Source organism: Ammospiza nelsoni, chromosome 4 (genome assembly GCF_027579445.1).
Source record: "Ammospiza nelsoni isolate bAmmNel1 chromosome 4, bAmmNel1.pri, whole genome shotgun sequence".
In the NCBI taxonomy this organism is placed as follows: Eukaryota; Metazoa; Chordata; class Aves; order Passeriformes; family Passerellidae; genus Ammospiza; species Ammospiza nelsoni.
In genome coordinates, this window is record NC_080636.1 from 43,145,323 (window position 1) to 43,217,411 (window position 72,089).

Sequence of the window (72,089 nt, forward strand, 5' to 3'; positions counted from 1 at the left end):
GGACATTACAGCACACCACAACAGTGCAGAGTTCAAAAAGTCATCTGAGATGCGCACAACGGGGTTTGCATGGCAAGGTAAAAGGAGAGTGAAATATTTGGAGAGATCAAGTCCAAGACTGCCAGACTGAGGCGCAGGAACAACTGAAGTGATGGAAAAACAAATAATCCACTTGCATCAGTGAACTCGTGGCGGAACTGACCATGATGATCAAAAGTAGTGCAGACAGACACAGCTATTGAGAAGAAAGAGCTAGGGCAGTGAAATGGGGAGCCAGGTGTCTGAAAGGTCTGAAAAGGAAGGCGTCAATATTAATGGAGAGGCCTGGTTTGCAGTCCTTCTCCCAGAACCTTCCCCATATTTTTCTGCAGTTGATTTTTTCTACGTTTGTGCTTTACTTATCCAATTCTGGTTTTTTCCCCACTTGTCTCTCAGGAGCTCCAAAATCACTTGTTGGTGATTTTCTCTTGCACTTCACTGTGGAACAGCTTTTGAAAGCAGGAATTAACTTCTTTCAGGTGTGTTTAAACAGCCTTAGAATTCTGCATATGAAAACAGCAAAACCATATATAGTTACTTATGTAATTTTCTTTTCCTTCATCTCTCAGTGATGACATTTAGATGAACAGAGCTGACAGAGATGAGCATATTAAAATTCTTGCTCTGACCAGGATTCTTATGTGACATTTGACTGTTTTAGTGCCTCATTTCTCTTTTGTTCTTGCAGTGGTGAGGTCTGTGATTTGCAATTTTTTATTGTTGTTTTATTAGGGATTTCATGGACTGCAGTTTCCTCTGATTGCGTTTTATAGCACCACATATCACTTTAAAATGTAAACCATTATGAGAGTCCAAACTAAATGCTCATTTAATTTCCCAGGGTAAAATGAAGCAATATAAGACTAAGAACCATCTATTAAAGAACACATTTTCAGTGTAAAGTGTAAACATCACAATGCATTTTCACGTCCTGAAGTGCTACAGGTAAAATTTAATGGAGAAATTAAGTTGTACTTAAATCATTAAGCACATTTATGAAGACATTATCTTTTATCTACAGTGGATGCAAGTAGCTCAAACCAGATTTTTAAAAGTCTAAATAATTCCATAGGTAGGAATAGAAAGTTTCAGGCATACCTGTTCCCTTTTCCTTTCTGCCTTTTAGGAGTTTGTGCCTTTGGATGTTCAGAAACTGTTTAAAATTCTGATACTGCTGTATCAAGATTAGGTGATACATTTCATTGTTGTGTACTTGCTCCAGGTCAACTTCTGAGAGCAGCAGTAAATTAAAATACTCCAGTCAAGTTATTCTGTTCCTTTAATGATGTAAAAATTAAGTTTATTTGATTTCCACAGAATTACTACAAAAATCAATTGCTTTTCTGTGTTATATTTTACATATATTTATGTAAAATTTTTTATATATTTCACTCATAAAGTAGATAAGGCTTAGAAAAGTGTTCTTAGAAAAGTTTTTTGGAATCAAAAATGCAATTTCTTTTGTCCTAATCAGTTTTCTGTTTAACCAAGCATATGTAGAAATTACAGATTTATTTCAGCCTAGTGAAACACTTTAATTAGGCAAATGATATCTTTGTGTATGGTTATCAATTGATATTTTTAACTATTATTTTTTCCAAGTGGTTCGTATATAATCTTCTGGGATGCTGTGTGATGAAGCTTTGTAATTTTTGGAGACAATGGTGCTATACTAAGTTACTGCTCAAGAGGTATGAAGATGCATGGTTTTTAAATCTAGCCTTTTTTTTAGCCTCCTGTGTCAAAGGTGCAGTGAAAGAACATAAACCTCATGCGATGATGATGATGAAAGCAAGACATAAAAAATAATAAAATGCCACAAATTGCATTCCTAAATCTCTCCTACTGTCAAAGTCCAAGAGATTAGGTAGAAAAATACTGTTATTTACTCAATTTCCTTCTCAGGAAAAAGATCTATATCATATGTTTTGAGTTTGTTTTACACTGTTTTGAATCTTCCTTCATGCCCATTTTATCAAAGGTTATGATGAAAATGAAATGTTTGTGTTTTGTTTTTATTTCCCCTGGGATAGAAAAATACATCTTTGTGTGTCTTGTGCATTTCCACAGTAACATTAAATTATTTTCAGCAAACCTTCTCTGTCAAGCATAGAAAGGAACAGATGACTGAACACAACAAAAACCTTTCAGTAAGGGAATCCATTTGGAATTTTGAGGACCCAAAGTGTTTCTTGCCCAATGGACTTAGCTTTTATTGAGGACAGTCATAAATAACTTTAAAATATTCCAGTGTGATAGGATGGAGCTGCAGATTAGGTCATGGCGGAATTACAGTTCCCTTGCTTAATGATTTTACAAAATTGCCTGGCAATCCAACAAAGAGAAGGAGCGCAACGTGGTGAATGCAGGCTAATTAAACCCATAATTGCTTCTTCTTGCGCTCCCAGATAATTTGCCCCTGATAATTTTAAATGGAGTTCTGAAGCTGACTTCCTGCATGAAACGCTGTGCTGGTTAAAGCTCCGCGTTAACAGAAATCGCCCTGCTTCTCAAGGTCCCAGGCAAGGATTGCCACAGCAAACAGGGAGCACAGGAACAGCTGTCCTGCATGCCTGCTAACACAGGGCCCTGAGTCCCTGTGTTTTCCCTCTTTGCGCTATTGTGACTAGATCGTCTGATTTCCCTGAGCAATTCCGAAATTAGAGGCTGCAAATTGAGCCTTTGATGTTTTCTAAGACTTAGGAAAAGATGCAAACTTCTGTGTATCTCAGGAATGGTGGTGTAAATCTAGAGTAACCCCGGTGAGACTTGGGAGGACTTTTTTTAGTTATATCTGTGTCAAATGCAAGTATGTGACTGTTGACTGGCAGCTATGTTTAGAACTTGGGAAATAGTTCACAAAGTCCCCAAGAATTTCAAGGTGATCTTCAAAGAGTTATAAGGAATAATTTAATAATTTTGAAAGTTTTAGTGTTAAACTTAGAGGAAGATTCTTTATCAGCTAATCAGTAAAAGGACTTCTGCAGATGAATTGTAAGTAGGAGCTCTGCTATGATATGTATGCTATCTCACATCCATGTTGTTAAGCAATATGTATTTTAGGCCACTTACAGTCTTACAGAATACCCTTTCTAACATGAGTTACAATTTTACAGAACCATAGAATTGAAGGATCTATTTCTTTATTCAAAATTATTTGATGCTGAACAATCTTGGGTAAATATGTTTCTTTTCTCCATTCGTGTTTAAGGATTTTTGCTAAAAAATGGAACTAATGTTTTTTTTTTTGGTTTTTTTTTTTTTTTTTTTTTTTTTTTTTTTTTTTTAATTATCCTTTCATTATCTGTGTGGAAAGACATAAAAAGCCAAACAGCTTTTTAAAACAGTTGGTCAACTATTATCATCTGGACCGTCAAAGTTAGACAAAGTATCTTACTGTGAATTGATTATGTTTCAGTGTAAGAGGATTGGGTGATGTATTAGATTAAGCCGAGAAGTGCAATGCATGTTTTTTGGGTGTATGATTACATTTTAAGCATCACCCAAAACTACTTCTTCAGGGAACTAAACCAACAAAATAAAAATGCATTCGTAATTATTTTCTAGCCCTGAGAACCTATTTAAAACCATGGCTTCTGCAATTATGAGTAGAGAGAGAATTATCCATCATTACTGGCATCTACCATATCACAGAATGCCCATATGATGTGTGCTCTGAAATCTGCTGTAATAGCCTAAAAAAAAGTCAGGGTCTGTTATATCTCATGAGCTGAAATTTCCATTGGTATTCACAAAACAGCAGAAGTCAAATCTGGCAGCAGATCATGCCCATAGCAACTTTTCCATTAATTCTAATACTAAATGTTCATGCCTGAAATCTATACCTACACAGTTCACAAGCTCACTCCCAGAATTTTTTGTCTTGTAAATTGATGAGTATACACTCAAGAATTGTGAAACAGCCTCTTTTTGTTGGCTTTTTGGATAGAAATAGATTCAATATATCTTAGTTGGCAGCAACTGGGCAATGAAAAGCAATATTGGTAGTGAGGGTTTTATTTTTGTTTGCTCTGTGTCTTGTTAAGCTTTACTGATATAAAACCATCTGTTTAAAAAGCTGTAAAAACCAGACTGCCAACACATAAAAGCTAAACACAACAAAATAGTCTTAATATGCACTGGCTGATAACTCAGTGCAATGTTAGCATTGCTGAGGATGGAGGCATGGATGGAGGGGAAGACAATTAGTTTTATGTAGAGATAAATCTTGGTTTCCAAATAAAGGACTTCACTGTGTTTGATGGTGATTTTTTTTTTTTTAGTGAATATTTATTTGCACTCTGTATAATTGTTTTAAATGAAATTTTCTGGAAATAGTTTAAATGTTACATACAGATATGTTGGACTGTCCAGCTTTGTTGGACTGTACAGGATGCAAGCAAGAAACAAACTAATAAAAGCATTATAAGGAGGTACAAATAAGAGCAATAATATAAACCATACCAGGACAATGAAAATCTCAAGATTTTATGGGGTGAATCACCATTTGACTGACTAACACTAACTCAGAAACAAGCTGAAAAAATTTTTGTCATCAATTTCTCATTAAAAATATTTTTCAATGTCTTTATGCCCAATAAATTTTGAAGTAATACTGGCAAAATGAATGAGGTACTCTGAAGTTATAGGCATGACTTTCTGTAAGCACTTTATTTAAATCTCATTGCAAATTGAAAAATTATTGGTACTGGCTGTTAAATTTTTTCACATGACATGGTTCTGTTTCAAAAAACCATAAATACACAAGAAAGTGTTGTATAATTATTGTAATATCTTAATGCAAATGCCTTTCAGTAATGCAACAATTACATAAACCTAATATACAAAAATGAAAATTTCTCCTATGAAACCACTGTAGTAAAGAAACTCATTCTACATGAGAAGATTATTTACTACTCTACTGAATTGGTCACAGTGATCAATAAGTCACAAAATATTCCATAGACAATGAAGTTTCAAAAAACTAGCGAAATACAAATTTAGATTCATCTCTATTCACTTGGATTTCACCAACATGTAATAAATAACTTTTTTGAGACTAGGGTAAAATATACTTTTGGATTTTTCCTAAAGTGATATCTTAATATTAAATGATATTTATTTTAAGTTTTTATATTATAAACTTAATATTTATATAATCTTAATGATATATAATATGATATGATATAATATATTTATGGTAGTATAAGATGTCAATGATATTATATATTATTTATATAATTTCACTTATATGATATTTATATCATTTATATTAAGCAATATAAATGATATATTATTTTGCATAAGGTATTATTTGTTAGGAAATATGATGTCTAGAATTAAAACACCAAGAATACTTGTGCACATAGCTGTGTGAGAAAATATAGACACCCTTTATTAATAAAACCAATAACTGGTCAATAATGATAGACTGTTAAACAGGGCTTTATATGATCTCCCCAAACAGTTCCACTGCTATTATTTAAAAGAGGAGAACATATTAACTAAGAGAAGAAACAAGAAAAACAGTAAAATAAAAGAAGGGAAATCATGGTACAACTAATTGTCAGAAATATAATTTTCAAAATAGAGCTTATGAGGTGGGAAATTTCAGTTTTGATAGATGCTCGTGTTTAAAAGATTACAAAATTAAGCAAAGATACCCAATAAAGGGCACATTTTCGATGCAGGAAGAATTTAACAGCAAAAATAATGTATAAGTGGTGGTAGGAAAAAAAAATATACCTGAGCACAACTTTGAGATATAATTATTAGAGTATTGTAACTACTGGTGGCAATACATCATGAACAACAGAGATTTTCAGATAAAAAGAGCTACATGAATGATTCAGTCTGTAAAATATGTTTTGTACTAAAAAGATCAATCTATTTCATTTTTTTTCTGAGAGAAAATGAAGTGACTTGACAGCCTATAACTAGCCTTTCTCAGACTTCTGAGAGTAGCTTTCCTATAATTCAAACAGAAAAGACAGAATGAGACCTGGAGTCTGACTAAAATAATGTGACAAACATTGAGGTAATTAAGCATTAAGCATTTGGATGTTTATTTACAGGTAACAGGATTTACAGATTTGCGTGATTCTTTATGGGCACAGACCTTAATCTTGTTTTTAATTTTAACTTGAAACTGTATTGATTTTAATTACACTTGTTTAAAATATTTCTCATGAGGTTTAATACCAATAAAATAAGGCTGGGTAAAATTTTATTCATTCCTTTTCCTTATTATATCTTCTTTAAAAAATACACACTTAAAATCAGTGAATATACACACACTTACTTTCCAGCCAGGCTTTAATATTTACTTGTATTCATTTTTAATGGCTAAGCAGCAGATGGTAAAACTTAAAGCACCAATCCCCTGGGGATTTAAAAGAGGCAAAGATATGAGAAGGAATCAAAGGGAAAAGAGCAAAAACAGATGTTGTGAAGCTGCTGCTGATGGTGAGACATGGGAGGATAAGCAGATGCCTTTCCAACTCCACCAATCAGTTCTGCAAAGGTGTTGGCCACTTTGTTTCTCTGAACATGGATGAAATATTTCTCCAGGCTTTGAATGTAAATTGAAAGGAAAGTGGCTCACTGGCCCTTTTTCATTCCATCTTGAAACTGCATTAGAAAGGCTCCCACCTATAGCCCCGAATATATTTTATATCTACAAACAAACCTTCTTGCAGGCTTCTTCGGAAATTGTTTCTTCTCAAAACTGCCAGTAATTCCTTGGACTTGTAAGAGTATTTTTTAACCAGACCATGGCTGATAATTAGCACAGAACAAACAGTTATGACAGTTTTAGAGTACTAGATGAGCATATTTGATAGGCAGCCCAGATTAGAGAGTTAGCTCCTATGGATTCAGACTAAGAATAAGAATGTCTGCTTAGTTTTGGGCGGTTGCTTGTTGAAATCACTGACATGTAATGTTTGGTGGTGTTTAAGCCAAATATTGAATTTACTTGAATAAATTATTATACTAAATTAAACCAAACCCTCAATGGACTTTCCACTGAAGGCACAATCCCAGTTTTGCAGCTCCAGGAAGGCAAATGACCTCTTCCACCTGATAGGAAGGTGACATCATCACATAAGAGAGTGGTCAATTTTTCATATTTCTGATGAAACTGATAAGAAAAACCACCTATCATTTAGGCTTTGCAATATTCACAAATAAATTCCAGGAGTTTCTCATGTGATTCCAGTCTTTTCTAAGACTGGAATCATTATTTCATTGAAAGTATTTTTCCTAAAGCCTTAAATTGTGTTTTGTTCTTGAAAGTTGTTATTTTCATCTTGCCATTGCTTCTAATAAAATAGACTTTCTGTGTGGTCTCGTAGTTCATGTGATTTGAAGGAGAATATATTTTAAAATAACTAAAAAACAGAAAATGCTTTTCAGCCAAGAGCTTTGTACAGCTGTTGGTAGAAAGTTAGAAAGATCAGCAGGCTGGCATGAATGTATTCACCATTGCTTATAATCTGTTAATTTTTTTTATCCATCATGTGTTCTGAATGAATTCTGATCAACCTACACTTTTCTTGCAACATCCATTCATAATTATTTTTCCTAACAGCTGAAGAACTGCAATCTGTTCTATGCAGCTCATAGATTACTGAACTGTCCTTAATAATGTATTTTTTGCTAGGAAAGCTTTAGGTCAGAGCTGAACATGGCCCATTGAGTTATATCCTTTCTGGACTCTTTAAAAATGTCAAATTCAGGACACATTCTAAGCCTGTGTCAGTCAGTCATACACTGTGCATACAGAACAAAACTATAATAAATTTTTTGTAACTTCTCTGAACTGCCATTGAACATAAATTCTGGCATCTGGCCTTTCCTGCTCCATGTATCTGCAGTTAAAGCAACTTCTGCAGCAATATTTGCATTTTTCAAATCCATCAGCTTCAAGGATGTAGTGTCACTTCACTTTGTACTCAACAAAGAGACATTCAAGCTAAACAATAGATACTTTGAGGAACATTATCACCCTGCTGCAATTAGTAATTTACAATTTGCTCTACCAAAAGGTACATCAGAGACACTCTTAGGCAGCTCTGGGTTTTTTGAGGAGGGGAAATTATCTTTGCAATTTACCTACTGGATGATTGTGCAGGCTTCTTTGCCCTACATGACTTCAGTCTAAAAAGGTTCTGGTGGTGGTAATCAAGTCTATAAGAAATCCAAAGATTCAGCTTTTCTTCTAAGCTTTTGAATTTTAAGGTAACATCAAAAGTATTGTCTGCTACAATGCATCTTAATATCTAGAAACACCAACTGTAAAAAACTTTTCAAAACCCAGCAAAACATGGTAAACCAACCAAAAAAAAAGAAAAAAAAAAAAAAAGCAAAGATAAACAAATATTCACCATGTACTGTGACAAGAGATTGCCATAGTTCAATAAATGGAAACAACTGTATCCTTTGGAGATTGTTTTTTAGGGATATGTGTATATTTCTATGAAGATGGGGAATTGAACATCTGAACATAGATTTAGAAAAATCTAAAATGGAATTGTGGTATTTGTCCTCCAACAGTACAAGAAAATTGCAACATAGTGGCTGCAATTATTTTATCAGTAGACCTTCTACTTGAATTTTCTCTTCTTATTTCATTTTTCTAAATTGAGGACTTTATGTAGCAAGGGTTTGCTCAGGTCTGACATATACCCTGGAGCTGTCTCTTTCATTTGATTGATGGAGAGACTCTTGCAGTAGCAAAAAATTTTCCATCAGTTGTTTCACTAATCCCAGAAACAATTACACAAATATTTTCTTTTCTGGATGGTTTCTGGAAAGCAGTTTTCCATTCTTATCCATGTGATTATAGTGTTAGTGAGCAAAATAACTCTGCTTTTGACATAGAACTTGTCCAACACCACATACATTTTTTCCCTCCACAGGAAATTTTCAAAATCCCTCCTGCCTGTTCCTTCAATATTATCAGTGTTTTTAATGTGTTTGCTGCTAACATCAATATTTTCCTTGCTAATGATGCAATGGTTGCAGTCCAAGCACAGGAAGTTCTACATTGCGTTACAAGAATTCTGTTCTGTTGGCTCATAGGGCAGCACAGGAAAGGATTACTCAGAAGAATTGTGACATCTCCAACCAAGATTTTGATTATTTGGATGGTCAAAGCCAGCCAAGGTTGACCTGACCTGTTGTTGATCAGAGTGCAGGTTTATATTTCCAATTCCTGTTTCTATATTCAACAAATTACATAAATTTAGCATTGTAATTTCTGTCAGGGATCTTCATAAGGTTGTGTCTTTTAGAAATAAAACCAGTTATTGATTATTAGAACATGAAATCTTTTTTAATTTTATATTAATGAGTCGAAAATCAAATATCATTTGTCTGTGAACTTTCTCTACTATAGAAACTGCTCTTCCAAGATTCTGACAGCTAAATTTTTTTTGCCTTTTCTATAAAGGTAAAATCTTGTGCCAAAAACATTATGTTCTCTGCAGAAAGACAAGGATATACTTAGCTTTGTATTTATTATACAACAATAAAAGCTAAGTTGAAAATAGGTCCAGGGTGGTTCTTTCATTATTTTCAGTCTTTACAGCTTGTGCAACTGCTGCTTATGTAGACAGTTATTTTTTTAAAACTTTGTTTGTCATGTTTGGGAAATATTATTGAAAGTAATTAGATGTGATTACATCTTCCCTTACCCAAACTCCTCCAAGAAAAAGTTTCTGAATATTTATGTATCCCCACCTCCCCCACTTCTCTTTTTTTTTTTCTTTTTTTTTTTTTTTTCTGGTATCAATATGAAAACTAATGTGCCATCATTAATTTTTTTTTCTGAGAGCAAAGTGCTGATTCTGTTTTGACTTTATGGACATGAAAAGATGAGTGACTCAACATCTAATAGTACACATTCATGCTCAGCAAAATTTTACAATGTATATTTTTGAAAATTATTAAAATTATTTTCTACCTTTCTGATCCATTTTTCTCCCCAAATGGCCAATTATTATTTATTTTTTTTATTAATATTGAGCAGTATATGAGTTCTTTAGAACTCATCTTCTTCTGGTTTGGAGAAACTGAGGCTGTAAATCTGACACTTGCTCACAGTTGCTGTGTCAACCCTGTTAAACTAATTTCATTGATAGATTTAATCAGTTGAACATAGTGCAAAAAGGGAAAACTCCTGTTGATTTATAGTTAGCAGGAAAACTGCTGATAATCCACACAGAAAATAAGAAAAAGAACCCAGATTAAAAAGGGATAGCAGTTCAGTGATATCTTGGTTGTAATTTTGTATATAAGCACAAAGGAAACAGGAGAACAATAATTCTTTTCCCTCATGCTGTTGTGAAAGACATCAGGACTATTTGGCTCAGGTTCTGTGATTTTTTTAAAATTTATTTCTAAAACAAAAAGAAAAGGTGGGAAAAGCCACGTAAAATGAATTCTAAAACAAGTTCACTTATCATGCATGCTTTCCTATGTAGCCTTATGGACAGTTAGGTAAAGTTCTGGCAAACTGAGATGAGATTTCTGAGAACAGAATTACGAGGCAAAACTGAGCCTTTAATGGAGACCTTACTTAATCTTCATTTTGTCTGAACAGATTTTATTTTGACAGTATCATTCAATCCAGAAGAGTGTTTGTCCCATAGTGTGTTTGTCCCATAGCTGAGGACAAGGATAGAAGAATACTTGTTTTCTCCCTCTTCTTAACTTCCTAGTTTAGATGTGAACTTTTGTTGACTTTAGTTCATCCTTCTCTCCTCTTGTGGGCAAAAATAGAGATGCCTTCAGTGTAAGGTTAAGAGCATTTCTCTCCCAATATCACACTCCTTTCTTATCTCCTGCTTGATCCCTTCACAGGGGAGGGCTCCCCCTGAAAAATACCTTTTCTTTCCTAAAGTTGTGCTTTTGAAATGCCTCAGTTTTAACACAGTAATAATAATAATAATAATAATTGCATTTTCATGCTTTTTAGGATGGTGAATACTGACAATTGCTCATGAATTGCATGTAGCACATCTTATTAAAAAGTTTATTGAAGAAATTTCTCTAGGATATTCTTCACACCTTACACTGAGATACATAACTATTTCTCATCTCTAAAACTGATATAGCTTTTCACATATCTAATATATGACTCTATTAATATACTGTGGAGATTTTGTTCCCCATTTAGATATATTTCAATCACTTGAAGGGGGACACTGGGGCATGGTATTGATGCTGTGGGTCTGATCAGGACCACTGGTAGGATGAGTGTGCATCTTTTCAGTTTCTGCTATGAGAATTCAAGTCTACTACATCAAATTTTAGTGACCCACCAATCTGAATTTGCTAACACCTGATGCAAGAGCAAAGAGAAACCTCTTTTCAGGAGTCAGAACAACCCAATGACAGACACTGAAACACTGCCTGCACTTCAAGAAATGACCAACTGGTTCAGTTCTGTCATTCTTTTTCTATGACTTTCAACACAGCAATGAACGTTGGAATGGTTTCTTTAAGATTTACTTTATGTAATAAGTTCATAACTGTAAGGAAAATGTTATGATTGGCACATGCTTACTCTTGGCAAGCTTTATTATTTTGTATTTTTTCTTGTATCTGCAAAACTGCTATACCATCTATTTTTCTTTGGTATTTAATTCTACACAGTTAAATCAGTAGTATTGTGTAAACATAATACAGAGTATTCCATCAATTTTTAAAATCTATTGATCTTCTAAAGATTTAGTTTAGTTCCCTCCTAGTTAGGAAACAAAATAATAAATATAAACTGAATTTATTGGCAGATAGATGATTTTTACATAAGGTGGAGAAACAGAAATCTGATTATTTGTGTGATTATGGAACTAATTCTTACCTAATAACTTGCTTCTGTTTTTTTAAAGAAATCAGTGTAAAATTACTCACTAAATCAGTCATCATTCAGTCCCACTTTTTAAGAAAATGCAGTGCATTATTTTTCCAGTCCTACTTTGAATGATCATATTATTGTAAATTGCAAAGGAAAATTTCATATATGCCACCAAGTATGAAGACCTTGCTTGCTTTTGTTAAAAAATAATAAGGTGTTGTAGGTTTTATGGGCAAGAACTCTGTTTATGAGATTTATAGTTTGTACAGGGAAAAAAAGACATTTACTGATTTATATTATCCATGGTGGTTGCCTATACGAAGCTTAAATAAATACGTCTGCCCTTTTATTTGGTTTGTAAGATTCCAAGCTAAGACTTAATCTATTTTGTTGATAAATGGATAATTGCAGTGCCAGTCACAACTTCTGGGAAAAAAATTATTACACAAGATTCTTAGATTCTTTTTTTCCCCTTCCTGAGTTCCTTTCATTCCATGGTAACATTAGGGGAAATAAGAAATTCCCATTTCTGGGGTTTTTCAGTGTTTACTTTTTTCTGCACTGGCATATAAGTGGAAAACTTTAGAGGGAGGAAAATTAAAAAAAAAATTTGAAAAAAGAAAAAGAGAAGGAAAAGGTCTAACGTGTGATAATTTAGTAGACTGATGGCAAATCTGAAGGAAGCTTGGAAATTAGTTTATGGTACTGTATGGATATGGTGTTAGAAAAGCAAAGATTGTCCAAGGTTCTATAAAAGCTCTTTATTATGCCAGAGACAAATACAACAAAGACTGTGGCTGGAGAATGATACCAAAAGAACCAAAGGAAGAGGGAAATGCAGAAGCAGTCTGCCATCTCATAGGGCTCTCTTTGCACCCTAAATGAAGGAATGTGACCCACTGATCAGAGATGGACTTTGGAGGTTAAGTGGGAAAACTGCCTGAAAACCGGGAAGTAATTTTTTGTGGAACCTAAGGTTTCCCAACCCAGAGATGGAAAAATTAAATAGTATTTTGTGAATGTAATAAAAAAACCAAGGGAGATATCGCCTCACCTCTCATTTTTATTCAAAAGTACATATAATTCTGCAAAAAAATGTTTGAATAAAACATGAGCTATTTATGCCTCTACCTATGGGCAAGAATTTAAAGGATGTCAGGTCCATCATCCTTTCAGACTTTAAAACAGACATATAATGTTGACTAACTGGGAAATCTGAAGGAGAACAAAACCTATCAGAGCTCCAGTTAACATGACTTAACATGAAAACAATTAATTTATTTTTTTTTAATAAAAAAAATTCAGGGTTATTTTCTATAAAGAAAATGTTGGAAAGAGGGGTAGTAGAGGAGTATGGAGTACTCTTAGAAGTAGATGATAGAGTAATTGTTCACAGCAGAGTAATGGTACCATCCTAGTATCAACCATGAATCATGGAAAAAACTTTCAGGTGGAAAGTTAGACTTAAAAAAAAAAATAAAACCCAAAACCAAACTCACAAGGTAACTTAAAAGGAAAAGCAGGAAAAAACCTCTCCAATAGTATGGGCAGGAAAACTCAGAGAGTTTGGTGGAGCCTTGACATTAAGGCAGCTGGTATTATGAATGACACAGACACAGGAGATTCTCCCTTTGGACAGAAGATGCAAGGTATGCTGGAGTCCTCTGCACTCTTGATAAAGGAGAAAAGCAGAAAAAAGCATGGGCTATTCAAACTTACCAAGAAAAGGGTTATGTGTCTATGAGTCTTTTCCAATCTAATTGATCCTGTGTGATTCAGTGAGAAAAATACTACTGAATTATTCCAAAGTAATAATGTTAACAGTAATAGTTTTCTGGAATTTTTTTTTTTTTGTCTGATCTTTCTACTCATAATCACATAATACCAATAACACCCTTATCTTCTAAAGAGAAAAAGACTGAGAAGGTAAAAGGTGAAGCTGTGGTTTTAAGGGAGAAGAAATTCAGCTAGTAATCCTTCTCATTAAATTTCTTTCTTACTTCATCCTTTACGATGACAATAAAACAATTTTTTATTCAGTTATACCAAGTAGAGTTTTCCAAATTTAATGATCCTATTAACTCTCAGATGGAATCCACAATGTATTCCTCATTATTAGTTTGCCAAAGTAAATGGAAATAGTACTTCAAAATTTAATACAGGGTATGTTTAATGATCTACACCATTCTTATATACTGGTTAATCCTGAAATAGTAGCATGTATAACATATTAAATATTCAGAAGGTAAGCCACTAGCATGAACAACAACAACAACAACAAAAATTAAATAAATCAGAATCTTTGATTTAATAACTAGCAGCTTTGTTTAATTACAGTTGGGTTGGGTTCACTGGGCTGGGAATGCAATTATGTGTCTTGGTGCAGCATTAGTAGGTCTCCTCTTTTTGTATCATTTCCTTAAATAAAAAATATTCTTAATATCTTAAATTTTCCTTAAATAATGAATATTCTTAATTTCTTAAATAATAAGAAACTATTTGAGCATTTCCTGTTGTAGCTGGCTTATCCTGGAAAAGAATCTTCAGTTATGTGTGAATGTTGTGACTGAAAGAAGAATCAAAAAGCCATGGAGACATATTTTCTTCTCAGGATTTCCTGAACATGGTCTGGATTGCTTAATGGATTTAGTAATATTTTTCATCTTTTACATACTGCAGAGCACTTTATCAGTTATTCTTTATACAGTATTTCCACTGAATCACAGAAGAACATAAATGAAAAATAATTGTCTGTGCACACTCAGCAGATGAAGCTCTAAAGAGAACCCGAGATTCACTTGTTGAGCACTTGGAGCAGTCAAACAGAGCAGGCTTTGCTGGAGAACAAGCAAGTCAATAATGGCTTTTTTTTTTTTTTTTTTTAATATTTAGAATTTTTTTAACCTAGAAATTCAATATCATTTCGGTTAGGGCTATAACTTCATAACCATTAAAATTATCTTCAACATTTACATACATACCTTCATATTTTTTATACGTCTTGAGATACACTTAAAAAAAATAATACTACCAATAAATACTAGCAGTAACTACCAATCTAAAATTGGTAGTTTCTGATTCTTGAAATAGACAAAATAGACAAGTAACTCCTAGCATTAACATCAGTGCTTTGCTAATGCATAATTTCCCTTGTATCTTCTCCACATCTCCATTTGGGGAAAAATATGGTCGTTGGTCCAGCAAGGTGTTTCAACCCAAAAATATTTCTTGTTTTACAGTATGATCTTCTCATAAAATCAATTTTAGCTTATTAACCATGAAAAGAAAGACTCCAGCATTGCAATTTAAGTAGACATTTTGCCTTCCTAAGCTATTTTAATTTTACACATAGCACTGATAGGCCCAACAGATGTTCCAGGTAGGAAAATATGTCATCCGTAGGAATATCACTCTTTTTTTCTCATGACTGAGCAGTGGGAAGAAATTCATTTTTCCATGCCCAATAACACAGAATCACTCTGTTGATACTGCACAATAAAGTGATGATGCCCTGTTTATTTATTCTTTAAGGGCTTCATTTAATCTTCCTTTTCAGGAGGAAAAAAAATATCTGATTGAATTGCATACATTGTTGATTATTTGCTGAATTTAGGAGTCTCATAATGCAGATTTAACTGTTTTAAAGTTATCGTAACACTTATACATGTGGAGAGTTGCTGATGATTTGGTACAACCAAGGATTACTAAGGTTGATTATTGGTGATAATCTTATGCCAGTGTTTTTATTGTACTGTCAGTGTGAAGTGATGAGTGCACATTTAAAATACATGTAAATTAGGTTTGCTCTAATTAAGCTTTACATACTTCAAACAAAATCAGATTAAAATAACTGGAAAAACAGAAAGCTGATATGTCTTAGCTTTTCTTGAAACACCTACAGTTGCCTTAAAATGGTTGTGGGTTCTTTGTTAGGGAGGGAGAATTTATTTAATGTATGATGTTTTAATGACACTTTAGCATTAGTAAACTATAAAGGGACGGCTGTGAAGGCAAAAGACAAATTACCGTCTTTGAGTTTACATGTTAAAAGCCCATTTAAGAAAGTGTCAAGAAATTGATGTATTGTCTTCTGTGCTGAAAATTTTGCAATTATTTAAGTGAAAATTAATTTTTTTTGGGATGAGGTAGCTGTTTTGATTTCCAGCCAAATGTGTTGAGTTATAATTATGCTCTGTCTCAGTATAGAAAATGTGCTTTGAATATCCTGTATTTACTGTGACATCCAAGTAAGAAAAGGAACTGTGTCATATTTCTCTTTGAAGAAACTTCATGGCAAATATGACAGTTCTCCCACAAACGAAAAGATAGTCTGCTAGCTGCAGCTGTGTATGGCAAATTGATGGGAAAGTGAATGACATATATTGGTCATGCATATTTACACACATAAATCTCTTTCTATGTCATGGCAATGTGATCTAAAATATACAGTATTTTGGTTGCTTCCTCATGGCAGCAGTATCTGGTGCCTATAAGTCTGTAAATCCTAAAGAGCAATGTTAAAATTGTGAGTGGATAATGTAGAGGAGGGGAAAGAAGTCAGATAGAATCATATGAATCAGAAAAATTGGCAGGAAATATAGATATATTTTTTAAAATTATTATTATTATATTTTGTTGTAAACCATTAAATTTTTTTTAATATTGAGATTTTTTTTTTAACCTAGAAATTCAATATAATTTGGGTTAGGGCTATAGCTTTATAACCATTAAAATTATCTTCAACATTTACATACATACTTTCATAATTTTATACGTCAAAAAAATAATACTACCAATAAATACTAGCAGTAACTACCAATCTAAAATTGGTAGTTTCTGATTCTAGAAATGGACAAAATAGACAAGTAACTCCTAGCATTAACATCAGTGCTTTGCTAATGCATCATTTCCCTGGTATCTTCTCCACATCTCCATTTGGGGAAAAATATGGTCATTGATGCAGCAAGGTGTTTCAACCCAAAATATTTCTTGTTTTACAGTATGATCTTCTCATAAAATCAATTTAAGTTTATTAACCATGAAAAGAAAGACTCCAGAATTCCAGTTTAAGTAGACATTTTGCCTTTCTAAGCTATTTTAATTTTACACATATTCCATCCTACACACAGAATCACTGCATCTTGTCAGAAGGCTCTGGTCTATCAGTATGCAGCAGGACAAAAAGGAAAGATGAATACAGCTCAGAAATATTTGATTAAATTATCTTCAGTAGAAAATACTGTCTTGTTAAGTTCCCACAGGAAAACTTTTTTTCAATTAGTTTTGATTAAATTCCGTGATGAGGGTTTTTCAAGTTAGGATGGATTCGTTTGTGGAAACCAAAAAAAAGAAATTTAATTCAGAAGAAATCAAAGCCTTTGGGTTAAATACCTGTCTAAGCCTCCAGAAATCCAATTTCATGTATCTGAAATAAACTGGCAAAAAAAAAAATCTAACAGGATGAACAGGTGCATTAATATCTGAGCTGTTGTTTATCCTGATGTCTCAAGGCTTTAGTGCAGAAAAGAAATGTAGTCAAGCTTTTTGCATTGATGAAGAGGCAAAACACAGAATATAATATTGTTTCAAGAAAGATTTAGAAATACTTTATATATGAGAAATTGTAGCTGTTATCACAAACACTTGTTCACCACTAAAGGTTTTGTTTGTGCTTGGTAAATTATATTTTATATGTGGTAAAAAACAAAAATCTATTTGCAGATTAAAGAGAACACAGAATCAATCTCTCTATAAGCTGTTGTTTTTAATATTACTTCACAATTGTAATTTATATTGTCTCCATACTGTTTTAATATATATTTTTCACAAATATAATATGATGATGATAATAAAATGATACAGTGACCTAGTTATGCTGAACTCATTAAAGCAAATCTAATAGACAATTTTATAAACAATGCTATGCATATTTTGCATATTTATGCATATTTTGTCAACAGAGTTTGATCAGAATCATAAAGATGCAGTGACATAGAGATGCATGTTTATGCATGAGAAAAAAATACTCAAAATGTAAGATCATTACTTTTGCACAAGATTATTTTTTTAGGAGATCAGCCATACCAATTCAGTTTACCTCTTTTATTTGGGAGGACACGTTATTTGCAGAAAAGTTTTCAGATTCAGGAACTGAGGATTTTTTTCCATTTGTTTTGTTTAGTTTCTACAATAGATTTTTTGAATCTGTGGTCCTTTGATGTGAAGGGCATTCAGTTTATTTTTTTAAATGTAAAAGAAAGTTAATCCCTAAGACAGGACTTTCCATACTTAATGTTGGTTTTGAGCATGTTATTTATACTTCAGCTGTGCACATATTATCCCAGATATTGGCCTAAAACAAAACAGAGTTCTTTGCCTTTTTCCTAAAAACACGCACCTTAGTGATGTGTTTGTACAAATTGTTAGGCCTTTTGAATTCATTGGAACGTTTCACCTGCATAAAGATGTGTTTGGCTCCACAGTTAAAGCCTTAGCCTGTAAACATTTACATCATCCAATCTGTATTCATGAAAAAACTATATATATATATATATATATATATATATATATATATATATACATATATATATTTACAAAAAAAAAAAAGTTCTGAAAGCAAAAATTCAGCTGGAGAATAAATTTTATAATAAGCCCAGTAAAAGCTGAAAACAAGTTGCTGGGAGGTCAGCTGAAGCAGGTTTATCTAGCAGTGAGAAACAGATTTCCTGCTTTGGACATCATTACCTGTATTGCAAAACTCTTGGAGGATTCATGAGGATTTCTTGCTTCATATTTTCATTAATATATCAACAATGTCTAAAGATCTCTATCGCCTTAACACTATTAAAGTAGAGAGAGAAAAACGAAATGATTGGATAGTTTTTCTATGCATTGATTTTTTTCCCCTACATCGATGTGTATTACCGTGAAAACATTTAAAGGTTTTTCCCATGGCTAACCTGTAGAAAAGTATAAGAAACCCGTAACATCCATTTCCAGTAAAAAAGACTGACCTCAAAATCTGTACACACGTCCACAAATTTTGATTGGTGTGTTCAGCCAAGAACAGAGCAAAGGACTGGGAAAATGAAAGGTTAATCCCTCATCTGAAGTGCTCCAGTGTTTCCTCACGCCTGCAGGTGGGAGATGAATATGCTAATGTGGCAAGCCTGACTCTGCAGTGATTTGCAGGTGAAAATGTAACTTGTGATAATTAAAGGCTAATTACTTTTAGCCAGCAAGTGGGAACCAGGTGCTCTAAAGCAAAGGAGGAAGATTTAATTTTGTGCTGTTAAGACTTTTGGAGGGGGGAAATAATAAGGGACTATGATTTTATTTATTTTTCTTGCCTTGAATATCTTTTGTTTTAGTAAAGTAGAGGGCAGAAATGAAGTGGTTAGGTGTAACATTCATAGGTTTTGGGGAGGTTGTTTTTGTTTATTTTTATTATAGTTTTCCTTAAGAGATGGCCAGAGTTAGGCAGGGATTCTGGAAATGCTTTTGCTGTTTAGATGTTAGCAGTATTACCACCACAATCTTGTTTCAAAGCCTGCTTTAAAAACAGCTCCTTTGGAGATGCTTACCAAAAAAAAAAAAATCTCCTTTAAAAGTTTCTCTCAGGTATTGCTTTCAAAAGCACCCCCAAGACAGATTAGAGTCTTAGAACTTCCCACAAATTCCCATTTTGCCTTTATGGTAGGATGTGTTAAATTTCCTAGCTAGTCTTCCCTTTGAAGGCCTGTGGATCCAAGGAAGTTCAGGCATTTACACCCACGTTCCCTCCCTAATTTTCAAGACAGCCTGGTTACTATCATGAGGAGTCTCATGGAGATATTTCTGTGTTAGATGAGGTGCCATATCACTTACCTGGGAAGTAAACAACTCAGCATCACAAGGAGTAAATCTAATTCTTTTGGTGACTGCTTGGCATATCTACTCTTTACCACTCATGCACTGTAAATTTTACAGTATCTTTACAATTTAAAAATAATAAATTTTCTATTTAGACAGTTATATGTAATTATTTACTGGTTGAGTCTGCATATCATGATAAATAATCACTTTGAATAGGGGGGATGAAGCTATAAATTCATTTCTTTAATTAATTTGGGTTTTTAGTAACAAGCTGGGGTTGCAGTCACTCAGACAACCACAGGTGGAATCTAAACTAAGCACGTAGGCTTTGCCTTCACTCAATAGATCTGTACTTAGGCTCTAGGTTATTTATAGTACTTATATGGTTTCTTGGGTAGGTTTTAAAGGTACTAAAACCTTAAAATACTGACCAGCTAAGTAGCTGATTTATTTTTAAGACATACACTTTTTATTTGTGTCTTTCTTTGGCTTCATTATCCTTTTTACCTGGTTTGTAGACATGTTCTGCTTATGCCAAATCTAACACAGACAGAGGAAAGACCAGTGGTACAAGCATTTAATTTTTAAGCAATAATTCAGAAATTAACATATTCTTGTGGGCTAGGAAGTGTGAGAATTTCCCCAGGTTAGAAAAATCAGCTTTGAGCTGAAATAAGCAGAGAGACATCTTGATCTCCTTTTCCATGTTAGCATATTAAAATCTATCAGCAGCTGATTTGTATTTAAAAAACAGTCATCCTAAATAAGTAATTTCATGTTAACTCTTCAGGTAAATATTTCTTTTGAAAGACTTTTGTGTACCTGATTGAGTGGAACTGCAGACTGTCCAGTTACCAGCTGGAGGCCTGGGGGGGCCTCCTTTAGAGGTCAATTCAATTTCCAGCAAGTTTGTTGTTTTGTAATAATGGGGAGACCTTTAGGGGCAATTTTCTAGGACAAACTTGGTCAGCAAAAGCCTGTGTGGGCAGGCTGGTAGGCCAGCTAGTCTTCTTGGTTTTGCTTTTAAGATGTCAAGAGAATTGATGTGTCCTTTCGAACCTTTTTGTTCTACTGCATCAGCATCTTTTGCACAAAAAAATGTTTCACTAATGCATTTTTTATATATATATTTGAACTAGTTGTAATTCTGATTTTCTTTAGGAGGTGATTGTATGTTGTTATAGCTGTACTTTGAGATGAAGGGAATTATAGTGAGTCTTTAATTTTTACAGATGAACATGTAAATCGAATGGTAGAATCCAATAATGTATAATTACATTGATCACTTATTCTGATGTGGTTTTGTTCCTGTAAATCCCTCTTGAAGTATTTTGCAGAAAGTAGGATAAAAAAGTTATTGGTTAAAAGAAGCACAATAGGCAGTAACAAGGATAGTTTATATGTATTTACTATTAAAGCATTGAAACAATGAGGTCAAATGAGTTCACAGCCTGCAAGGAAGGCATCAATTACCTTCTTCATATTGTAAATACCTGACACTGTGTCTTAGTTTGAAAAGACAGGTGTCTGCTAAGGAAGGCAGAAGCCTTCTTTGAAATGGAAGATGTAAACCCCCTCCCTCCAAATTATTATCATTTTGAAATTAAGGGGGCTCTTAGGCAAAGATATGGGAATAGGAAAAACAGTTCCTTACTAGGAAAAATAAAAATACAAAAGTAAACAAAATAAAACAAACCACTGGCAGAGTCAGAATATGACCTAAAAGGTTGTTGGCAGCAGTCCCATTAAATGGTGGCTGCAGCCCTCCTGCAGTGACAGGGGTGGTTCTGCTGGAGCAGGGATCCTGTAGAAGGGTGGAGTTTTCCTCTGAAGATCCAGTGGTGGTGGAGATGGGCCTGGTCTTCCTCTGGGAATCCAGTGGAGAAGAAAGCTGCTCCTCTGGGAATCCAGTGGAAAAAGGCTGCCTGCGGTGTTCCAAATCTCAGATTATATCCAGGCAGGAATGTTTGGCTCCTCCCCCTGGGTGGACCATCTCCCAATGGATGATGCAATTTTATCAGCCATGCAGTGACACTCAGTGGCCCATTAACAGAAGATATTTTCTGGAGGGGGGATTGGTTGTGGAAGAGATAAAGAAAACTGCCCAACTGACTGAAGATAGCTGCCCCACCTCTAGCAGATGGTGATAGAATGCACACCCCCGGCCATATCTTGCATTTGCAACCTAAGGCACACTATAAACTACGATTGCTGTAATGAGTACATGAAGAAAGGCATTTTGTGAAAAATCATGCTAGTCTTCAGCAGCTCAGGAACTGACATGTAAGTTCTATCTTGTTCTAAAGATATGTTTTTTATTGTTTTCCATCACTCTCTTTTTGGACCCCTCATCTCTGAAAACACCCTTGAGAAGAAAAAGAATAGGTGTTTGTTTCTTACTAGCACTTTGTTTAGTAAATAATGAGTCAAATAGCTATTCATCCACAATTTCTCAAAGCTGTTATATATAACAAGATATGGCTTGTTACTGAATTCCCCAAAGCAAGAATCCCTGAATTTGTGCTTGGTGCGTTTGCATCCACTGGACTAAGATGGACAAGGTTGTCAACAAATGTTTACTTTCTTTATAGCCTTTAAAGACGTGTGAATTTTAATCCTGTTGTTTTGCTCTATCATAGTCTTACTGGGATTTCTGTTTCAGGATGATACCTTCTTGGCTTAGATAATCTTTGGCATTTAATTATATTTTTGCTCTTTTTATTCTATAGTATCTCCCTCCTTCCCACCTCACATTTCCTTGGGGATTACTCATCTTTGATATGTGCATGAAGAACAGTTAATGAGGAAAACCGAAAGAGCTGGAAATAATTTTAAGAAATATTTTTTCGTTCTGTAGTACAGTAAACAAAATTCAAATATATTAGTGTGGCATAGTGTAGTGTCATGAAAATGTATTAATAGCAATATAGAAACAAATAAATAAATAGCTGTTTTCATTTTGTCAGCTTATATTCAGAAAATCTTATGGACAGAAAGCTTTCCTCTTCCTCTGATATCTGTGGATGTCCTTGAATTTTACTGATACTGAAAAACTAATTTATCCCACCTCAGTAAGTTCCTTATGTCCTTGTTTTCCAGCAGTGATAACTTAATTTTCTCAGTGAAGTGATGGAAAATGCAACATTTCACAAAACAAATTGTAGCAGAGAAATATAAAGCAATAGAGAAGATCTTTTATTTGCCTTCTTTACAAAAGTGTTTTTTTAATATTGCTATAAAAAAAACCCTCAAATCTGAAGAGGGTTCTTTTGGTTTTGTTTGATGTTTTTTTTTATCCTCAGGTAAGGAGAGAAAGTGGGAAATAAGCTCCAGCAGTTTAGTAGGTGTCTCAGAGAGCTCAGTTGGACTGATTAAAACAGCAAGATGGGGCTAGAGAAAGGGAAGAACTTTTCTGCAACAATATGATCTTGTTATTCCTTGATTAAAGTTCAGTAAAAGTTTTGAAATAATCCCGTGGGGCAGCATTCCTGCAGCCTGTGCCATGTGTGTGGAGCGCGTCTGTGAAGCAGCCAGATGTGAGGGGTTTGTCAGACTGAGGGGAGGACGCATCTGGGTGCTGCAGCTAGATAGAAATGCAGCTCTGCTAGCTGGGGTGGGCTGTGCACTTGCCTTCTCTTGCCCACAGCTTTTGTGAGGAAATTATGTAGGTGCATGCAGGAAAAAGGCAGAGAGAGACCTTGCTCAGGAGGAAGGAGGGAAGGGCAGGAGGAAGGGGAAAAAAGCCCTCAGCCTTTTTCAGTGGTGGATCTGTGTTTGAGCTGTCTGCCACTGGCTCTGCTCAACATGGTGGGGAGTCTACAAATTGTTATTTTTTGTTGTGTGTCACAGATATCTTTTATGGAAAATCCTTTCCTTACGATTTTTTCCTCCTAAGAAGCTGGGAGGCCTCAGGAACAAAATGCAAACATTGATTATCTGCTGCTGTGGAATGCAACAGGTGCATCTGTGATTGGCCCATGTTGGATGTTTGTAATTAATGGCCAATCACAGCCCAGCTGGCTCAGACAGAGAGCCGAGCCACAAACCTTTGTTATCATTCTTTGCTATTCTATTCTTAGCCAGCCTTCTGATGAAATCCTTTCTTCTATTCTTTTAGTATAGTTTTAGTGTAATATATATCATAAAATAATAAATCAAGCCTTGTGAAACATGGAGTCAGATCCTCATCTCTTCCCCAATTTGAAAACCCCTGTGAACACCGTCACAGTTGTAGACCATGACTTTTTTTTTTATACTTAGAATTTTTTTAACCTAGAAATTCAATATAATTTGGGCTAGGGTTATAGCTTTATTACCATTAAAATTATCTTCAACATTTACATACATACCTTCATAATTTTTATATGGCTTGAGATAAACTTCAAAAAATAATCCTACCAATAAATACTAGCAGTAACTACCAATCTAAAATTGGTAGTTTCTGATTCTAGAAATGGACAAAACAGACAAGTAACTCCTAGCATTAACATCAGCGCTTTGCTAATGCATCATTTCCCTGGTATCTTCTCCACATCTCCATTTGGGGAAAAATATGGTCATTTGTGCAGCAAGGTGTTTCAACACAAAATATTTCAAATGTCACACCTACAGTAGTGCCCCCTTCAACAAAACCTTGTCAGGTTAATCAGATACCATAGACAATAAGCATGAGGAAAAAAACAAAACAGAAAAAATCCCAAAACCAAACCAAAATAAGTCCAAACAAACAGCATCTTTGAAAGATTCATTTTTTGTGTTTATGAGGTGTATCAAATAGATGCCAACTTGACAGGGACAAGCTTTACACCATGCAGTGGTATTTTATGGCTGACTTGGCTGGTGTGCTGCAATGGGATACTCATTTACATGGCTGATCAGGTACCTTGAGGAAAAGCTGTCTAGTCCATGAAGTATAAAGCAGATCAGGGTGATTTTATTAATAAGAACACAGAATAAAATTCTCATGCTTGTGTATCCATACAGTGAATGGAAAACTTAGTGCATGTAAAAGATTATTTGGATAGTGGGGGACTGCTTCAGATTGGCTCACAATGCTCCTTCATTAAGAAAGTTCTCTCAGAATAATAAAATTTGCATCGATAAAATTATTTGATTTAGAACACAGAAGCAAAAAAAAAAAATTAGTCTGAATTTGTGTTGCTTTTAATCTGGAAAACATTAGCCGCACCAAAGGAATTTTTCTGTATGTCCATGAGTATGAAATGGTGGTGAGTGGTTTTTAATAAAGATTTCAGTAATGCTGTTATCTTTTAGTTTTTCAATAACGCAATGCAATGATTTCTGAGTTGCCTTCTATTTGTCCGTGACCACCTATCTGTGGGAAGACATTTTCCTCCTTCCATGACAAGGCAGCAGCATAAATTAGAGACTCAACCCTGAGCAGAGCTCAACCACTGCACTATAAACCCACAAAGCTGTGCACAAGCTGATGGCTGAGAGGAAGAACATAATGTTCCTTGAACGAGGCAAGATTTAAGAATGTCAAGTCTCTGAGGTCTCAGGAGCTCCTTACCTAAGCAGGGCACTTCAGTATCTCCCTAAATCTCTCTACAGCCTCTTTGCCCTCTGGGAAGTACCTGAAGGTGTGTGGGTAAATTTTCTTCAATTTTTTAGCCAGAAATACTAAGAAACAGTGGAAGTATTTATCTTGGAGTCAGTGGGCACTGTGCACTTCACACACTTCTCAGTCCATAACAAATGAAAAGCTTTGTTTCGGTTTGGCTTTATCTAGATGTGGCAATTTCTGATTAGGATTTAAAGAGAAGGCTTAAAATTACTTAATTGTATTTTTTGTACCTCTTATTTAACACTGCAAGCAAAATAAATCAGAATGGGATTAATTAATTCTAATTTGCTGTTGTTACTAATTATATAATTAAGACCTCAAATACAGAAACAGTATTATTTAAGTAGAAAAAGCCTCCATGTTTTAAAATAGGTATGTAAGAGAAATAGAATTTATTTTCAGGGTCAATTTTAATAAATCATTTTATGTATATTCCTGGGTCCTCCTTTCTCTGAAGTTCATATCACTAAAGAGTTCTGCTTGGTGCAGTTGAAGCATTCCTTCATTCTAGCTCTGCTGTCTTTCAGGGTTTGTACAAACTCTGTAAGGGAAAATTAATAACCAAGTGTGTTTTCACCATTTCCATTTGGCAAATGAACTTTTACTTACTCTGTGTAAGCGCCAGTTGCACATTGGTACCAAGAGTAGTTAAGACAGGACAGCCTGCTCTCCAAGTACGTCTTGGTGGTTTCAGTGGCCACAACATCTCTCAGTTTCCCATGGATCGAGGCAAAATATTCCTCCTGCCTTACTTTCAGAGAACAGTTAAACACCTTCTCCAGTTTTTCTTTGGGGAAAAAAGAAAATTAAGCAGCAAACCTGTTGTGTGCGCTCACAAGGCTCAGGGTCGCCCAGTGCATGCTGGCATTGATCTCTTTGGTGTTTACCCTCTCTGCTGCTTTGGACACTGACACTCACAGGCTCCCCACCGGGTCTGTGGCCTTTGCTGCAGAGAGGTCAGAACTCACCAGCGGTGGCAGATGATGTCTTTTCCACATTCCTGCAGGTTATCCCTGCTCCCCAAGGGCTCCATCCCTTGTGCATGCTGCCAAAGGAGTTTATGCGGGTATTCTGCTGTCAATAACCAGTTTCACCTCTAAAGGGAAAAAGTGGCTACCTAAAGGGAAAAAGTGCTGCTTACAAAAAGAAAAAAAACAAATTTAAAAAAAGCACCTGAAAAACAAGGCTAATTTGAAAAAAAAAAAAGAAAAACCAAACCCGAAACAAAAAAACAAAGACAACCAAACCTACCATGAACAAGCAACTCTCCCAGTATGTTTGCAGAATTTAGGCACTAGAAAAGGGGGAGAGAAAAGTGGTTTCATTGGCGTGGCCACACACTTCTAAAGTTTTTCCAATGTAAAGGTGCAGTCTGTAGCAAAAGAGTGAAAACATTTTTGATTTCTTTGAGCTATACCAGCTAACCCTCAAAAAGTTCTGAAAATTAGAAAATTATGTCAAGTTTTTTAATGCATACAATTTATTGCTAATTGATTCAAGTGAAATAGCCTTTTACTTCTAAGACGTGAGAAACCACTGTCATTTATTTCAGGAACTTCTTGAGAGAAGGTGAAAATTCTTAATATCTGACATCAGAATTATGTTGTAATTATGAGTCTATTAATTCTGGCAGTAAGAGCCAATCCATGTTTACAACTGCAGATAGAATAAAGCATATCCTTTTTATCTGATAGCTCTTTTTCTGACTGTAAATACCATCACTTACATCTTTAAAATTTTTAGAGCATTTCACTACATTGTTATTGTTTACTAAATGCTTCAAGTCACTAAGTAATTAACAGAGCGGGTGTGATTTTGGTTTGGGTTTTGTTTGAGGTTGTTTTTTTTTACATTAAAATCGGTGGGAATTCATGATCTTCAATAAATACATTCAGGCTTCGAAGGTAATTCTGTTTATGAATATTTTAGAAGAATAATTTCTGCTCTTTTTTTTGGTAGAAAAACAAGCTCTGGAGCTTAAATAACAGTTTGGAAAAAAAATAATTCTAGTATCTTTAATGTACAAATTCTCGGACAGGGTTTAAAAAGGTAGACCAATATTTTTCCTCTCTTGTCCATTGATTAGCAAAACTTACCTTTCTGCCTGAAAACTGTTTGGAAAAGTCTACTAATTGTGTAGTGCATTATGTGTTTTTTTTTGGACTGAACATGGACTTATATTAGTACCCTTGGAGAGGAGACAGTTGTATTAGTGGAAGCCTAATACTGACATTCTCACAAACTGTTTTCTGTCAAGGTTTGGGATTTTCACATGCATTTTTTTATTTGTTTAAAATATTGGTCAGCTTCAGATGTAGAAATTATCTGGTGTGGCCTTTTGAAGACTCACAGAGCTCACAAAGGAGACAAATTATCCAAGGAATTTCATTATTTCTATTCATATTGCTTTCTCAGCTGACAGCAACTTCACCAAGCTGCTTTTCATCCCGATGGAGATTGTGACTAAAGAAATGGGGATGCAGAAGCTCAGGTTTTCTAGAGCTGCTTCTCTGACCACTGCCTGGTTTTCCTCCTGTCACACCGCATAAAACACCAGCAGTACTCAGCCACCTGCAGAAGGTTCAGAAAGGAGCAGCATCAGAGCTTCCTCAAGATGGGATAAGTTCAATTATCAGGTGTCAGAGCAGTCTTGGAATGACAAGCACCAAGTGTGTCCCCACAGGCTGTGAGCAATTTTATCAGTGCTGGCTCAAGTGTTGCTGCACAGATTGAAGTCTGAGTGTTACAAACATCAGCTAAGGCCATTTAGTGACTGTGTGGTGGTGTCATTTGTATGAGAGGCTTATTTATTCTAGGTAAAAGTTTTAAGAATATTTTGAAGATATATCTTAAGTAGCTCATAAGATCCAGGAGAAATTCAGGAGGGAAAAGGGTGTCTCAGGGAAATAAAGGGGTGTATCACCTTTGGGAAAAGGGGCAGGCAGCTCAGGAAGTGTTTAAGGATATTGTTAGGTCACACAGAAAGAAAATTTAAGAGGTGAAAGCTCAGTTAGAAATTAATCTGTCCACTTCTGTGATGGATAATTTGTCTCCTTTGTGAGCTCTGTGGGTCTTCAAAGGCCTCACCATTCTTCTCTGTATTTAGCGGTGGTGAGGCCGCACCTGGAGTGCTGTGTCCAGGTCTGGCCCCTCAGTTTGGGAAGGAATTTGAGATGCTGGAGCACATCCAGAGGAGGGCAATGGGGCTGGTGAAAAGTCTGGAACACAAACCCTGTCAGGAACAGCTGGGGGAGCTGGGGGTGTTTAGCCTTGAGAAAAGGAGGCTCAGGAGAGACCTCATCACTCTCCACATCTCCCTGAAAGGAGGGTGCAGCCAGGTGGAGGTCGGTGTCTTCTTCCAGGAACCACTGACAGAACAGGAGGACACAGTCTTAAACTGCACCAAGGACAGGTTAGACTGGACACAAGTAGAAGTTCAGTACAGAAAGGGTGGTTGGACATCGGAATGGGCTGCCCAGGGAGGTGGTAAAGGCACCTGGAGGTGCTTAAAAAAAAGGCTGGATGTGGCACTCAGTGCCATGGTTTGGTTGACAAGGTGGTGTTCGGTCACAGGTTGAGTCTGATAATCTCAAAGGTCTTTTGTGACCGTGTTCACAGGGGTTCTTGGATGAGGGAAGAGACGAGGATCTGACTCCATGTTTCAGAAGGCTTGATTTATTATTTCATGATATATATTACACTAAAACTATACTAAAAGAATAGAAGAAAGGATTTCCTCAGCAGGCTGGCTAAGAATAGAATAGCAAAGAATGATAACAAAGGTTTGTGGCTCAGCTCTCTGTCTGAGCCAGCTGGGCTGTGATTGGCCATTAATTACAAACATCCAACATGGGCCAATCACAGATGCACCTGTTGCATTCCACAGCAGCAGATAATCAATGTTTGCATTTTGTTCCTGAGGCCTCCCAGCTTCTCAGGAGGAAAAATCCTAAGGAAAGGATTTTCCAAAAAAGATATCTGCGACAGGCTTTTCCAACCTAGCTGACTCTGTGATTCTGCAATTGGGCTAATTGTGAATGTTAAGTTAGTATTATATTCATAGAAGCAATGTTTTTTTCCTTCTTAATTCTAATAAATTTATGAAGAAGCAGAGTTCTATGCACAAACCTCAGTGAGGATGCTTTTATTACATATAAACAGAGCTAATTACTACAGTCTATATTGAAACAATTATTATCAATGCTGTGTGAATGTTTAAGGAAACCTGATCTATGAACTGGTTACACAACCTGGATGTCTAGATGTACCTGTGGGTATGTGGGAATCTTTTTCCAGAATTTATTTAAAGCTAATTAGGTTTTTGTTTGGAGATGCTGTTTGTTTGGGAGGAATTAGGGTGGTGGTTAGGGTTTGTTTGCTTTAAAGTAAGACCAAACAACTCACTGAAGACAGGTTCTAATGTCTGAGGTTTACTCTGTTGCTTTCTGTTACCACTGTGTTATTCTGTAATTCCAGTGTAACCATTGAGACCCAAAATCTGACTGGCACCAGAAGCTCTGTCCCAGTTGGAGTGAAGGGCAGGGAATCTAATTCCATGAAACTTGCCTGGATAAGAATCTTGGGGATAAAATACTGAGACACAAAGTAGTTGCTCACCTGCAGAGGGAAGCCAGCTATTACATACAGTAATCAGAGCTGCAGCTGCTCTTGCAGTTTGTCAGCTTGGACTGGCAGAGAAATCTTCTAATTTTTGTTCTGGTGGGTCTGAGGAGTATCAGTCAGGCATTACATATGAACTCATTATAATCTAAATAAATCACAACACCAATCATAGCTTTGTATTCTATTACTTAGAAAATTTATTTTGCATGTTGTAGTCTTCTATTGGCTCTAAAAATCAAGAAAAATTTAAAAAAGTACAATAGCTCCAGAATTTCTGTCTAAGTATTCTAGTTTTCATCAAGTTAAATATTTCCTTCTCCTTCTTTAAATTCTTCCTGTTCCTTTGGTTCTTTCTTCCTTGAGACAGCTTTCATGCTGCTGATTCATCTGTGTGGTTGCTGACTGACCTCAAAAAGTGCTTTTACTTTAGCTCACTAATTTTTGTCAGTTCCAGTAAGAATATCTGAATAGTTTATATACGAATTAACTCTGGTTCTTGGTGTCTAGGGACATTCATTACGGTTTTCAGTATCCATGAACAGTCATAAAAGCGTTTAACATTAATGCAAATTTAAATTCAGTTGACTAGGTAATAAATCACTCTGTTTCAGTTTCCTCTCATTTTATCTTTTAGATCTCTGTTTCATTCCTTATACAGCAGACATACATTTTATTTCTTGTTACCATTCCTGCTTGATTCAGCTGCAGCAAACCTCTTTGTTTTTTTATCAATAACATTTGTTTTCATATTAATAAACTCTGATCTGGTGATCAAAATACTTGATCTGAGATACATCTTTATTGGTATTGTCGTTGATATATGTAGGAGATCCTTTACATTTTTTTTGTTTTCTATGGTTGCATTTTTAGCATCTTTAAAACAGATTGGTTTGCTCCTGTTTACTCCTAATCTTTTGCATGTGGGAACACTCCTTTGAAAAGAGATGTGCCAGTACTGGAAGGACACAAGCTAGAGGCAGGCCCTTTTTCCTAGGCATGGAAGAGAACAAGAGAGGAGCTGTGCCAGGGGAGGTTCAGGCTGCACATCAGGAAGAAATTCTTCACTGAAATAGCGCTTAACCATTGGCTGCCTAGGGAGATGGTGCAGCCGCCCCATCCCTGGCAGGGCTCAAGAAACAGCTGGATGTGGCAGCTCATGCACTGCGTGGCATTTAGTTGACATGGTGGTGCTAGGTAAAAGTTTGGACTTGATGATCTTGGAGGCCTTTTCCAAAATAATGACGTTATAATCTGTCTAGGGAACCATTTTGTTCGCTGTACAGAAACAGGAGGAGGAAGACAAATTTCAGTTTGATCCTTTCTGTCGCAGACATCTTTTATGGAAAATCCTTTCCTTAGGATTTTTCCTCCTGAGAAGCTGGGAGGCCTCAGGAACAAAATGCAAACATTGATTATCTGCTGCTGTGCAATGCAACAGGTGCATCTGTGATTGGCCCATGTTGGATGTTTGTAATTAATGGCCAATCACAGCCCAGCTGGCTCGGACAGAGAGCCGAGCCACAAACCTTTGTTATCATTCTTTGCTATTCTATTCTTAGCTAGCCTTCTGATGAAATCCTCTCTTCTATTTTTTAAGTATAGTTTTAATGTAATATATATAATAAAATAATAAATCAAGCCTTCTGAAACATGGAGTCAGATCCTTGTATCTTCCCTCATCCAAAAACCCCTGTGAACACAATCACACCTTTCCATCTCCCATGGCCACGGAAGGTGGGAAGTGTTTATCCTGGATCAAGAAAGAACCTTTCCCTGAAGGCAATCTGTTAGGAAAACCCAGGCCAATGCAGCGCTGATGATGACAGTGAGGTCCCATGTGCTCATCAGACACTACATTTAGGAAAATGTTTTGCTGGATAACTGCTGGCCCCTGCTCCAAGTGATGCCCTTCATGCAGCACTGTGGCTTTTCTTTCAAAGAGGCTTCCAGAAGGTTCTCTAAACTGGTCTGCTGCAACTGGGTTCAAGGTTTCCCTTTTCCCTTTATACACATGATGAGCTCTTCACAGCAGGAACTCTTCTAAATGTTTCTGCAGCAGTGGTGGCCGTGCTTTAATCTGATTTATTTTTGATGGGCACTATTTCAGTACACGTGTTAATTAAGTGACTTTGAGTTTGTAATAAACCATGCCTGGATAGTACTTATTTACAGAAGAAATGCTGTTTACCCCATCCCCTTCTAGACCACAGCTGCTGTGGAACAGAGTGGAGATCCCTGACAAGCTCCTCTGCAGCTGGTCATTTGAGTCAAGTAAATAACATTTCTAGCAGCTTCCATACAGAAGTGTTTCATTATGTTGTCAGGCATGAAAATTGTATTGTCACTACATACAAATGTTTTTGGAAGAATTGACAGCTTTTTGATTTATGTGTCTAAGATTCTAGCTGATGCTGATGATGATATGTGACACCCAAGAGAAGAGCTTTTGAGCAGTGAGAACTTAGGAGGAAATAATACTCTTTGTTTCTTCTCACAATCCAAATTAAGCTTTGTATTGGGCAATATGAGACATATCTTAAGGCCTCATGGAAAGAAAACCTTTTTACAGAACCATCCAAATAAGACACATTCTATTTAAGAGAAATATTTGAGCTGTACTTAAAGGCAAGTTTTAGCTTCTTTGAACATGTACATGCTTGTGTTGAAAAGACTGATAAGTAGAGAGTGATTTTAGGATCCAAATTCTTTCCAGAAATTTTTTACTTTGGGGAAGAAGGCAAGAGAAACAAACCTCTTATTTGAGTTATTGCAATGTGTTCTGTGACATTTCCAGGGCTGACTAGAAGAACAAAGGCAAATAATAATGAAAGCTAAAGAGAAAACTCTTTTTATAAAAGTTTGAGGGGTTTTAAAGTATGAATTTGGATATACACTCCCTGTTTGAAGTTATTAATCTCTTTTATCAATGGTCTTCTGATGTTCTAGGTTCTTTTCTTGCTGGGCTATTTGTTTTGTAACTAAAACCTTTCACATTCATCAGTGCTCTCCTTCATAAATTTGCTTTATGGGGTGATTAAAATAAACCAGCAACTTTTCAGTCTTTTATGCACTTTTCTTTAGTTTCAAATGTATGCAAACTTTAAGGGAAAGGAAGTTAGAAATGTGTTTCTCTGGTTGCAGGGAAAAACAGATCTCAAACCAGCTTTAGGTTACACCTTTAGGTTTTTTTCTGGCTCAGCTATAGACCTTTAAAAACATAATATGAAATGCTGGAATATCTTTCTGGAATTTCTCTTAGAAAACTTTTTAATCGGAGAATATATTATATCACTGATACTGACAAAAACCCATATAATATTGTGAGATATAAATTCTTTGTTAGATAAAATCTGACTGACCTGGACTGGCAAAAAAAAAAAAAAAGTACAAGAAACCAAACCAGCCTCATTCAGTAAGGAGACCTGGGGCTGTGCTTTCCTTTAAAACTCACCATGTCTTTATGCTAAAACAACCATGAAACAGAAAGACTTTGAATGGCTTCTGAAGTGAAACTTTTTTCTTTCTTATTGTAAGATGCATGCAAGTAAACAGTAGATGTTAAAATTGTCAGATGTTTGAGACATCAATGTTTTCTTCCAGTAAAACAGGTCGAGGGGATTTAAATAATATCTCATTTTAAAATCAGCAGGAAATACCTGGGAAACATACTGCAGAGTGAAATTGGAAGCTGGCCCAGTACAATCTAGTCAATATATTATTATATGCCAACAACAGAGGAGTAAGACTGATATCTGGTCAATGCTTAAATCCAGAGAGTTCTGTTTGATTTTCAAACTTTTTTTCTTTCTTTGTTTTTTAATTAAATATTAATTTTGAAATATATATATATATGTGTCTTCTGACTGGAGAATTCAGATTTTAACACCAGGAGTGCTCCTTTCTCCCTAAGACATTACTAGCCCCCTATTCCCCAACTTATCCCCAACTTGGCAATATTATAAAAAAAAACCTCTCTAAAGAGATTGAGTCTTGTTTGAAACAATTCAAGTGGGAGAGTGTTTACCTTGTCTCCTGGTATACTATTCTTTTTTGTCCATAAGGTTAATTACTCAAGCTGTTTAAAGTTTGCAGTGAATCAGAGCACAGCTTATCAGAAGAACACAGTTCTCTGCTGCTTGTATTTTCTTTGTTGTCCCTTACATGCTTTTTTTTTTTTTTCATAAGCTGTGTTTAAAGAGGGGAACCAGAAAGGCAGGCACAAACATGCATTTATTCCTTCTTAGAACCTACCATTTGATCTTTTATTTTCTTTTGGTGGTGTGTAGGGCCAGTGGAGAGTCCTGTCGTTCAGAAGTTGGTCCCATTGATCTTTGGGAAGAGCTCTGGTTTGACCCTTCAGTTCCCAGCCAGACTCTGGCATCACGCTGATTGCCTCTGCGCTGTGAAATGAATTTGTCACAGCGGTGTTTATAAAGAATCCTTTCTCGGAAATAAAAAGACATCTTCACCCCACGTCCCCTCCCCGAAAAGGGGAGTTAAAAGGGAAAAAAGAACCGAAAACTAGACTGAAAGAGACACTGACAAACTCTGTGGGAAGGAGAGAAGTAGGAAACAAGGTGGGAAGGAAATTTGTTAAATCCGTTGCTTACATAACAGCAACAACTTCCCTACGTGACAATATAGGGCAAGATAAAAAGCTCCTGGAAATGCATGCAATTTCTCAAAATTAAAAACAACATAAACCAAAAGCTGATGTTTTCCTAAAAATGAAGTTTTACAATGACCGTCTTATGGGGATAAATGTATGGTAATAAATTAATGCTGCATTTTTAAGAAGTCACATTGCAATCACAGAGGAATAGCTGTTTAAATTCCTAGTTTCTAGCTTTCATGTGAGAATATTTATAACCCATTTCCTTTACACTGCCACTCTTCTTAGAAGCACATGGATAATTATAATTGTAAATAAGCATTATATAATTAAAATATAAATCAGCAATAAAAATTTTAAAATTAGTTTTCCTTTGAATGCTTTCATTTCTGCTCTATTATAAATGATGGATTAATTTTCATTCCCCACTTCTGAATACCTTTGGGCAAATGCAATAATTTCAGTGCTTAAAATCCTAAGTTCCTGCAGCAATGCATTTTATCCTACCATTTAATTATGGGTACAGTATGAATTATAATATCTTATAGTAAAACTTTATTTTCATAACATAAAGTCCTTGTACATTCTTTAGCTTATACTTTTTTTTTTTTTTTTTTGCCTGATGCATTAGAAAAGATCAATAGTGCAAAGAGGCTAAAGCATACTCTATGATTCTGAAGTTCTCACCTCTCCCTAATGAAAAGTTCCAAGTAAGTCAAGCTAACTGTAATGCAGTAAAACCTGGAATTAATCTTGAGAGACTCTGTGCTCATAGGACATTTTTTGTCAAATTTTGTTCTTCACAAAGTTATTGTATTGAAAATTGGCCCTGCAGAGTGCCACAGGTGAGCAAATTTATCTCAGAAATAAAAAAAAAAAAAATTAAAAAAGATGGGGTGTTGCAAGAGCAACAGAAGAGCAAAGGGAATACTGAGTAGGTCTTGGAGTACCTGAATAATATTCTTTGACCTGCAGTTGAGTAAGAGTGGAAAGGAGAGAGCCAGTGTGATTCCACAGTGCACACACACGTTCTCTAGGCCTGTACATATTTTTTGTGCGCTACTAACAGTTCTATTTTTTTTTGATTTAAGCAAACATTTCCATCAAGGACTTGAGCCTTTTCCGTCAAGGTTCCTACTTGAATGTTTGTACATCCATGTGCAGCATGCAATCAGTTTTCTGGAGTTCCTCTGCTCCAAAATACATTTAATGTAGCATTCCACACCAGATGGGCTTTAGGTTTGTTTCCTTTAGGGGTCTGCTTTGGTCTTCTGGAGAGAGATGTTACCAGAGACGACCTTCCCTACAGAATGGCCTGATCTTCATTGCCACTACACAGATTTTCAGAGCAGGGAGAAATTCAATATAATAAATATTGGCTTAATATCAAGATGCCTTTGAGATTTCTTGTTCAGGTAGTTCAGCCTATCTTACTCAGGATGAGCTTTCAAAGGTGCTGTGCTCAAATCTACACAGCACATTTCAACTTTTCAGCCACTTCAGTACTTGATAAATTATTTTCTACACTGTGGAAGGCATTTTAATTTCTAATTACTCCATCTCCCAAACAATCCAAAGTGATAAATGACACAAGCTACTGGTGAGCATTGCAGGCTTGAGAAGAGAAAGCTCCTGGGGGACCCTATAGCACCTTTCAGTACCTAAAGGTGCTACAAGAGATCTGGAAAAGGAATTTAAAAGGACATGTAGCTACAGGACAAAGTGGAATGGTGTCAAACTGAAAGAGGGCAGGTTAGGAAGAAACTCTTCCCTTTGAGGATGATGCAGCTCTCTGCACCACTCCCTCCACTGCAGTGGCAGAGAATTGGGAAAGTAAAAGTTAGAAAACTCTTGGGTTGAGGTAAAGACAGTCAAACAGAAGCTGGGCACTCAAATAAATCAAAACAAATTGTTAATTCACCGCTTCCCACAGGCAGGCAGGTACTCAGCCATTCCCAGGAAAGCAGGACTCCAATGCCTATGAGTAAATTGGGAAAAGAAACACCATTGCTCCAAATGTCCCCCCACTTCCCTCTTCCACCAGCTTCACCTGCTCAGATTGGAATATACCTTAGGTCAGCTGGGGTCTGCCATCATGGCTCTATCCCTACTCAACAACTCACTGGTGAGGCACTAACTAAAACATCCCTGTATTCCCAGTGCTGTTTCCAGTGTGAATCAAAACCATGGTGTCACAGACATATTTTATGAAAAATCCTTTTGCCAGGATTTTTCTCTTGAGAAGCTGAGAAGCCTCAGAGGAAAAGAAAAACAATATTGTCTGCTGCTGTGGAATGCAACAGATGTATCTTTGATTGGTCTATGTTGGTTGTTTCTAATAAATGGCCAATCACAGTCAGCTGGCTTAGACTCTCTGAGAGTCACGAGCTTTTGTTATCATTCCATTTCCATTCCTTTCCTTGCCAGCCTTCTGATGAAACCCTTTCTTCTATTCTCTTAGTATAGTTTTAATATATCGTTTTATTTTAATATAATATATATCATAAAATGATAAATCAGCCTTCTGAAACACCAAGTCAAGATTCTCATCTCTTCCCTCGTCCCGGGACCCCTGTGAGCACCACCACACCATGGCCCTGTCCTATCTACTCTGAAGAAAATTAATCCTACACGAGGCAAAACCAACATGGGCAGAAACAGGAACACCCCTCAGGAAGGAAACCAACACAAAGAGCATCCTGTGTTCTCCCCCTGCCAGGCAGAATGCAATAACTTAGCGAAAGGGAGTGAACAGAGGCGAGAACGTGTTCAGGGTGCCAGGTGAAGCCGCTCTCTGCCCACCTTGCCTTCCCAGGTCCTTCTGTACAACAAGGGTGAGGCTCTGGGTGTAAAAAGCAAGTTAATTGGTGGTGTGGAAGATGATCCATCTACACCAGGTGTGTTCCCAAGGTCAGAAAGGCCTGTGCCCCATATCGTGACCTCCTCCACAAGGAACAGAAGGTTGATATGCCAGACAGACCCTTAGGGTAAAAGACTTGCTGGAGCAGATGGAACCTGGGCCTGTTGGTCACCAACACAACTGAGCTAATTGGGCAAGCATCCAGGCAATATGGGCTGCAGTGATTATGAAATGGTGGAATTGACAGTCCTGAGGAATATGGGAAAGGCAAGAATCAAGACCGTGAATTCTTAGAGAACACAACTCCATCTGTTCAAGGGGGCAGCCAACAGGATGACACCAGACAGAGTGATGTGGTTGACATGCCAGAGGGATGGGACACCATGCCGTGGCACCTGAGAAAGCTTCAGAAATGTGTCCATGGGAATCTCACAAGGTTTATTTAACAATGCCAAGTGAATGGTGCTGCAGCTGGGACAGGGCAAACCCCCGATGTCAATCCAGGCTGGGGGATGAACAGTGAAGAGCAGCCCTGCCCAGACTTGGGGGTGCTGGTGGAGGAGAAGCTGGACATGCCCTGGCCACGGCATTCACAGCCCAGAGAGCCAAAAGTGTCCTGGGCTGCATCCAGAGCACAGGGGAGGGAGGGAGGGAGGAAGAAAGGGAGAGGATTCTGCCCTCTGCTCTGGTGAGAGCCTGTTGCAGACATCTTTTATGAAAAATCCTTTCCTTAGGATTTTTCCTCCTGAGAAGCTGGGAGGCCTCAGGAACAAAATGCAAACATTGATTATCTGCTGCTGTGGAATGCAACAGGTGCATCTGTGACTGGCCCATGTTGGATGTTTGTAATTAATGGCCAATCACAGCCCAGCTGGCTCAGACAGAGAGCCGAGCCACAAACCTTTGTTATCATTCTTTGCTATTCTATTCTTAGCCAGCCTGCTGATGAAATCCTTTCTTCTATTCTTTTAGTATAGTTTTAATGTAATATATATCATAAAATAATAAATCAAGCCTTCTGAAACATGGAGTCAGATCCTCGTTTCTTCCCTCATCCTGGGACCCCTGTGAACACCGTCACAAGAGCCCACCTGCATTGCTGCGTCCAGCTCTGGGCTCCCAGCACAGGAACGACATGGAGCTGTTGGAGTGGCTCCAATGTAGAGCCACAAAAATGATTAGAGGCATGAAACATGTTTCCTGTGAGAAAAGAGAGAGATTTGGGGTTGTTAAGCCTCTAGACGAGAAGTCTCTGGAGAGGTCTCTGTGTGGCCTCTAAATACTAAAGGGGGATTGCAAGAAAGACAAAGGCAAGGGGACAGACTTTAAGTAAAGCTGTGGAAATAGGACAAGTCACGTTTGTAAACTGACAGAGCATAGATTTAGACTGTGTTTAAAGACTAAATATTTTACAATGAGAGTAGTAAAACTGGCCCAGGCTGCCCTGGAAGTGTTGAAGCTCGGGGCTCTGAGCCCTAAATTGAAGATGTCCGTGGGATTTTCAAGGATGACCAGATAAGGCCCTGAGCAGCACATATTGGTGGCCAGGCTCATCTTGCTGTGAGCAGCCAGCTGGAACAGAAACTTCCAGAGGTCCCTTCCCACCTCAATTTTCCCATTATCCTGTGAAGAGTCTGCTCAGCTCTGTCATGAACAGTTTTTGATGTTTGTTAATAAAACTGGAAAAATGCAATAAAAAATTACAAACGTATTTCAAAGATTGAAACACTTTTTTTATTTTATTTTAAGGGATAAAGTCTATGATTTTATGTGGTTTATTTGTAAATAGGAAACTTAAATAGTAGTTTGATCAGAGTATGTACTCACTACAAGGGAGAGGAAACTTTAATAATTTGTTCTGCAGTCCAGCAGACAGAAATGTGAGTGGAGTCTGGAAGCAGTTCATATGTGCATTGAAATCAGATATTAGATGTTCCTAAAAGCAAAATAAAATTAAAATGAGGTCATTTAACTGGAAAGCCAGCTAAGTGATTTGGTTGATTGGTCATCACTGGTAATTTTAAAATCAGGTTTAGATGCTATTTCTAAATGAGGTAGTCTGATTCAAATGGAGCCAAATCAGAAAAATCATATGACCTGTGTTATGCAAAATGATGAATTAGATGAGTACACTGAGTACCTCCAGTCCTCTTATTTATGGAAATAAAAAATAATTTAGCTCAAACTGATAGGGATGTCAACCAACACAGCAGATTTTTTGCCTTGGAATAATTTAGATTATCAGATCATTTCCTTCCTCAAAGAAGCAAGGTTATTCAAGCAAGTAAGATGTCCAGCTATGGAGTTTTAATGCTAAAATGCATTGTGCTACATTACATCCATGGCAGTGACAGAAGCACACATGGAACCAGAATCTAGCTACAAATATGCAGGAAAAAGGGAGGGGGAAAAAATAGTTTTCTCAAGAGAGACTGTGAAGTAAACAAATGAAATAACAGTGAAGAGCATCGAATTCCTTTCCTTCCTCAATCTGGGCTATTTTTTTTTTTCCTGTGTTTAAAGCTTAAATCAGTAGTAACCTGGTAGTTTCAGAACTTTAATGTCTTCTCAAAAAAAAAAAAAAAAAAAAAAAAAGCTATCCAATTTATCTGGAAATTCCAGAGCATATAGAATTTTTCAGCAAGCTGCAGACATTGTTTCGAAGCACAGTTCATACCAATGCTGAGAAGTGTTTTGGCCAGTAACCTGAACCACTGAAGTTAAACCTGACTAAAGAGATCCCAGATGGCTCAGTGTAGCAATCCAGACGCACTGAAAGAGGCTGCTTCAGAATTTGTGTAATTCCTTTATATGTGTAGCCCCTTCATCTGATATCCCTCAGGATATGCATCAGTTGTGCAAAGCTCTGATGCACAGACATTCAGGTCCTGGTCAATAAGTGACAGTAACCTGCAAATAGGGTTATTCTAGGCTTTCTTATCATGATTTACATTGCAATATGTACAATAATACATTTAAAAGCTTTTATTTTAATATTTTAGGAATTCATCCTCTACTTCAAGTGCACTGACAGGCGGTGCTTCCAGGGGAAAGGTAGGAAGATTTTGTGTATGGATTTTGAAACCTGAAGAAAATAATTGGTTTTAAGAATTTAAGAGGCACTCATATGATTTCTTCCAAATATAGATGAGTTAAAAAATACTAAAAAAAACCCAAGTGAGACCCAGACATTATGCTCTCTTTAGAATATTTGTGTCTTTTTGTCTCCATTTTACAGATGCCACGCTCATGAAGGTACCACCTACGGCTCACAAAATAGATTCAGTCCTGCAAACTTGAAGGAAGGAAAGAAGTGGGTGTGGGAGGGAAGGAAACAAGCAGAGGGTGGTGCCTGTGATGCCTTCCTGCATTAACACCAACATCCACAGCTTTCAGTGGGTGTTCAGTGTGACCCTTCTTATTTCCATGGCTCTGGAGCCATCAGAGCTTTGGGTAATTGCACAAATGTTAAACAAGCGGGAAAGGGGGCACTGGGTTAATTATTTATCCCGCATCCCTCTGTAAAAGCAAACCAACATAAACAACTTTTATTCCTCTAAATGAGGCTGCTACTTGTGCATAAACTGATGCAACCTCTGCCATTGATAGGGCTGAGTGGGCTACAGTATCACATGGAAATGAAAAGCTGTAAGAGTGAGGAAATTGTATGAATTTCATTATCATTAATATAGCAGAACAGCAGCGCTTAACTTCAAAATCATATTTTCTGATGGGAAGATAAACATTTAATCTCATTTTAACTCAGCATTTTGGTTTTTTGTTGGGTTTTTTCTTCTATCTAGTTAGAAAAAATGAGCTTACAGGCTCTTTCCCTCAAAGGAAAATAAATTAGAGGATATTCTATTCAAAGTGGGCATACTGCTATGGCTGCCTTTCAGACCATGCACGATGGTTTTCCATCTTTACATGAAATCATGGGAAAATTATTCTAGGCTTACCTATTATGATTTACATTGCAATATGTATAATGATACATTTAAAAGCTCTTATTTCAATATTTTAGGAATTCAACCTCTACTTCAAGTGCACTGACAATCGGAGCTTCCAGGGGAAAGGTAGGAAGATTTTGTTTTCAGTATTTTGATTAAATGAGCTGGAAGTTCCTGATAAGCTGAGTACCAAAATCCCTTGTTCCAGATTTTATTTATTTATTTATTTATTTATTTATGTGTTTATTTTCTCATGATGACTGAAAATGTGAGCACACAGACACACCTTTAAAGCAGGGCCTGCCTGATGGGAACCAGCAGGAGAGTGGAAGCAACAGCTGATTGAGCATGGCCAAAAATCTTAGCCTGCCCCAGATGGTCTCATATACAGAGGCTTTCCAAATTCCCACCTGATGCCTACTGCCTTCAGGGGGAATCAACACTGACAGCAGCTTTCTGGAAAAAAAAAAAAAGAAAAAAAAGCATAAATAATCTCAGTAGGCACGAGCATAGCCTAAAAACTTATGTGCAGACAGGGTAGCCAAGGGATTTTGTAGCCTGCTGCTTTTCACACGGTGTGGGTGACTCTGAGGGATGTGAAGCAGCTGTTAAACCTCATCCCTCTGTGCCCCCCCACCAGCCAGCATCAAACTACATCCAAAAACTGACAGGAATTCTGGAAGGGAAAAGGGATTACAAGTGCACCTCTGAGGCTGAGGTTTTCGATATGGGGAAATGTCGCAGACATCTTTTCATTAAAATCCTTTCCTTAGGATTTTTCCTCCTGAGAAGCTGGGAGGCCTCAGGAACAAAATGCAAACATTGATTATCTGCTGCTGTGGAATGCAACAGGTGCATCTGTGACTGGCCCATGTTGGATGTTTGTAATTAATGGCCAATCACAGCCCAGCTGGCTCAGACAGAGAGCCGAGCCACAAACCTTTGTTATCATTCTTTGCTGCTCTATTCTTAGCTAGCCTGCTGAGGAAATCCTTTCTTCTATTCTTTTAGTATAGTTTTAATGTAATATATATAATGAAATAATAAATCAAGCCTTCTGAAACATGGAGTCAGATCCTCATCTCTTCCCTCATCCTGAGACCCCTGTGAACACTGTCACAGGGAAACAACCTAAGAACAGGGTAAAACCCAGAAGACAGTGAGTTCTAACTAGAAAAGCAATCAGTGTGTTTACCTGCGGAGACATTTGGATGGTCTAAAGGAGGATTAGGTTGGAAGGAACAAGGGAGAAATAGTTTGGATTGCTAGGAAGGAGGAGGGCTGAGTAGTAGGGAAGAGAGGAGTGAGGAGAAGCTGCTGAAAAGTGCAAGCAGTGGAAGAAGTTAGAGGCATATTTCATACATCTGAGTCCAATCTTTTCCAATTTTTGCCCTGAAATATGTGTAGTCTGTTCCTGTGGCTTGTCCAGCCTCCCTTGAGGACCTTTGGCATGAGCTCAGGATATGGGAGCTAATGGCATTTTTCAAATAGAGAATCTTTTCCTGATGAGGGGGACGAGGGCTGGGAGGCAAGAAGTAAAGCAGAATGCTACGAGTCATGCAGGAAAATATGAAATAACATTTTAAACCTTTTTTTTTTTGGCTCTAGTCATTACTTGGCTGTAGCATCTGACAAATCTTTCCACAGCTTGTATTCAGCCCTAACTTTCTAGTTTTAGTTTACATTTTCTGGATTTCTTGAATCAAAACTGTTACCTACAGAAAATCTGCACCAGAACAGATTTCACTTCTTCAGAGATGGAGTTATCTGTCCCTTTTTTTCAAAATAAACTTGTGTTAGAGAGCTTGAAATGTAGCAGAAGGCTTATTCAGTGTTCTTTGTGTAGTGCAGTTCTAGGGAAGAAAAAAGGCTTTAAACTACTCCTTCTATGGCTGATTGTTAATGACCCCAGCTGAAATGAAATAATCAATAAATGTACATACTAATTTGGAAGTTTAATGCATTTTTGTTCTCAATTTTCAACATGTAGTACATTAGAGGAGAAAAGCCTAAAGCTGTGCATAACATGACCTATTGGTGATGACAACAGTGAAATGAAAATCTTCAGTGGGTTTATTATATACTTTGGAGGTTAATAATTAGTAGTCATTCTGTAAAGTAGGTGAGAAAGATTTTTTTCTCTCTTTATTTTTTTCTTGACTGCTAGTTTAAAGGGTCCTTTCTCTACACCCATTTATGGGGTCTTTCCTCTGCATTCACTCTGAAAACACTTAGACACAAAATACCTGGCATTTTCCATTTCCATTGTCATTTATTTGTAGGCATAGAAAATGGAGTACCACAGCATGGCTAATTTATACAAGTAAATACAGGTCCCAGAGTTGCATTTGCTTACAATCTCTTTTCCTTTCAAAAGAAGGTTGACTTTTATGAAATACACTTTTAATTGTGTCCCCAAGCATTCATAGCTTGTTGTTCTGTTCTGGAAACTCCAAGAAGAAAACCACAAATCCTTTCTATTGACAAAGCATGTGAAGTTATGTTAGAATGAAGCCCTACTGAGACCTAATATTTTCAGGCTCATTTTGGAACCACAGCTTATTTGCAGATAAGTAGATCCTACTGTGATTTTCTAAGGTTCTGAAAATAGACAAGTCCTTACCTTTGAAATTTATATAAGTGGAATGTACAGAAGCAGGGGTTTGTTCTGGCTGAGAATATGGCAGATGCTATTAATAATTGGCATTTGGTCCTTTTTATTGTTGGAGTTACATTGTTTGTGAAACAGGATTGCCTAAATAACACCCTTAACTTCTTTGAGATCTTATCATCTAATGAAATGCATTTATCCAAAAACATTTTGTAATGACTAATTTCTTTTTTTCTTATCTAATTCTTTTGTAGCTGCTGCAATGATTTCTTGCTCATATGGTTTCAGTAATACTGTGTAGGAGAAGACAAAAGTGACTAAATCCTTGACAAGTTAAGGGTCACATTTGTATTAGAGAGGAAGAAAATAGGCATCAGTAGATGAATCTCCTCTCTTCCCAGTACTATTGATCAGTAGCAGGAAAAATTACTCTTTAGAAAAAATTAGCTTGAGAAAATTATCTCGAGTTTTCTAAAGTGTTTTAATATTTTTTCTTTATTTTTTTAAATCACTGAATTTTATTAAGTCAAATAGTAAGAAACTGACCTTTTCAGAGGTCTTGTCACACTGTGAATCTATTAGGTACCCACCAGTTTTATTACCATTTTTCTTATAAGACTTACCTAATTTTCTCCAAGTAATTTTTGTGTGCAAGGAAAGATAGGGAAAAGGTTTTTGCCTCTGTGTTACACATCACTTGATTTATCATCTGCAACCAAGATTTCTCAGTTGACAGCATTTTTTGGCAGGCTTACTAGCATTTCCCATGCCTCACCCATTAAGAACCTATTAACAAATTCTGTGCAATTTTTGTATTCCTGGTTATATATTTATTATATTTCTTCATATCTGGGCAGAAATATTTTATATATGAGCTAATCTAAATATGTTATGGCAGTCCAGAAAGTAAGTCCATCAGTAATTCAAATTTCACAATGAGGAGAAAAATAAGAAAAGCATTGAGTAATTTTTGGTAAAAAATATTTCTTGTTCTGTAATGTTATCCATCCTCTACATTGATTGAAACAGGATTCATAATAAATTTAGAACTGCACTTAGTTGATTAATACAAACCTGATTTGCAAAAGCAAGAGCATACAGTGAGACAATAGCATCAACCTTAAATTAGCCTTTTCTATCTCTTAAGGGCTTTAAGCCTTAATGTTCTATAATATAGATTACCTATTTCTCTTACATGTAAAACATCTCGAAGTACACCTCCTTTTTGCCATTTGTTATTCCTATTCATATATTCATAGAAGGATCCTAAGGTCCTTCAATCCAGCTGTTAACCCAAGGCTGCCATGTTCACCACTAAGCCATGCCCCAGGTGCCACATCCACACATTATTTGAACACTTCCAGGGATGGTGATTTCACTTCCCTGGGCAGCCCACTCCAATGCCTGGTCACCCTTTCAGTGGAGAAATGTTCCCTTTTGATGCCAACCGGGGTCTGTGTACAAATCACGGATGGGATGGGGCTGCTGTGGAACGTGCCTTGAGCTGTTTCATTTTCCAGCATCACTCTCATTACATGGTTATAACAATGAGAAGATGCCACCAGTTCACATCCCAGGCAGCAGACCCAGAACTCAATGTTACAACTCACTTTATAAGTTTTTTGACCAATCACAAAAGCAAAAGCACATTGACAGTAGTTCTATCCAACCACTATAAGCACAGGTACCTTTGGTTAAACAATGCTTGCTTATTTCAAATACAATACCTGCTTGTGAGCCTTAAACACAATGCACAGAGCTCCATTATTAAGCTTCAACTTTCCTAATATCTTGATAGATAAACTTTTCTGTAGTTTAGAGAGCTATTCTAGACAAGCGTTAATACACAGACCATTGTTCTATTTGTCCTTGCTTTTCTGCTTTTAAAATAATTTTTCTGCTGACCAATCTCATGGCTGCTGCTCAGCTCTGATCACAGTTCTGCTGTCTCTGGGGCCTGCCTTTTGCAGCTTTCCCAAAACCCTCTGATTCTGTAGATTCCCACACCCTATTATCCAGTCTAAAGCTTCCTGGAACAACTTGAGTCTGTTTCCTCTTGTGCTGTCGCTGGTTGCCTGGAAGAGGAGGCTGACTCCCACCTCACTCCAACCTCTTTTCATCTACATGCAGCTCTCTGGTCTAATTTTATCTTGATTTGTACAGTCCTGTTTAAGTTGCATGCATTTAAGTTAGGGTAGGTGGCACTTGCTGTCCTATAATACTTTCTGGGCTGGTTCTTGATAGAACAGAGCTTTAATTGCTGCATTTCCTTGGACTAGTTAACCAGGAGTGATCCTTTAAGTCTGATTTCAACAATAATGCATTTATCCTGGGATAACTGGCTGAAACTCTCTGCCTAACCAATTGTAAAATGGTGATGGGTCTTTAATTGAAAACTGTTTGTAAGTATCAGTGGAAGGCTCTGCTTCTCAATGTAAGAGCGATGTCTGACTGCACAAGGAATGAACTAACCCACCTTGTTCAGTATTAAAGTAGATAGGAGTTTTCTGGTGTATTTTGGACCACACAGAGAGGTATTATGTCCTTGCATACATATATGTACAAATATATACATGTGTGTCATTATGTAAATATATACATAAAATTAAAGTTTTTATATATAATATACAAAAAAATTAAAAATTATATATATAATATACAAAACCTACAATTTTTCAATAAAAAAAAAGTTTCCTGGGATGGCATGTAGTATGTCCTGTCCATTAACATTCCAAATTTAGAAACAAGAAATGTATCAAAAATATGCTGTTATGTATCTGCTTAACTTGCCCTTGTGGCTTATGGAAAACTGATAATAGTTGGGAAACCTGTTCCATAAAATCTCACTGAATTTGGAATGAAGGTTCTAATTTCACATTCCATGTGAAATGAGTCTATGTGAACTAACAGAAAAATCAAAGAGCAAGTATGGGTTTATGCCGCAGACAACTTTTATGAAAAATCCTATCCTTAGGATTTTTCCTCCTGAGAAGCTGGGAGGCCTCAGGAACAAAATGCAAACATTGATTATCTGCTGCTGTGGAATGCAACAGGTGCATCTGTGACTGGCCCATGTTGGATGTTTGTAATTAATGGCCAATCACAGCCCAGCTGGCTCGGACAGAGAGCCGAGCCACAAACCTTTGTTATCATTCTTTGCTACTCTATTCTTAGCTAGCCTGCTGAGGAAATCCTTTCTTCTATTCTTTTAGTATAGTTTTAATGTAATATATATCATGACATAATAAATCAAGCCTTCTGAAACATGGAGTCAGATCCTCATCTCTTCCCTCATCCAGGAACCCCTGTGAACACCGTCACAGGTTTATGAAGGAGAATGTTCAAATAAACTGCTTTTGAAAGTGAACAGCAAAGTGGAAATTCCCCAGTAATGGGTAACACTTATCAAATCGTTTATACAACAATAGGAAATGATCAGTTCAGGAAAAAAACTCCTTCTTAAGGAAGAGGTGGCACTCTGATCATGAACTGCCTGGCATGGCATTAAGTATCTTTCAGTGTTACTTAACTATTGCTTTTGTTTGAGTGAAGGATGACTGCAATGGTCATCTTGATTCTAAAATACAATCCCTTTGATTTTAGGTTAGCAACTGAAAGTTAGCAACTGTTTGCCTTATTTTGTAAATATTATGTTTTCCAGAAGGACAAATACAAGTATTTGTTCACTCAGTATGGTAGCTAGCTAAATGTCCGGGGCTAGTTGTGTAAGACAGGTACTGCAAACTGGTAGTGGGGAAGGGCACACTTGGAGAACTCCTGTGTACATGTCAGAAACTGGAAATTCAAATATAAAATACCCCACCTATAGAATAGAGAGGTATTTAAGCAAAGAACTGCATTAAAATCTTATTGGGTTGAATATAAATGTTTCTCTTCTTCCTGACCAAAGCTGGGAACCTGCCATGCAGTGAAGCTATTGTTGCAATGATAGCAAGACTAATAGAGGAATACACTGACAAATTTCAGAAGGGGTATTGTATTAATTTCTCTTGATTCTCTGAGTTGGCAATGTAATATGAGTAAAATTTCCTTTTTTAAATAAACACTGCCAGCAACAGTAAAAAGCCAGCAACAGTATTTCCTGAAACATTTATTTCTTTCAGTTGCTAACCTAGAAAGATAATGAAACAATTTAAATGCAATATTTTGGGTAGAAAATGCATCCAGAACAAGAAATTGTAAGTTGAGATTTATCCTAGTATGGATTAAAATAGCTGAATTATAAACCACTCAAAAAACCCAGACTGATGATGGCAGTGGGCACAGAATTTTAAGCACGATGGTGCTAGCAGATTGATACTGAATTGCTAGAATTTTGACAGAAAATATACTCAAGCTTTCATTCAACAGAATATTATTTTTCCTGAAAACTGCAAGACATCTTGTGATACCCACAGAGGTGTCAGTCAGAAAAGCCTTGAATAATATTATATAATTATATATATAATTATATATATATAATTTATATTTTATATATAATTATATATATAAAAATATATAAATATATAAAAATTATATATGTATATATGTATACAGAATATAATTAAAGCTGTTGACCTTGGCAAGCAAGGGGTTGAGTTTGGCAATTGTGTGTCTTCAGACCCACTGCAGCACCTAAATTCAGTATCTTTTGCAAGGAGGTTGCTCAAGCAGAGGCATGATCAAAGTCCTCCCAAAATATGTGTGTTTTTTTCACAGGTCAAATTTTAAGCTCTTGTTTTGGATCTGCAAAGCTACAAGTGTGATTTTAGCCTCTAAATAACCACAGGAGGTTTCTACCATTGATTCGAGTGGTCCTCAGATAAGACTCTGTGTGCATCAACACATTCCATGAAGCATGTAAAATTCATTTTAGCTTAAAGTTTATGCATAATTTACGCTGAGAAACACCCTGGTAGCTGGCATGTTATTTATTTTTATCTTCTGTTCCACTCACCCTCATCTGTGGTCTCTGCCTCTGTTTTTCACTTTTTTTTTAACCAGGAATTTTCTTTCTGCTCTCATGTATAATTGTTTTGTTTCTTTGTTGTTGTTGCTGCTGCTGGTTTTAACACCCATCTTAGCTCACTCATCCACCACCCTCCACTTTTCTCTTAAATGACTATTCTCTTTACTACCAAATTATTCATTCTTTGTTTTCTAATAAACAGTTCTTCCCTGCTTCCTTCTCATGCCCAATTCACCATGACACCTCTCCTTTATCTTCCCATCTCATATATCATGTTCCACCAGCTTTCCATGTATCTGAAGCTCTAGAGCCCTATCATCTTCTTACAGAAATCTTACTATTTGCCTCTCCTCATCATCTACATTCAGGTTTCCTTCATGTTTCCAAATTTATCTGAATTTTTAATTCAATAGTTTTGGATAAAATAAAAATATCCTATATTCATAAAATGTTTGAAGTTTGTAAGTCTCCCATATCAAAAATATGAATTTAGTCCCTTCTAAATTCTGCCTCACCAATTCCTCTCCCTCCTTTGAATACACTTGCCTCTATTTTCCTTCACTTCAGTATACTGTTAAACTCTAAAGACAATTTCCATTGGAAAGCCAAACACTAATGTTGAAGTTTAAATGGTGGAAAGGTGATTTTTATCAGAATATATATTATCTAATATTAAATTCTTACTTGAATTTGTGCTAACTTTATGAAGAACTTAGTAAGAATTAGGAACGTACTCTAAAGAATCTCCAGTAGTTCAAGATCTTTCATTGAAACATAAAGGCTTTACATAGAATGAAAGCTCTGAAGAACCATTCAGAAGAAAATATTTAGCTATTTAAAGCATTAAATGCTTTAAAATCTTGATTTAACACTTAGTGTAATCTGTCTGGAAAGATCCACCTTCAGGAACATGATGAGCCCAAGGTTGTGAGAATCCTGCAGCCTTGAAGAATGAGGACCTATGGTATACAATTTTAATGTCAGAAAGCACAATCTACCACGTAAAAATAAATGAAATAATTAGCTGAACTCATCATCACAGGAAAGAATGCCGGTCTGAGACAAATAACACAGATATCCATACATAGGTTTGTCTAGAAGGATATTAAAAAATGTTATGCATTACTTTTTATTGTTTACATCCCAGATAAACATTTGCAGCTATATAATACCTAAAAGATGAGAGCTGGTAATAATCACAGAAAATGCTTTTCCAATTACCAAACTGTGTTTTCTTAAACAAAATTAGATATGTGTTATTACAAAGAATACTCAGAAACATCCAGAGATAATGCAGAGCTCCAGAATGTCAGCACTTTCAAAACAATTCAGTTAGCATATTTAAGCAGACTTGATTAGGGACTGAGACCCACTTCCTCAAAGGTGATTAAGTACATAACTCCCACTGAAATCAATTTACTTATATATGAATTTAAAATGGCTACACAGATGTACTTTGATATAAAATTAATTTTAAATATTTGCTCACCACCACGGCAAGTATAGCAAGGTTAAACTCTGTTACCATTAAAATTTAAAGATTTTCTTAAATATGTTATATCAGCATGAAAAAAAAGCCCAAACCTGCTTAAGGACGCCTGTCATTTTTATGACACCACATTTCTGATATTTTATTAAATGATCTTGCAAATTTAACTTCTATGGTAGTCAGATATTAAGATAGCAATAATTATAGTCACTTGGCAATGTCTAACCTCGTCATTACTTTCTCAAGCAGCAGTCCTAGTTGGAACTCTGGAATAATTTAGCTGAGAAATCATAAAATCAGTATAAAAACTTTAATACACAATTATTTTTATAATTATTCCTGACTTCCTAAGTCGTTCTGTCAACCTGATGTTTCTGAAGTAGAATTGTTAAAAGGACTTTCAATATTTAGTGATGAATTTCAGCAGAAATAGCCTCTTCTGTATCCTTGGGTTGAAGGTTTCCTTTACTCTCTGCTGTGACAATTAACACCATATATATTGAACAGCTGCTATGAAAGAAAAAATTGAAAGTGAAGAGACTGTATGAGAACTGCAGCACACAGGCAATGAATTTTGCTGGTTTTCTCTTTTGTTATTTTAATCATAGAACCAGCACCTGCAGTTATTGTTCAGTGCTTCTTCCTGCTTTAAACATTTTGTACAAAGGAAGTACGAGGGAGACGTCCCTCCACTTGCAAGAGTTAAATATTTATGTCTACTTACTTTTGTGTCTTTTGGGCCAGTGTTTATTCATGTCAAGGATATTTTCTGTGGTACCAAGGCTGTTTACTTCAGTTAAATTCTTTGGTGAAGCATTCTCTGGAATTTTGTGGAATGGTCTACCCATGAGGTGATGCCATGTGCTTTGCAGGGTTTCGTGAGAGAATGGGACCTGGAAAAAAGAAATGGCTGAGGAAATGAACATCTCTGTAAGAATTAGATAAAGCACGTGGGAAAAATAAAGGTAATTTCATGTGCAAAAAATAAACTTTGAGGCCAGCATAATCACTCAGGAGCAGTGTCAAGACAAAGGATATGATGCATGGGACATCACAGCTTGACAGGTTTTATCTGAAAATATTTGAGGTAACTGATTTTAACTTGCTCTTTTGATGGAGCACCTAAAACTGCATTTAATTATCTTGAACATGTGAAAACAGTTCTACCATTTTTGTATTGTTATTTTTTGTATTGCCTGAAAACTCTCAGCTTTTCACTCTGCCATATCTCTGCTATAGGTACTTGAGGTTGGTGATTTTTATTTGAAAAACAGCAGTAATCATTCAAAAATATTAAAAATAAACTCCTAAAAACCAACTCAACCAAACTAATAAATAGATTCAGGAAAAATTCCTGAAAGAACCCCCTAATTCTTCTTTTGTAATAGTTTTAACATGTTTAATAAACTGAAAGAAAATTACAGGAGAAAGATACTTGAATCAGGACCACTTAATGTAGTGGATGATTAGCATCTTGCAACTTCTTGATAGCTGTTATAAAATATTCAAAACTTTGATTACATATAAAAGAGCTTAAATGCTGCATAGTCTTGTGTGATGGTGTTCACAGGGGTTTTCAGGTGAGGGAAGAGAGGAGAATGTTGACTCCATGTTTCAGAAGGCTTGATTTATTATTTTATGATACACATATTACATTAAAATGATACTAAAAAGAATAGAAGGAAAAGTTTCATTTCAGAAGGCTAGCTAAGCTAAGAATAGAAAGGAATGAATAATAAAGGTCTGTGTGTCAGACAGAGAGTCCAAGCTAACTGGGCTGTGATTGGCCATTAATTACAAACATCCAACATGGGCCAATCACAGATGCACCTGTTGCATTCCACAGCAGCAGATAATCAATGTTTGCATTTTGTTCCTGAGGCATCTCAGCTTCTCAGCAAGAAAAAATCCTAATGAAAGGATTTTCATGAAAAGATGTCTGCGACAGTCTTGTTTTAAGGTTTAATAGTCTGGAGTAAAAGATCTTCCATTTGCTGGTTGCTTGGGAATGGATACCAGCTGAGAAACTGGGTCCTGCAGGAGGAACAAGGGCCTGCTGATGGTGAGAACTTACCCTCCAAACCACAGCAGTGGGAGTTTCACATATATTTAACAGCAAGGGTGTAAATCCCACACAGACTTTCTAGAGCACAAACTTAATTTCTTAGCTTTGCCCATCTCAACTACATCCCCAAACATTGGACGGGGAGGCTGAGGGGAATGGAGGTGAGAAATAAATATTGAAATCATGTAGCTTAGTATTAAGCAAGGCTTAATGAGGACTTGGAGTTATACTGCTGGAAAGAGTTTCAAAGGGAGTGATTCAGCTCTCCAAATCTGGGCATTCAAAAGCTTAATCGTCCAGCTTAAGCTAATCACCTTATGTTTCTATTACCTGGCTCATTGATGAATTTGGGTGAATATCTCCTGGCTTTCCAAATGAATTCAAGAAGTGAGAAACTATGTAGGAAGGGAATCACTGATAAGTGTGATAGATAAGACTATTTTAAGCTTTATTTCTCTTTGAAGCCGTTTTCCAGTTGTCGGTATGGCAGAGTGCCCCACTTTGCTGTTATCCTGAGAATCTTTGTACTGGATATCATACATGCAAACTGCATTATCTCCATAGCTGTGCTAATCTGGAGCCAGTCTCTCAGATTGCATTCATTCCTCTTTTTGGTGCTGTAGGAAGAAAAGCTGATTTAATACAGAGGAAAATTGAAAATAAATTAAATTTTTAAAAATACATGCCACTTCTCCTCCTCTCAAGTACAACACAGATATAAAAGTATGTGAAATGACATTTCATTGCTATCCATTCCTAAGGTCTATTCCACCTTGTCAAATCGAGGTAAAAGGGTTTTCTTTCATATTATGATGAAAAAGTTGAGAGCTTTTTTGTTTCCTATTTGTTAATATCTCTCCGTGTTCATTTTGGTCTCCAAGATATGGACATTCAGCCATAGTATTCAGAATTTAAGATAAAAAATTTCCTAGGAAAATACTGCTTATGAGAGTTAGTAATTTACTCAGCATAAGGACAACTGCTAGTATTAGAATAAACTACTTACCTGAAATATCTACATTGGTAATTAGTTTAAATATATGATTTTTTGCATAGAGAACTGGGCATTTCAGTCAATTCAAAAGAATGTGTATCAAGAACTAGAGAAAAGGTGGACACAATGTTTTTCCTAATCTAGGGAGATGTATAGTGGGAAGACTAACAATGAACTTGTGTGATTCTGTGATTCTGTGTGAATTAGAAAATTGAGATATATATGTAAAAGGAAAAAAAAATTCATCCTTACTCCATGTTTTCATGTCTTCTACATAATAATTTATCCCAAACTTAAGAGAAAAATGTATTTTCAGTAAATCCTTATTAATATCTCAGAATGGATAAGCTTAAATTAAAGCAAGTTTCTATCATTATGGTTACATTGAAATTTTTTGAGATTTTTTTGGAGAACCAAGTACATCTAGGTACTTATTTGAGAAGAACATGCATAACTTCCATCTTATTTCCTATGATTGGAAATAAGGTTTTCTTTCAACAAAACATTTTTTAGTCTCCAAAGCTTTATTTTTCTTCAGGTATTAGAAATGAAAGGATTATGATGCTTACTTGCTGTTTTTGCTGATATCTAGATTGGTAATTAAATCGTAACACAGAATAATTGTCTTTCATACTCCTAGATCTTGAATTTCAAAGAGTATAACAGAGATAAGTAGTTAATTTAATTTTTACAACTGATTGCTATGATTGCTACTTAAGCTGCAAAATACCATCAATTTTGGGGTTATTGGGGTATGAGCTAAAAGATTATGAAATTATGATTAGTTATATGAATTTATGCCAGTGGATCTCTTCCGCACAAAATTTTAAATCCATTTTGAAATAAGATGCATAGATATAATACATAGGGAAATCCTCCAAGTAAATTTCAAAAAGTAACTCTATAGTCTTGCCATTTTCTGCTGTTTGTTCATTAATTTCCAACTCCTTTCATTGCCTTTGCCATTGCTTAATCACTATTACTGCTGCATCTGAATCTGAGGAGACTATGACAGCATCTCAATTTTAGGGTAAAAGGGAGATGAACTGTTTTAAAATTTTACAGAAATAAAAAGAGGACATTTCTCATTTCTGTGTCTCAACTAAAATTACAAACATGTATCTTGTTCAAAAATGTAGACATTATTATTAATTACAGGGTGATTAAGTCATGGAACATGACTAAAATCAAATGTACAAAACAATAATGAAAAACCCTGATTCTAAGAGGCTATAAAAGTTGGGAAAATTTTTTCTAAAATCTGCTTTCTACTAGTTTATCCTTTTATTCATTTTCTCAGTCTAGATGCATGATAATGCATGCTTAATTCTGCCTGTTTTCCAAAATATAAGCAGGTTTCTAAAGGAACATAAGTAGCTAAAGTCAACAGATTTCCATGATGCTTCAGACATTTTTTGAATTTCAGCACATATTTATGAGCTTTGCCAAATTCAGATGTTGATTTTTTTATGGATTATGCTCTTTAAATTTTATAGGGAAGAATAAGAGAGGTTATATCACTCATGTAATTACAAGTGCACAGTAAAATGGGGAAATTCTTTGATCAATAAGGCTCTTTATCATTATTCAGCCTCTTATGGACACATGCTCTTTAGGAAAGTCATGAATTCAAGTCTTTTAAGAAAGCTTCATTAGTATAAAGTATATATTTCAAGAACTAGTATCTCCAATTATCACCCTGATGCAGTCCAGCAAGGTTGGAAATTACTGCCAATCATGAGATTTCCTCTGAAATTCCAGAAAAGCAGAGCTGGAGCAGAGGATACTGCTGCCTTCTGAACTCTAGACTAGTTTAGGAACCTTTTTTGCATACTATATAGTGCAAGTCTTCAACTCTAGCATGGATAATGGCAGAAAGCTTGAAAATCAATTACCTTTAAATATAGAACAAGGAAATCCTTTTTATTTTTTCTCTAAAGCACCTGGAACACTGTTAACTGCAACTTAACTGTGCTTAACTTTAATTTAAAAGATATGCAAATCTTGTTAAAAATGCCAAAATGGAAATATATTGCCTAGTCCCACTTTTGTAGAGTCACTGTTAGCTGCCTGTTTCATATTTGTGTTTGGGTGGCTCTTGGGCTGTGTGCAAGTTGAATAGATCAAGGTGTGTGGTTTATGAACTGTGTTTACACTCATGGTGCCAAAGTAAAATGTAAAAATGTCAAAAAAATCTCTTTTAAACACCTATGTAGACTTTACCAGAAGAAGTCTAGAAGAAACCAGGGGAAAGAAGAAGCCAGTTGCCCTGTGGATACAGCAGCTCCTTCATCTGCTGCTGCGTTCTCTAGGTAAGTACTTACAGTACTTAATCCATAGCACTGAGTTTAAGGCTATACCCTTTTGTCAGCCTGTTTCAGGGTATTTTGGTGAGGAGGTGGGGCAGAACATACGGTGAACACCAATTTTTTATGCCTTTAGGCTCTGTAAGAAGTGTTTTTACAGCACAGAGAGAAATACAGTAAGAAGTGAATCAAAAATTTGTGCAGGTTGAAGCTGGTCAGAGAAAACTGAGTTCTTTCTTTTTCTGTTTTAGGCTGGAAGATGTAGCTGGGGGTGTGTATTCTGTCACCATCTGTTAGAGGTGGGGCAGTTATTGTCTGTTAATTGGACAGTTTTCTTTATCTCTTCCACAAGCAATCCTCCCTCCAAGGATATATCTGCTGTTAATGGGCCATTGAATGTCACTGCATGGCTGATAAAATTCCATCATCCCTTTGTGAGATGGTCCACCCAGGGGGAAGAGCCAAACATTCCTACCTGGATATAATCTGAGATTTGGAACACCAGTCAGCCTTTTCCCACTGGATTCCCAGTGGAGCAGCTTTATTTCTCACTGGATTCCCAGAGGAAGACCAGGCCCATCTACCCCACCGTTGGATCTTCAGAGGAAAACTCCACTCTTCTACAGGATCCCTGCTCCAGCAGAACCACCCTGTCACTGCAGGAGGGCTGCAGCCACCATTTAATGGGACTGCTGCCAACACCCTGACCCACAGCGTGTCAGGCTGTACTCTGACTCTGTCGGTGTTGTTTTGTACTACTGCATTTTTATTTTATTTTTATTTTATCCCCTAATAAGGAGCTGTTTTTCCTACTCCCATATCTTTGCCTGAAAGCCCCTTAATTTAAAAATTATAATAATTCAGTAGGTGAGGGTTTACATTTTCCATTTCAAGGGAGGCTCCTGCCTTCCTTAGCAGACACCTGTCTGTTCAAACCAAGACATTGTCCCAGTGAAGGGAGTCCAGATAAGATCCACATGTTCTTCCAAGGCTCGCTCAGTCAAGGCTAAGATCACTTGGTTTCTTTGGCTGCCTCTTCAGCAGTGTGTATCCATAAGACAAAGAAAAGTTACTGGCACTGAAGACACTGCGAAGCAGCAAGGGAAACCAGAGACATCAGAGCCAAGAGCTAAAGTGGAGCTTTACCCTGCCCAGGTACCAATGCGGTTTTCTAGTGTCTGTGGCTGGCCCTCATCTTCAAAGTGAAAACCATGAGAAATGTCTTGTCAGGTCAGGAAAACCTTGCCGGCTGTCCATGTTAAAAGATGCTTCAAGAAAAGTTGTGCAAAACAAGGATTTTTTTAACAGTATAATCTTCCACTGGTCAAGTGTAACCTCAGGGAAATTAATTGTTATTAAAATAACTATCCTTACACCTGCTATGGAATGGATGATTGGATTTCCTTTTAAAAGTCTTGGTTTGTGCTTTGTTAAGTTTTTCAGCTATGTAAAGAGACTTCAAATTGTTTTTCCAGCTGGATAATCTAATCTCCATTTCTCTGCAAATCAAAGTTTAACCAATTTTATATTGTACAAATATCCACATCCTATTGCTTGGAGTATATCTGGGCTATTAGAGAAAATTTTAGTGCTGATAGTAAAGACTGGAACAGAAAGATGCACATTTTTATGTGCTTAATTCAAACATGTCACTTGTTCAATAATTTAGAATAAGAGTCTATATAGGGAAAAGTAAATATTATTTATTCCTCTGTGAGAGTCTTTTATAGCCATCACCCTTATGGTGGCTGAGCTCCAGAAATCAATATTTATTTCCAGCATATTTAAGCTTCTTATATAACTAGAACATTAAGTTTATAAAGCTATGTAAAATATCTGATTTTAAGACTCTGACAAGGGTTTAATGTGTTACAAATATATTTGCAGAGTAAATGTTATCCCCTGGTGAATAAATTGCGTGAAAACTGTTGTGAGAGGTGAATACAACACTTTCTAGAAAACACATCCTTTCCTCTAGTTCTGCAATAGAAAATATCAGAGAATTAAGTACATCAAAAAGCTTCAGTCATTTCTGCAGAGATTCATTGAAATCTCAGATTTAATATCTAACATTTGAACCACAATAATTTTTTTTTCACTCTTTGATGCTATACAGCTGGAAGGAGAGAGAAATAAAGAAGGATCATCTGACTGCTTATAGATTTGCTTACTTGGACCAGCCATTTTCAAATTGTACGTGGTCTTCTTAAATTGTGTTCATACTTATCAGTAAGGGATGAATAAATTCAATGAAATTTGTGGATTTTACATTGGTTGAAAATTGAGACTCCAAATCAACAGTTTTTGTAGCTCTGGGGCACAGCTCTTTAAGAGCTGAAGCTGGTGATGAAGTTTTATGTGTTGAAGTTGTATTGTTCGAATTACACCTAACTTTTAGACAAGTGTAATTCCTTGAAAAGTAGCGCTTGATAGTTAACCTCTCATTATTTTTTTTCCTGTCACTGATATTCTTTTACATAATTTTGTTCAGAGTTGACCTTTTTTTTTTTTTTTAGTTCTCACTGTGTTAGAATGAAATGTGTGTTTTACAGCTGGGTTTGGGCATATAGGACAAGCCTGTCACTCAAATCTGATTTTGTCCCCTTCAGTACAATCTTTTTGTTCTTATGTTTCCTGACTATATCAAAGGTACATCACATTTTATAAATGTGCTGAAGTGTTGTTCTGGCTCTTGATTCTCATTCCTTTTTCCCCAAAGCTCACAATTTCTTTCTATCTTTACTGCCTAATGTCTGGCTTTTACCTTTCTTTTCCCTGTATTAAAAAAAAAAAATAGGGAAACCAGAAATAAGGAAGAAATTAAATATATATTTTGCAAATTCTATATAAAGATATGTATTTATTGATAAACTGAATTTGATCTAAATTCTCACTAAGCAAGCTTTTTAGAAATTTTTCCCTAAACTTGTGATATTTTTAGGTGTGTACTGTTACTGCACTCTTCTCTATGACCTGATTATATAAATTTCAACTGTGCATTTAGCCCTCATAGCAAGCTAGTTTGTAATGGACTATTTTGCTGAATAACACTTCTTATTCTTAAAACAAAGATTTTTTTTGCCCTGCATGTCTGATGGCTGTAAAATTAGAGTTTTCTTTTGAATTGTTTTGAAATTTGAAGATCTTCCGTTCATAGGTAAAGTTGACGTGTTATGAAATGTATATATTTCTGTGAAGTTTACATTCTGTAAACAGCAGTAAAGAAGGGTCATTCAAAAGATACAGTAATTCAAGTGCATTTAGATTGAGTGAGTAAAGTTTCTAATTTTAGATTGAGTAAAGTTTCTCTGTTTAAAACAAAAAAAAACATGTTCTTGCTTTGTTTTATTAGGTGTTCCCTGATGGATTTAAAGGAGTGAGAGTGGAAAGAAAACCCAAAAGTTTTTTGTATGCAAGAAGACTTATGGACTATTTTGTTACCTTTCTATGATGATTTGAAAAGGTCAGTTGCCATATGCATTTAATAATACATTGATTTTATTGATAGACACAGACTTCTTTAAGATTGTATTTTTAGGAAACAGTTTTTTTCTTTAATTATTTTAATTTATTCTTATTTCAGGATAAGACCCTTCTAATAGAAGTTAAAGAAAAATTGGGATGATAATAAAAGGCAGGACCAGAATGAAATAGCAGGCTCAACATGACACATTACTGCATATAGTTTTAGGGTAGGGAAATTTAGTTAAATAATAAAAGATCTTCTTGCTCATGCTAAATATAATTTTCACAGGATGCTCATTAGTGTAAGATATATTTTAAAATATGTTGTTTCGTAATACTTTAATCTCTCCAAAAGAAAACATTTTAGTAGATGGGATACTTTCTAAATATAAAATCAAATTCTGTTTAATGAAAATCATTGATGAGCTTTGCACCAGACACTGAGATAGAGATGGCTATTAAATTAAAAAGTGGATGCTTAGGCATTTCAACTTTGAAAATAAATTGTCCACTTTTCTTGAGGCAGCATGAGGTTTCTCTTTCCCTCTGAAATCTCTGGGCTTTGAAGAGACCTGAACTCTGGGAGCTAAACATTTCTCTGCGGATTTTCTGTCAACCCCTATGAATTTGTTGGGTTTATAATGATTTTTCCCAATCTCCTCCTCCAGTGGCACTCTTCTTTCAGTTTTTTTAAGGGGTTTTTCTTTCAAGAAATTGTACAAAATTAGGGAAGGAATGATCTTTACAGTGACAAATTTTGCCTGAGAAGAATAGTGGTAACAATGATAATAGCATCAGTGATGATGATGATGATGATAATAGTAGTAATAAGAAATACATTTTGTTTTCGTAGTGGACAAGAGATACATCAAGGGACATTTTTCAGGCTTTATACTCTCATTTACATTGATATTAATTTAATTGATACCACAATCAAGGATGACATTGCTATCATGGGAGTAAAGCATGTTATGGCACAAGTATAACTAAAAATTTAATCACAAGAACAAGAAAAAAATAAGGCAAATGATTAGAAGACTTGATACATGATTACAAACTGATAAAATTCTTTTGATCATGTCCTACTTAGAAATCAGTGACCATAAAGATCAACCTAGGCAGCTTAACTACCTTGAAATATTAATAATTATAATTTCATGGGATATAATGGGACTAGGTGGGACTTAGGCAACCATGCACAATTAAGAAGGTGCCTGCTACTTTTCAAAGTACTTTTAGGTTAGTGTATGTACTGAAAAAATGCAAAGCTTGAGACATTGCAGGCTTTGGGAAATAAATATATGTCATATTATATGATTTTGAAAATTCCTATTAGGAATGAAGGGACATATGGGGCAACATACAGCAAGTCCAGTGAGGAGAAGCTGAGGGATCTGGGGGTGTTTATCCTTGAGAAAAGGAGGCTCCAGGGAGGTCTTATCACTCTCTACAAATCCCTCAAAAGTGTTTGTAGCCTGGGGGGGAATCAGTCTTCTCCCAGGTAACAAGTAACAGGACAAGGGGAAACGAAGCCAAGCCGCACCAGGGGAGATTGAGATTGTGCATCAGGAAGAATTTCTTCACTGAAATGGTGTTTAACCACTGAGATGGGCTGTCCAGAGAAGTTGTGAGTTTTTCATTCCTGCAAGTCTTCAAGAAATGACTGATGTGGCACTTCTTGCTGTGGTTTTGTTGACATGGTAGCGCTCGGTCAAAGGTTGGGCTCAATGACTTTGGACATCTCTTCCAGCCCTTAATGATTCTGATTCTATTCCCCTATGGCTCTGTGGCTCTGATTCTAAGATTCTATGATTCTGTGAATAGAAGGAAGCAGCCAACAAGTTCCCTACAGCGATCTGGACCAAATTTATCTGAGAAGTTGTGTGAAAGGTGCTGTGAGAAGTATGCAAAGAGCCACATCCAGCAGAGATGACGAGGCCATGACAATGCCACAGGGGAACAGGGGTGGTTATCAGACAGCTGGAGCTCCCAAAAGCCCTTCCTTCAGCTTTCAGCCTCCTGAACTAGCACTATTGAGTGAAAATTAGAGCTTCCAGTTGTAAACAGGAGGCCTTGACAGCAGAAATGGCAGTAATTCATCTGTGGGCAGTAATTCAGCAATTCATTCAATGTCGCAGATATCTTTTTATGAAAAATCCTTTCCTTGGAGTTTTTTCCTCCTGAGAAGATGGGAGGCCTCAGGAACAAAATGCAAACATTGATTATCTGCTGCTGTGAAATGCAACAGGTGCATCTGTGATTGGCCCATGTTGGATGTTTGTAATTAATGGCCAATCACAGCCCAGCTGGCTCGGACAGAGAGCCGAGCCACAAACCTTTGTTATCATTCTTTGCTAATATTTTACTGTAACAGTGCTGTTGTACAGAACAAAGTCATTTCCTGATTGAAATGAGTGTGGTTGCACTTCTGTGCATTATGCTCCATTCTACTAGCTTGTGCTTTTAAAATGCAAGTATTTCAAAGAAATGACTAATTTTTACACAAATTTCACTCTTCTAGATCACTACATAAACTTGCATTTCTTTGAAAAGATTATTCTTATGTATGTCCACTTATCATGACAAGTTTCTGAAGTCACTCAATAATCCTAATTTATTTACACAGTCCTCATATTATCTCTTTGATTTCATAGACAGGCATGTAAGTTCATTAGAGCAATAAATAATTTGGTAAAAAAAAGAGATAAAAATCTTTTCAGCACATTGCATAGAGAATGGCAAGGACAACCTGTGACCATCCTTGAAGACAGCAACTTTCTGATTTAGATAGGTAAATCAGTTTAGATAGATTTTAAAAAGTAAATACTACTAAGTAAAATGGAGTTTTCTGATTTAGATACATGGTATAAGGAAAAAATATAGAGTGACTATATTGAAAGAATGGTGATCTACCTCCAGTTACTTATTTTATATATATTTAGTCAGTTATTTTATATGTGTTTAATCCCAATTTATCAATTGCAATTAAGAATTAATAGGTAATATCCTAAAATATAAATTATGTCATCTCAATTGCTAGTATTTCACTTTACATGCAGGTCTTCAGTGGCACAGAAATGTTACATCCCATTGGTTTTGTTTTTTTACTTGGGATTATTTTATTTGCTCAAGCAGAAAAATTCAGTCAGCAATGTCCTTATTTGAGGGTGAAAATGAAAATGACAATGAAAGAAAGCTCACTACAAGCAGAAATTTTAATAAAAAGACTGAATTTTCATTCATTGATAATTACTATTCCAAACACTAGATAATGTCACTCAGCCTATCAGAACACATTCCTTTGTGTGGAGGAGCTAGGCGGTGTCTTTCTATTTTTGTCATACAAGTTTTGAATTTCCTTTCGTGTTACTGATAATTCCACATGAAAAAGATTCAGAGAATTCAGAAATTCTCTTTCCTCCTCTTTTACTTGTAGATCTAGTATGTTTTAACATAATAAATGAATTAATATTTTTCAATATAAGACTGCAACTATTTTGCAAATTGCCTTTCTCCTTTAATCCATACTCTTCAACTTAAAAGCAATACATAATTAGGTTTTTGTTTTAAATCTTAAAATATTTCTCAAATATGCTTCTATACAAGATTTAATAAAAATCTGGATCTGCAAGGCTCTGTGCAAGGTCACATAATAGAATGAATACAAGCATGAGATTTGTAGTACATTGGAAGTGACTAAAAAGTCTTAAAAATTTTGATATGGTTTTCATTATTTATTTAATTAATACAAAGCTTATTCTTTTTTTTTTTTTCCTCAATGTTTCTTGTACCTTTCTCCCTATTCCCAAGCAACTATTATTTCATAACTTCTCATTTTATTTGGAGTTTTTGTTTATTAATTTTTTTGGGGAAAAGTCATTGCAATTAGAAAAGATCTCTTAGGACAGAAAGCAAAGCCCCACAAATACAGGACTGTAATATAGAATATAGTCCCCTGTGTTTTAACCATTCCATTTTAATTGTTTTGAGGAAGATCTAGCACACTGTAGAATACTCTCAGGAGAAAAAAAAAAGTGGAAATATCCTTTCTCACTTACAGTAAATCAGTCTTCAAATTCAGATTACATCGTCCTTTTCTCAATCTGATCTCATTATTTCTAGCTATATCCCATTTGTATTTTTAAATAATTACTCTTGCCCCTTGGTGTTTACCTTCTCATTGCTTTTGACAGATATATCATCTCCCTCTCCCCCTACTTAATTGTTGGTTAGTCAAGCTGTACATATTTAATCTTTCTAAGCTTTTCTCATGTATCATCCCTTCCAACCCATTGAGCCCCTCTTTGCTCTGAGATCCTTTCAGGGTGTCAAAGTACAAATGTTGGAGCTGATTGCACTTGTCGAGTGTTCTCCAGTTCAAATTTGAAAGGATCTTTATTGACTTGCAAAGAAATGACAGCTCGGTGCTCGGTCCCTTGTTGGTGCTAAGGTCCAGTTTCTACACTCTGAGACAATGCAAAAACACTTAATTAGAGATGCTGATTTTCCTCACTGCTGCTGTAAAAGAGCCTGAGCGCACCAAGGTGCTGGTTGATGTTTTATCAACTTAATTTTCACATAATCCAAACTTGAAAAATTCAAATTTTCATGAGTCTTTTTTTGCTGTGGTATAGATACTTCTGCATATGGAGGGGTTAATATCCTGAAAAAGCCAGCAGGAATGGAAATAGTTTCATGCTGTTGCTTGAGAACTGGCCACATTTGAAAGGACATGGTAAGGTTATGAGGATAAAGTGTGATGACTTGGCCTGGAAATCAGTGTTAATCTCCAGACATGAGCTGCAAAAGGGATGCTAACACACAGATTACAACAGAAAACAGACTATGCTGGTACATCTTTTAATGGGAGAGATTTCTGAAAATATCACAATTTTCAGATGGGCAATATTTGCCAACACAACCACGTCTGTGATTTTTTTCTGTGCTGCTTTTACAAATAGATGGCCTTCACTTAAAAAGTCTGAATAAATCAGTAAAGTATATCTGTATTACTATCTGTTGGTAGGGTTTATCTGAAACCACAGCTTTATTGGCAGGTGATATTTCAGCTCAGAAACAGATGAGCAGCTCTTGCTGTTCCTCTGACGCCACTGGCTTCTTATGCAATCTAAATAAATTACTGAGAATGGCTCTGTAAATCAGGGATTTGTATTGACCAGCCTTGGAAAAATAACATGTGAAAGGCCAAGCTGGGAAGGAGATGGGAGATGGATTTTCTTGCTAAATCAAACAAATAAAACAAACAAAAAATCCCCACAAGGTAAATGCATTTGTAACTAGCCATAGAGGTTAAGTATTATATCCATTTTCCTGTGCTTGTAGGCATATTTCAATTTCTAGAGATCTCTCATGTTTACTGGAGTTGCCTGATTTCAAAGAGGGAAAACGATTCCAAATCCTAGTATGTATATATATAACTATATACATATTTATAACTATATATATATAGGTACAAATATAACGTGCTTAAATCTGTAATTGATAAAATTTTAAATTTATATAAACAAAAATATTTCTATCAGCATATTTTCCTCTGTTGCTACACGAACATCTTGATGAAGGCTTTAGCCAAATGCCTGTTTGCCGACTCTGATGCCCTACCATCATTACTGTTTAATGTTTTTAAAAAAAAATCATTAAAACTACTGTATTCACAATTAAACTAGGTCTAAACATTCAATTTTAGTTCAAAATATTTAGGTGGCCTCTAAATGCATAAATAAAAATGAGAAGGAAAAACATGAGGAATATTCTATCCAAAATCTCTTTTAAAATAAGGTGTTTCTCTGAAAATGAGAACCTAATTATATTAGGATGTGCCTAATTATATGTCCTGGATGTACCTTATCAAATATACTTGCTTGCCTGTAGATCTTAGTTTTTTAGTGTCTTAATTCTGAATCTTTCCTTAATTTCTTTTTAAAATATTTCTAGAACTCTGGTTAATTTCCACTTGACTCTCTTTGCTCACTAACTCCTTAAGCTTTCTACTTCTGACAGATTACAAGGGTATCATTAAGTAATGCAAGTTCATGTCCCATTAGCAGACAATCCTGTTGACCTTCATTTCCCCCTGTCCCTTCCTGCATCCCATTTTGATGCTGGCAGCCTCATTTTTACTTCATCCAGGCTTTTAGCTCTATAAAAGCAGCACAGGAAACCATGAGTGCTCTGGTGCCCTGGTCTCACCTTGGAGCTGTGGCTTTTCAAGGCAAACTAAAGGGTTATGGTTCTCAATGGGTTTATTCTCCTATTATTTATATTTGCAGGCTGCTGCTTAATGGAAATGACTCCTTTCTTTCTGAAAAGGCTGCACAGTGCAAAGGCTTAGGGAGTTTGTGATCTCATTGTCATTAACTCTGCTGAGTCAAGACATGAGGGTTATCTTTCAAGTCTCACCATTCTTCAGTCTTATCACCTGCTCCGTTCCCTGGCTTTGCCATTGAAGGTGCTGTGTGGAACTAACACAGTCACACTTACATTAACCTGTGACATTTATGCTTGGTGGCAGTGCTGGGCTGAAGCTTCTCTGTGCTGTTTCTCCCTCTGTGCGTAGCTCACTTTGACCTGGCTTTAATATGCATGATTTGATTAAACCCTGGCCAGTAATGGGTAAAGCCCTGAAAAAAAAACCCAAAAAAACAAAAAAAACCCCAAAAAACAAAATAAGGTCTGGTAGTGATACTAATCACCCTCTAAATCTCTGTAAAACAAGCTGGTGTGAAAAGGACACAGGGAATTTAATGCCAGTGATTTTGTTTTCTAGGCAGAAGGGTATTAAGCAAGCTTTTGCAAAGTACATATTGTACTGCCCTTTCGTTTCCAGCCAGGGAAGGAAGCAAAGGCATCATCTGTCATGGGGATGAAAAGCTGCCAGGTATCTCAAAACCTCATCTTTCATCTTCAGTGAGGAAAGCTGAAATTAACACTGCTGATGTGAAGGCAGGTATAAAATCATATGAGTTCAAGATGTGGATCTAGATATAGACATTCACCTTAAAATACAAAAAAAGGAGGAAAGCAGAACTCTTCAGCTGGGTAAATCTTAGTTTTCCATAGTGATGAAAAGCAGCATCAGAACTGTAAAGCACGGGGAAAAAAACCCACCATGTACTATACTGAAATCTCCCTTTTTAATGTCAAATACAGTTGCATTAGGATAGTTTCAATGGAGATACTTATTTTGCCTCTTTTGAAACCTTTATTCAGCTAGCCAGTATAAACAAGATGAAGCATTTGCATTTTGAGTTAAAGAAAATTGCCTGAAGTATGTCTTAAAAGTTGTAAACAAATGTGAGCCATTACCAATTGTTTAGTCAATACCCACATACAATTTTTCCCCTTTTATTATGTACAGCACATCTATTCAAAATGCTTACAGAAAGTATAGTATTTTGCAATTATTTTATTTTGTTTTCTACGTACTGTCTCTAAGTTGCCTTTTGATAACATGTAAGCTTTACATACCTGGACAATTGTGAAACTTAGCTTTCTGCCCTGCCCAACGGTATTCCTCTGAAGCGAAGTTTTCCATCAAGTGTTTATCATCTGTTCTCCTTGTCTGGAAATAAACGTCCTGAAATATGGAGCAGCTCAGTGGGTGCAGGATTTTTACATTCTGCATGTGCCATTCGCGAGTTGCTGACAACCGCTTGAGGACCAGAAAGAGAGAAAGTGTGGTCCAAACCAAGTCTGCATTGTTTCCTTGGTGGCAGAAAAGATGCAGCAAGTTTATTCTTTGCTGTGATATATATTTGAATAGTCACTTCTATGTGACATGGAAGTGGGTTTTTCTCATAATACTAAAACTGATCAAGTGTGTAACAAGAATTGTGTTATGATCTGGAACAGGCTTTACAAAAGGTGAAGAAAACAGTGTTACAGTGAGGACTGATTTGAGGTGGTTTTAATATCTCCCTCTCCCTGAAATGGGACCTTTTTTCCTGTTATCTCTAGTAGTGGATTAACAAAACTGGGCTAACAAAATCCATTTTAAGGCAGAAAAATTCATCATAAGTAAATGTTCTGAGGTCTAAACTGTTTGAAAAAAAAAAATGGCTATTGATAGCTTTGGGACACCTGATTTGACAGAGCAGATTTGGAATGATGTGACAGGCTTTAATTTTCTTGTTTACTGGACATAGAAATGAATAAATATGGAGCTTATTCAATTTCTAAGAATGTATTCTTTAAAATACCTCAAAAAATTTAATAATAATCTAGGTACTATCAAGTAATCCAAATTAAGCTTTTTGTAGATTTTTATTCTAGAGAAATCTGTAGTTTTATATCATTCAAAGATCTCTCACAATCATCTGAACAATTTATCGTTACTATGTTTTTATCAAACAGAAACAATATTAAATGAACTGTTGATTTTTTTTCCTGAATTGTGAAATATGGTGTGGAAATTAACTCAAATAATAAATAAATAAATAAATAAACAATAAATACCGTTTTTTTCTTCAGTGAAGTGATTTAATTTTACCAGCACACGAAAAGCCTATTTCCTCAAACATAAAATTATTTTCTCTCTAAGATACTCCCTTAGTGATTGTGTTTGACTTTGTTCACAAAAGAATGAATTTATATCAGGTATAAAATCTAATTTTTGTTGTGGCTATGGATATCTGCAGGTTTGGGTATTGAGGATGTGGCTCCAGCCTCTCCAGGTGAGGCTGTATTTGGAGAGAGGCTCCAAAAAAAACGCTGCAGAAAGGCAATTAAGATCTTCCAGCTTTTTCAGATTATGCGCATCTGCAGCAGGCAGGCTCCAAAGATGTGTCTCTGGACGTGCAGGAAGAAAGACAGGTTTAATTAGCAACAGAAATGATGAAGTCCTTTGAAAGTTTTTGGTGATTAGCTCGTATGGATAAAGTTGTCATTCTTCCCTTGCCTGTGGGACACTGGTCTGCAACTGGATCCCTGTGCAGCTTTGCAGAAAGTAAAGAGGCAGCAAAGAGAGAGCACTTCTTTTTGCCAGCCCACAGTTAATGGAAATAGAAACCCCAGTCAAAGTAAGGTTATTTAGAAAGTTATTAAAAATAAAAGAAAAAAAAAAAAAAAGAAAAGAAAAGCCAGGAATATGAGGTTCTTTGTTATTCCTAGGGATGAGAACATGGTAACTTATACCCCAAAGAAGATGGGAGCATCACAGAAGTGAGATTATTTTATTTGTCTGAAGTTAAAGGACTGACCAAACAAGAGATAGGGAGTAAGAAGTATCACCAGAAGATCTCAGTGCTTATTTGCACGGAGAAATGTGATGCTGATTGTAGTTGCACTTTAATTATTTGTGATAGCAGGGAAAACTAAAAAGAGGGATATCTGTATCTTATGAAAGGGGAAGCAGGAATGTTGATGTTGCTCTATTGTCTTTGGTAGGTACCATAAAGAGGAATTCAGGCAACTGCTTCTAAATATCAGAATAGTTATCAATAGACCAATTGTGACACTTTTGTTTTGTATTGTATTGCCTTGTAGTTGTTCAGGAGGATTGAGCAAGTCAGCCTAGAAATCCCCTCAGGGGCTAAAAATATAATTTTGAACTGCTGGATAAGATGAAGTCGAAATCAACAGCACTTCTGTTCTGCTTCATTTCAAGAAGCTCGATTGTTGAATGCTGCTCTTTAAATGATTTTTTTTTCTGATTGTGGCAAGGGAAAAATCAAACAAAATAATTAAAATTTGATCCAGCCCTTATCTATTTTCTCCTAACTGAGCATAGCTGCCTTTTAACAAGTAAATAATCTTCCTGCCCTTGTAGGTGTTGTGAGTTGCTTTAAATTAATCGTTTTACTTGATTGACAAACCACCATCATCATTTTTTTAGAAGATGTATGTTAGTTTGTCAATCCTTCACTTATGAAACATAATTATATGATCATGTTGGAAACTCCAGGAAAAATGTTAGCCCAAGAGTTAAGCCTGGCTGTTAAACAAAACCCAGACTTTCAATATTATAACCTCTGAGCAAAAATTAGCATGCCAGTTCCCCAGGCAATCAAAGCACACACAAAGCACAAAGGATCAGGATTTCATCCTAGCAGATGTGTTCTTGAGGAAAATGGCCACTTTTGGCTTTGTGATTGTTTGCTCAGATGTTTAATCTTCACATGATAACAGAACTTGAAGAAACTGGCTGCAAAGCTGTTTGCACGTGTCTGGGGCCAAGAGCAGGAGGTGGGCCCACTGAGCTGAGCGAAGCAGTGGCCACCTGAGCACAGGGCCCTGACAATGGGGCAGAAACCAGAGGTCAGGTTCAGCACATTGATCTCCTCGTGCCAAACGTGCCAGACCTAGCCACAGAGCCTCAGGGCATGTTTGCTCTTCCCCAGGAGATTTACATTAACCAGCTCCAGACCTGAGCCACTCTCTTCCAGCTCTATTGCTTCTGGTGCAGGCATTAGACTAGCCACAACTAGATCAATGAGGTGGTGTGGGATGGAAGAGCTCCCTGCAAAACATGGGCTTCAGAGCAGAGCCTCTTCCCTCCAGGTGTGACAATTCTGGAGACAAACCTGCCTTCAGCTCCCCTTAGGAAACCAGGTGTTGGAAGGAATATTTTTCAAGCATATCACATTTCCAAGATAACTACCTTGGTTAGTAATACTGTGATAGCATTTATTAAGTGTCTCACCCTGAGAATCTGCAAATGATGAAAGGACAAGGTTTGGCACTGGTGTGCATCTGCCAGGTTGGTGAGCTGAAGCCCATGCCAGTAGAAGGAAAAAAGACTACTTGTGTGAAATGTGCTGTGACGGTGTTCACAGGGGTCTCAGTTTAAGGGAAGAGATGACGATCTCACTCCATATTTCAGAAGGCTTGATTTATTATTTTATGATATATATTACATTAAAACTGCACTAAAAGAATAGAAGAAAGGATTTCCTCAGAAGGCTGGCTAAGAATAGAATAGCAAAGAATGATAACAAAGGTTTGTGGCTCGGCTCTCTGTCTGAGCCAGCTGGGCTGTGATTGGCCATTAATTACAAACATCCAACATGGGCCAATCCCAGATGCACCTGTTGCATTCCACAGCAGCAGATAATCAGTGTTTGCATTTTGTTCCTAAGGAAGGGATTTTCCATAAAAGATGTCTGCGACAATGCAATGTGACTCTACACTAAATCTGGCTGTGCCACTCCACTCTTCTTCCTAATAGCTGGCAAGTCCCTTTATTTTTTTTTTTTTTTTTTTTTTATTAAACCATTTAGACTCACCTGTAAGAGCCAAAATGATGGATGCAGGACTCCAGGGGCTCTCCAAAATGCAGTTTATTCCATCCAAGGTGTCACAGCAGTCCAGGGTCGTGGGTGACAGAGCTGTGCCTACAGCTGCCAGCTCCAGCTGCAGGCAGGCCTGGAGACCCTTTGGTTTTGGTTACAGTGCATTATAGACTTTTCTTTTGGTTGCAATGCATTCTATACTTTGCTGAGCATCTTCATACAGTAGAACCAATCCATACCTTAACTTTTATCTATAGCCTGTCATAACTCCTGTAATTACCATATATTCATGTTACTATTCTCCCATCACTAAAAGTTAGTACATTACAGTCCAAGCTAGAAGTTGTTTTTCAGTTTTCTTGCAGTGGAAAATTCTGAGACCTTTTCTCTACTTGCCACATTGGCAGGCTTGTTTGCCTGTGCTCTCTTTCTGCTTGGTAAAAACATCTTCATGTTTGGGGTGGGTTTATCCTTTGCTCTAAGCCATAAAAACCCCTTCTAACTAACACACCCTTTGCCTCCTTGGTTATCCAGTAAGGCTGGCTCAGCAATTCTTTTCTTCTATATCAAAACTTGCTTCCAACTCTATTCCTTCATCAGACTCCACATTTAAAAATCTTTCTGCTAAGCACACATATCTGTGAGACTTTCTTGTCGAACTTTCATCCTTCCTAGCACTCACCAGTTCAGGTAATTTCAAGGCTGGGAATTAATTTTCATCTTCCCTTGATATATAGCCATGCCCTTAGAGACAGGGGCTTCCTTCTCATCTGCCTTCCACTCTGATATAGTCCCAGGTTAGGAGGGTTCGAACGGTTCCTTTATTTAAAAAATCTTTTTTTTTTTTTTCACCCATTGGGACACTTGTGATATAAACACCAGGATGGACTTGTCAGCAGAAGGAGGTTGCTGCAGCCCCATCTCTTAATATAGACCTAGTGTGCAGTAGCTTTAGCAAAGAAATCGGTGACAAAGCTTACACAAAAATGCAATCTTGCCATTTGCACAACAATGGTTAATCTGCAACTTTTTACTTATGTGTGTTGGCCTACAGTAACTGTACACTTAAAAATTACTTTGGAATAAAACATGCATCTCAGAGAGCTTTGCATTACCTCCACAAATTCTAAAGGAGTGCCTTCAGATCAGGTGAAAAGCAGCACAAATCACAGCAATGAGATATGCTTGCAAACATGGAAAGCAATGTAGGTAATAAATACATCCAACATTTGTATATAATTTACTGTTAGGTGATTAAATATCAGTACAAATGTTTCTCAAAGTAAGTCCTAAATATTTTAGCCATTATTTATGTTTGATACATGCCAATGTAGCTATCTCTGTGTGAAATGTTGGTCTTAATTCTTTACCACACATTGGTCTACTCACATTTATTTTATTACTTTTATTTCTGATTTACTCCAAAATTACTGAGAGGGGTGGTTCAGGTCTGGAAACAGTAGTACATCTCAAAGGCAATTCAGAAATACCAAGGTGAATGTCTTCCATAAACAGATATAATAAATCAAAGGAAATAGTTACCATTGTTTGGT